Source organism: Mirounga leonina, unplaced genomic scaffold, assembly GCF_011800145.1.
Source record: "Mirounga leonina isolate KUSES-001 unplaced genomic scaffold, KU_Mleo_1.0 Mir_91, whole genome shotgun sequence".
NCBI classification, from domain to species: Eukaryota; Metazoa; Chordata; class Mammalia; order Carnivora; family Phocidae; genus Mirounga; species Mirounga leonina.
The window spans coordinates 48,333,739-48,404,436 of NW_023270839.1; the positions used below are offsets into that span (position 1 = coordinate 48,333,739).

General features: G+C 52.0%; 1 protein-coding gene across 3 annotated transcripts; it reads left to right on the plus strand.

The window, feature by feature from the left end:
* Positions 1–34,429: 34,429 nt before the first annotated feature.
* CUNH15orf39 (chromosome unknown C15orf39 homolog) lies at positions 34,430–45,169 on the plus strand. Of its 3 annotated transcripts, none has more exons than XM_034994024.1 (3): positions 34,430–34,583; positions 37,944–40,670; positions 42,676–45,169. In XM_034994024.1, the coding sequence occupies exons 2-3, from the start codon at positions 37,994–37,996 to the stop codon at positions 42,978–42,980; spliced, it is 2,982 nt and encodes a 993-aa protein (XP_034849915.1). In that variant the 5' UTR covers positions 34,430–34,583; positions 37,944–37,993; the 3' UTR covers positions 42,981–45,169. The 3 variants fall into 3 exon arrangements, with proteins under 3 accessions (XP_034849915.1, XP_034849917.1, XP_034849916.1); XM_034994026.1 differs by having other exon boundaries at positions 37,944–40,722; positions 42,676–42,800; XM_034994025.1 differs by lacking the exon at positions 34,430–34,583 and having other exon boundaries at positions 37,311–40,670.
* The last annotated feature ends 25,529 nt before the right edge of the window (positions 45,170–70,698 follow it).

Here is a 70,698-nt window from a genome sequence, read left to right on the forward strand (position 1 = left end):
TGTGCCGGGTCAAGGGCTCTGCTATTTGCCATCTTGAAATCTGAACAAGGGGCCTTGCGTTTTCATTTTGCCCTGGGCTGTACAAATTATGTAGCGGTCCTGGCTCCAACGACATCTTTCTGATGTCACCTCTCACCCTGAGTCCGGTGCCTCCCCTGGGCTGGCACAGCCCCTGTGCTCACTCCCTCCCTCACAGCCCAATCAACCTACACTGAGAGCCCTTACTCACTTATTTGTCTCCCCACTAGACTTTGAACCCCTGGAGGATGGGGTAGAGTTTACATGTAACCCACACTGTATGTATTTATTGCACAGCAGGTGCTCAGTAAATGCGTGTTGAAATAAACAGTCCAGATGGTTGAAGGCCTGGCCCACTTCCCTATATGATTCTGGCCAGAGCTGGGCTTCAACCCATTTCTCTTGCTTTGGGGCCAAGACAATCCTCCCTGCCCTCTTGCTCTCCTGACCAGTGGCTGAAGGCCAAAACCAACCCAGACCATAGCCAAATATAAATTTGTTTTTCTGACCTAGGACCCAAATTAATGTATTTTGTTTTTCCCAAAGGTACTCTACCATTTTCCAAAGCAGTTAAAGTCAACTAATCCAGAACATCAGAACATCCTCAACTATCCAGGACTGGGTGGGGTGGAGTTGGGGTGAGGACCACCCAAGGAGGACTGGGTGCCCTGCTGGGTCATGAGGGACTCACACTGGGTCCCAGACATGAGGAAATGGTGAGGTCTGGGCAGTCCACACTCTTGAATGTGTGTGGCAGGAGGACTGGCCGGTGCTGAGACTAGATTTTACAGCAGGAGGAAAGGAAGGATATGGCTTATACCAGGTCTGCCAAATTCACCACACAATCCCCTTATAGCCTTTCATCCAACCATCCATCCATCCATCCATCCAACCATCCAGCCAGCCAGCCAGCCAGCCAACCATCCATCCATCTGTCCATCCCTCCACCCATCCTCCCATTTATTTATTCATTCATGCAGTGGATGTGCTAGTGAGAAAGACTGACAGGTTCCAACCCGTTTGATGCTTAGGTTCCAGTCCTCTTTGGAATAAGGCAAAGTCTATAAACAATAGGGGGGAAACAAGCCATTGGTGCCCAACTGGCTACCCGCACTGGATAGAGGCTCCACAGAAGCACCTGCTGGTCTTTTGTTGTCTTTAATAGCAGCCCTCTCCTTGCTTCGGGACCCAGGCCCAAGTCCAGAAGCGAAGTCAGGTTATCTAGGTGTGCAACGGGCAACACTGTGCTGTGCTCTGAATTTCCCCAACTGGGCCCCAGGGTCTCTTCCTCCTCCCTCCACTGTGTTCTCACCCAGCAGGCTCCGGTCCCCAGGTGACCAGTCACTAGTGGAGAGCAGACCCACAGCCACCGGGTGTCCTTTGCCCATCCTGAAGGCTGGGAGGTAAACTGGGCCATGGCCACCAACAAATACTCGAACATCGTCTGGGCGCCCAGCTCTGGGCTCAGTTACCCTGAAAAGGGTATATCCAGCCCCAGAAGGGAAGGGCCTTGGTCTGCCTTCTAGACCTCTGGTCCCCCAGTATCTCAGAGCACCTGAGAAGGAGTTACTGGAGAAACGAATGACCAGGCTGGGCAGACTCTAACTTCTGGATAGTTCGAGCACAGATGATCAGTGCGTGGCTGGTCAGCAGGGAGAAGAGGAGCGTTGGAGGGTGGGGAGGTGGCGGCGAGTGTGGAGGTCAAAATAAAAGGTTTCTATTTTCTAGGGCGCCTGGGTGGCTCAGTTGGTTGGGCGACTGCCTTCAGCTCAGGTCATGATCCTGGAGTCCCTGGATCGAGTCCCGCATCAGGCTCCCTGCTCGGCAGGGAGTCTGCTTCTCCCTCTGACCCTCCCGACCCTCCCCCCTCTCATGCTCTCTCTCTCTCAAATAAATAAATAAAATCTTTAAAAAAAAAAAAAAGGCTTCTATTTTCTAAATTCAAAAAAAGAAAAGACTTCTGGGCCCAAGTCCCAAGCTGTGAACAAATCACTACAGATCCTTTCAAAACCTGACCCAAATCATCGCAGACAGCTTCACTTGAGCACCCTGAGAGCCAGCCAGCCAGGGGCAGCCTCATTCCAGTGTCTCCGCTTCTGAGAGCCAGCCAATGAGCGAGAGCCTTACTCCCCAGCGGTAACGCTTCGGAAAGTCAGCCAATCCCGAAGCTCCAAGGCTGAAAGTCAGCCAATCCCGAAGCTCCAAGGCTGAAAGTCAGCCAATCCCGAAGCTCCAAGGCTGAAAGTCAGCCAATCCCGAAGCTCCAAGGCTGAAAACCAGCCAGTCTGCAAACAGACCAGTTTCTGAAAGTGCGCCGATTGCTGAAGAGCGTACTTTCCCTGCTCTATAGATCAGTTCTTGGGTTGCGGTGAGTCTGTGTTTGCTTGTAAGTAGAGTCTCTGTTTCTGCAAGTGCTGAATTCTACTTCAGTGTTTCAGCTACACGTCCCCAGCGAGGAGGACTTGCACTCAAAACACGTCCCAGCGGCTGCCGAGGGCATCCGTGGTACCGCCCCTCACCGCCACCGCATGCACACCAAGGCTGGGGCAGGCTCCCTGGGCCCCTGGCATCGGTGTCTGACGGGTGGTTTCAGGGCCTCCCGGTCACTTCTCTAAAATCCTGTTCTCTTCTTTTCCCAGCTGTGCCTAGAAGGATGTGCGTGAGGGAGGTATCTCCAGAGGTCTTCTGTGGGTGCCCACAGGCAGGAAGAGGGGCTCAGCCTAAGGGGGATCCACTGACAAGAGACAAAGCTCTGCTCTCCCAGGGCTGGTCTGAGAGGGACAGTGATGGATGGGAGGACATCCATGATATCACGTCTGATTGGTGTGACATGGTCTGATAGAGGAGGCAGGATACCTTAAGAGCACTCAGCAAAACTCTAGAGCTCCCAGGCCACATCCAGTTAGACCCCTCTTCCTTGGATGCACTCAGTGTTGAGGTAAGTCAAGAAGTGCAGGTAAGTCAAGAAAGGCTTCCCATGGGAAGTGAGGCTGAGGGGGATGGAGGGCAGACTCTAGCTGGCACTTTGGGTCAGGGGAAAGAAGAGGATAACAGCTCACCCCTTTCTGTCTTCGCCCATTCCTGTCCCTCCGTATCCTGCAGGCTAAGTCTCTGGTGGGGTGAGCCCAGAGCAGGAGATCCTTGCAGAAGAGAGCTTTTGTGGGCCTCAGGGTAGAGGAGGGAGGAGGGCAGGATGGGGACATTTAGAGTGGCAATAAGCAGAATCAGCCTGCAGTGACGTTTCTTGCCCTGTTTGCCCCTTTCTCCCCCTCCCCACAGAGGCCTATCTCTGCAGCTCCCCTTCGCATCAGAGCCTCAGTCTTCCCTTTGTGCAGTGGGTGCGGCACTCACTCTGTCCCCTTCCTGCGGCACCTGCTCTGTCCCCTTCCTGCAGCCTGGCTACTCGAGCCCTGTCACTTGGCCTCCCAACCCCCACCCCATGCAAACCTCCAAGAGGCTGATTCGCATAACACTTTGCCTCTGTTTGCCTGGTGGCTTCTTCTGGAGCCAGCCAGGAACTCCTAGGTTTTGGCTCCAAGGCGCTCTACTCCGTGTCTATCTGCCTCAGGAGGATGAGGTTCCTCAATCCTTCTTCCTGGAGTCCAGGCTGGGACCAGGGTAAGGCCGGCAAGGTGCCACAGTGGAAAAAAGAATGTAAAGAAGGGGTCACTCTTCGGTGCCAAGCCTGCACTAGCAAGACTCTGAGGGTGAGTGCTTCCTGAAATCTCACACCCTAGATTCCTCGTCTGCCTCCCCTGAGCCCCTGCTGGGAGTGTTCTGGCCTTTGGGGTCTGAAATCAAATTTCATCAAATGTGCCCTAAAAGCTGTTAGTTCGGAGTCTGTCCTTGAGCTGGCCTAGGCAACCCCCTTCCCTGGCCCCTGACCCCTCTTGGAGGGGAAGCTGAAACAGGTAGGAAGAAGGATTGAAGTAGGTAGGACTGTAAGATGAATATGAGGATCAAGGATGGGAGGGGAGCCCCCACCACAGCCCAGAAACTGAGAACCATGTTAAAGGGATCTCGGGGTGACCTGCCTGCGGAAGGAACCAAGCTGGCCAGGCTGTGATTGGGACCAATGCTGATGTGAAACCCAAAACTCTGAGTTGAACTTGACCCCAGAAGGGTCCAAAGGGCTCTGGGAAAGGCCAGGTTTAAATCCCAGGTCTCTGATAGGACTTAACTGTGAAAAAGGGGGGCTATTGTGTGACCCGGAGAGACAAGGCAGTAATGGTCCCTGACTGACTGACTGTGTGGGCCCGGTGAGTGTGTGTGTGTCCCCGAGCTGCACACCTAGGCCTCGGTACCTGGCCAGGCACTGGGGCGACCTTCCCCCTCTCTTGGCCCTGCCCGTTCTTCACTCTGCAGGTAGCTTTATCATTTCTGACCCCTTAGGATATCCCTCCTACTTTCAAAGTGCATCCAGAGCCCAAAACCCACTCTGTGCTTGGGTCACTATTTGTGGTCTCAGAAAGTATCTTCTTGAGTCTAGTTGAAGGAAAGTATGCCCCTGCTCCCTGGCCCCTTCTAGTGATCAGATGGCAGGGGTCTATAGGCCTCTGTGGTTAGAACAGGGGGTGAGTGTCCTTCTCTGTCTGGGGAGGTGCTGAGCCAGAGCTGGGCGCTGTGTGTGTCTGTGTGTCTGTGTGTCTGTGTGTGTGTGTGTGTGTGTGTGTCTCGAGGTGCTCCTGGATTATTCCAGGCAGGGCCTTCTGCATTCTCTGCATGTCTGGGAGGCCTGAGCTCACTAGACAAACAGCACCCTGGCAGCTGGCCTGCAGGGTATTGTTTCCAGGAGGTGCTTCCTCACTTTGTTTGGGAAAAGGTAAAAACAAAGACAACAAGGCTGAGGATTCGGAGCCTCACAACTGGCCAGCCAGAGTGTGAAGTGATCCCAAACTCATTGCCTCCCCTATTTCTCCTCCCAGCTCTCTTGGGGCTGGGAAACTCCCAGGACAATCTGGACCCAAGCAGCCCCCCTGACACTTAGGAGACCTCTGATTGGCGGGCTTGTGCCTCACTTTGGCTTGCATCCCTCCAGCGATGGGGAGCTCACTGTGCCCCAGAGAGTATGAGGGGGTAAAAAAACAGAACAGACTTTGGACATAGGCTGACGTGGTGACCTGGGGAGGCTGGAGGGACATGCCTATAAACCAGAACTGGTGAGGTAGACCCCACAACACTGACCCTGCAGCTTCGACAGTAAAGGGGAACAATATGCCACCTTAGAATGTGCTTCGGTGTGTGGAGTATTTGAAGCTGGACATTTCAGGGCCAGCAGACTCAGGAAGGGCTTTTTACCTCCTCCTTAACTGCCTAAAAGAATTTAATAGGGGGCCTGTACCAAGTAGAGAACTCTAGTTACTAGAGATAACTTTTACATCAGAAAGACTTATCTGCAGGGCATGGCCAACATTTGTTTACCAAACATTTGCTTTTCTCATCTTCCTGTGAATTGTCTTCCTCCCTTTGAAGTCCCAGACCCCTGCCCCCTTCTTAGCTCAGGATAGCATATAAGCCCCCATTACCTGACTGCCATGGGGAGTCTCCTATTTTTATGGGGTTCCTGTATTTATGAAATTTGTTTTTTTCTTGTTAATCTGTCTTATGTCAATTTAATTATTAGACGAGCCAAAGAACCTAGAAAGGAAGAAGGAGTTTTCTGCTCCTACAACAGTGTCTGGGGCCCGCTGGCCAATGAAGTAAGTCCCAGGGAGAAGGGGCCCCACTCAAAAAGAAGAAAGACCTTCTCTCAGCAGAACTGGAGGCCAGTGATCTGGGGGATTAATGAGTTTTCTGTCACTGGAGGAGTACAAGTGGAGAGTAGCTCATAGGCAGGGCTGTGAGGGCTTCCAGAAGGGCCCCTCCTGATGGGACAGGACCCTACTGACAGTGGCAGGCCAGGTCCGAGGACCCAGAGGGGATCCAGTAGGACTGGTGAAGAACGTCCTTGGCTTCACACAGGATAGAAATCAAACACAAGCCAGGAAGGAAGTGAGAGCAGAGTTTATTTTATTTATTTATTTATTTATTTATTTATTTATTTATTTATTTATTTTTAAGATTTTATTTATTTATTTGAGAGAGAGAGAGAGAGTGAGCATGAGAGGGGGGCGTGGGAGAGGGAGAAGCAGACTCCCTGCTGAGCAGGGAGCCCGATGCGGGACTCGATCCCGGGACTCCAGAATCATGACCTGAGCTGAAGGCAGTCGCTCAACCAACTGAGCCACCCAGGTGCCCGAGAGCAGAGTTTACTGAATAGCATTAAGTGATAGAGTACAGCAGATGGAGGTTCTGGGAGCCTCAGAAAAGGAAAAGGGAGTCTCCTCGCTGCTTGGTGTTAGGGGTTTATATTGGAAAGGGGCCAAGGGTACATGTTCCTTCAGGAATCCAGGGTAGGGTCTGATCAAAGGTGAGTGTCAGGTGAACAATAGGTGTTTTTACATAAATCACCGAAGGTAAGGGGGTATTGATGCCAGTGTTGACTGAGGTTTGTTCAAAGCTACTGTCTTGGAACATGTTTGGGATCCAGTTCCTCTTAGATGTTATCAGGTGTTTGGGGGCCTAGGATGAAACTTAGAGAATGGTTAACTTTCTTATCTCCCCTTGGAGTGGGATCATAGCTGCTTTGGTTTATTCAGATGCAAAATATAGAGCATGAGTCAGTGGGACTTAGGAGAGAAATGGCAGCAGGGAAGGCTTTCTAAAACCGAGTCCCATAACCTGGAAGAAATGGATGCATTCCTAGAGATGCATCAACTACCAAAACTGAACCAGGAAGAAATAGAAAACCTGAACAGACCTAAGGAAAGCTAAGGAAATTGAAGCAGTCATCAAAAATCTCCCAACAAACCGAGTCCCTTCAGTTTCTCTATTTTACTACCCTGGGAAGATGGCCAGGAAGGCTATCTCCTCCCCAGATCCCAGCTGACCTGTCTGAGAGAGGGCTGGGGGCTGGAGGGATGGAGCCGGGGAGCCTGGGCATTGCCTCAGTAGCCTGCTCGCAGGACAGGCCTCTCCCCCTGGGCATCAGTAGTTGCCCTTGGCTTCCTCCCCAGGTCTGTTTCTGTGCCAGCTCCTGTCACTCAGCAAATTCTCACAGCCAGGTGAAGGCAGGATTGCAAGGGAAACCCGCACTGCCCAGCATAGAGCAGAGCACCGCAGTGCCCGCAGACTCTTCAGGGCGGGTCCTCACCTCCCTCTAGGACCTCTTGGATCCAGCTGAGTGAGGGGCCTCCCTTCTCAAGGTCCAGACCTGCTGTACCAGTGAAGTGTCTGGGGTCTGATCGACAGATCTTGCCCCTCCCGTGCAGCCAGCCTGGCCTCTCCCAGGAAGAACTCCTCCACAGCCAGGCTCTGGGAGGGCCCGGCTGCCTCACAGATAGGTGCTGACTGATAGGGAATGCACAGGGGAGGTTGTGGGGGCCAGAAGGGATCCTCCTGAGTCCTAGGATCCTATAGGTGGGCCTGCTCTGGGTGTGAGGCAGCAGGGACCCATTCAAATGAGATGCAGATCACCCTAGGGTGCCCCAGCCAGTCCCACTTCCTCTTCCTCCTGTCCCAGGGAAACCACACTGGGTCTGAGCAGCCACCAAGGTGGCTCAGAGCTGGGTCAGGCTCTTCCCCTCAGCCTCGCCCTCAGGAGAGATTCCTTTCCTCCCAAAGTCTCAGTTTCCCCAGGTGAACCCATCTCTAAGAGAGCTTGTCTCAAGTGAACTGAGGGTTTAAGCCAGGCCTTGGGGTGAGGTGGCTTAGAGGGTGGGGAGGTCTTGGAGGCCAGAGAAAGCTGGAAGCAGTCTGGGCCCTAGGGCCTGACATCCCAACAATGTGGCCAGTCAGCCTGTAGCTCAAAGGTGAAAGCCGGTGGGCCTGGGGGTGCGCACGAGGTGGGGACAGCTTATGCTAGTGGTGTATAAAATCAGGATGGTGGGCGCTGTATACCCCAAGTGCAGGCAGTAAGAGGGGGCATCATATGCAGAGAATTTAAAATCAATAATAAAATAAAGTCTGTCTGCCTTTTATTTTCACCCTGTGTTAGCAGTTTTAAACCATGTCAGTGATAAAACAAACACTCCTCTCTGGAAGTCCTTTATTGGTCAGAGTTCTAAACAATTGCTACAGTTACTACTGAATTTTTATAATAAATCAAATAAGCTTCAAATCAGCACCTTTGCTGCTTATTCATGAATATTGTGTTGCACATTAAAGTTCACTCAGAGAATTCCCTGTTACACACGTGCTGCCAGCACACATTTGCAGTTCCTGGAGGTCCCCACTGCCCCTTCTGGGCCGTTCCTGTCTCCGCCCCTGCCGGACAGAGTGCTGTGTGTCAACCGTGGGTTCTACATAAGCAGGGGTAGCCCGGTGATTGCAGACAAAGGAACAGAACTTGAGTGCCTTCAATTCCACCACTCTCGGACTGCTTGGAGGTTTTATTTCTGTTTAAAATTTAAACTAGTTAAATTGTGCAAAGTAAGATGTGTAATAATTTTTTTTTTTTAAGATTTTATTTGAGAGAGAGAGCGCGTGTGCGCTTGCAACTGAACAAGCAGGGGAGAGGGGCCAAGGGAGAAGGGCAGAGGGAGAGGGAGAAGCAGGCTCCCAGCTGAGCAGGGAGCCTGATATAGGGCTCGATCCCAGGACCCTGGGATCATGACCTGAGTGGAAGGCAGACACTTAACTGGCTGAGCCACCCAGATGCCCCAAGAGGTGTAATAATTTTTGTCTGATAAATGCAAAATTTAGTTCATATGAAATATATTCGTTTCATTTCATCATCTTTACAGTACAATCATGTCAAGGAGGGAAGTATTAAAGAATGGTCTACTATGAGAGTCAAATGCACTTGAGACGCCATTGGCTTGAGCAGCCCTGCAGAGGGAGACCTGTCTGCTTCTCCAGGTGGGGGACCCTGACCCCAGGAGGCGGGCAGGGAAGGCGCTCAGCCTCCCCAGACAGAGAAATGGCCTCCACTGCCCTTCCTGGCCCAGCAGAGGCACCAACCCCCCTTCCAGCTTCAGCTGTGGGTGAGATTCCCCAGAGTAGCCTGAAGCCACCCCATTGCACCAGGTCAGAGGGGCAGGGAATGGAATGGCTCCAGCTTAGCCATGAGCAAGCTCTGATAAGGAGCAGAGTCCCCAGTGGCCCAACCTCAGCCAGAGAGGGCAGCCTGGAAGGCGTCTAGAAAACTGAAAGGTGCCCTCCAGCCTTGGCCTGCATCTCCCATCCTACCCCACCTTCTCCTGTGCATGGTTGGAGGGGTATAAAATATGCCACTGTGTCATAAGGATTATTTTGAGCTGAAGATATTTGAGAATCAACACATATAGGAGGGGGCTTTTTTCCTGAACGTCCTCTTATCTGCCTAAAAACAGAGCCTCCGAAAAGAATTCAAGCATCATAAATCCCCTCCCCAGGAGTTTCACAACCACGGAAGATTGACTCCTGTCACCTGAGACCAGGATAAGAAATCACCTAGGCGGACATTATCACAAAAGGACCCTATCTCCCATCTATTCTAGAAGCCCATTTATCTTCCCTAAAAGTCATTTGTTTTCCCACAAGTGTCGTTACTCCCTCCCCCCTCCCCCTATCGAGATGGTATCTAATATCTGACAAGGGACAAGTATCTGAAATACATAAAGAACTCATGAAACTCAATAGCAAAAAAACACAAACAATCCGACTAAAAATGGGCAAAAGACCTAAACAGAGATTTTTCCAGTGAAGACATACAGATGGCCAACAGACCCCACATGAAAAGATGCTCCACATCCACTCGTCATCAGGAAAATGCAAATTGAACCACAATGAGATGTCACCTCACACCTGTCAGAGTGGCTGTCATCAAAAAGACAATGATGAGTGAGAAACCCTCGTGCACTGTTGGTGGGAATGTAAATGGGTGCAGCGACCTTGAGAAACAGTATGGAGGTTCCTCAAGAAATTAAAAATGGAAATACTGGGGTGGCTCAGTTGGTTAAGCATCCAACTGTTGATCTCAGCTCAGGTCTTGATCTCAGGGTCGTGAGTTCAAGCCCCGTGTTGGGCTCCACATTGGGTGTGGAGCCTACTTAAAAAAAAAAACAAAAAACGAACTACCATATGATTCAGCAACCCCACTTCTAGGCATAGATGCAAAGAAAATGAAAACAGGATCTCCAAGAGAAGCATGTACTCCTGTGTTACTGCAGCATAATTCAGAATAGCCAAGACATGGAAACAACCTAAGTGTCCATCGATGGATGAATAGATAAAGATGTGGTACATACACAATGGGATATTATTCAACCACGAGAAAGAAGAAAATCCTGCCATTTGCGACAACATGGATGGATGTTGAGGATATTAAGCTAAGTAAAATGTCAGGCAGAGAAAGACAGATACTGTATGATATCATTTTACCAGGAATCTAAAAAAGTGGAACTCATAGAAACAGAGAATGGGGTGGTGGTTGCCAGGGGCTGGGAGGATGGGGGAAATGGGCAGATGTTGGTCAAAGGGTACAAACTTTGAGTTATAAGATGAATACGTTCTGGGGATCTAATGTACAGCATGGTAATTATAGTTAATAATACTGTATTTTATACTTGGAATTTGCTAAGAGAGTAAATCTTAACTCTTACCACCACAAAAGAGAAATGGTAATTATACGGCGTGATTGGAGGTGTTAACTAACCTGGTCATCATTTTGCAACACATAATTGTATTAAATCAACACATTGTACCACTTAAACAATGTTATATGTCAATTATATCTCAAAAAGCTGGAAAACAAAATAAGGTGATATATGAGCCCCAAATTCTAACTGCTTCTTTGAGCCACATTTTCCATGAGCTCCTTGCACTAGTACATGAATAAACTTTATCTTTTCTCCTGTTAATCTTGTAACCTGTCCGTTTAATCCACAGGTCCTCAAGCACTGAATCTAAGTAGGTAGAAGAAAAGTTTGTCCTCCTGAACAGGATTATAATAAAAATAGTACTAGGTCACATTCGTTGATCATGTACTTTATGCCAGGCCCTGTCCTAAACCTTTGTATGTGTTATCTAATTTAATTCTCCAAATACCCCTTTGTTAGCTCCACTTAATAAAAACAAAAATTAAGACATAAAGAGGTTCACTTGCACAAGGCACCAAGCATAAGCTGTGGAGCTGGGATTTGAACTTAGTCATACCCAGAGCTCAAGGCTACGGAGCTGGGCCTGGGCCACAGGTGCTGGGAGTCCTGCTTCTGACTCTGCTGCCGCTGGCCTATAAACTCCCCTTGAGTGTGATCTGTCTACATGGTTCACAGAGACAGTGTCATACTACAGGAAGAAGCCAGTGGCTGCAGGGGGAGGGACTCTGGGCTGAAGCCCTAAGACTTGGGTGTGCCACCCATCTCTGCCATGGCCCATGGCCTTGCTATGGACTTTTGGACCACTTGCTTGTCCTCTCTGAGTCTCAATGCCTCAATCTCTCATCTATCTGGTCTTCAGTCTTGAAGATCTGAAGAGAGGATGTAAACTATACAGAATATATTCAAAATGTAGTGTATCAGTGCATAAATTATGAGTCCCAGTGATGGTTTGACCACATCTTAGCATCAACATATAATGATTGCCTAATTGGCATATTTATCAGACCTATAGCCAGATTTGAGGGTGTCGTGGAACCTGCATATGTGCCAGTCCTATCAAGAGCAACACCTCAAGTTTAGCTAATTTGCATATTGCCAATCATAGTGAAGAAATGAATGGCAACTCCCTTAGGGGAACTGTGGTAAGATTTTTAAAAATATTATATATGTAATTATATATAATACATTTCTCTGTGATATAATATATGTAATATATATCTACACTATATATATTCCTGGCATAGAGTTCCTAAAACCCTTGGAATTTCCTGATAGGAGTGTATTTTGTTATTCGTAACAAGCTCTTGGGGGGCGCCTGGGTGGCTCTGCCTCTGGCTCAGGTCATGATCCCAGGGTTCTGGGATCAAGCTCCACATCAGCATCGACATCGGGCTCCCTGCTCAGAGGGAAGCCCGCTTCTCCCTCTCCCACTCCCCCTGCTTGTGTTCCCTCTCTCGCTGTCTCTCTCTCTCTGTCAAATAAATAAATAAAATCTCTTAAAAAAACAAAACAAAACAAGCTCTTGGACTATCCCTGAATTTATACTAACGAGGTGACTTAGGGTGGGGGGTCCCCAGATAGTTCAGGATGGGGGCTGATCACCAGGATGGGGGAGGATCACTACCAAATACATGATTAGAGAGTTGGACTTTTCAACCCCACCCCCACCCTGGCCTGGGAGGAGGGGGGTGGTGCTGGCTACTGGATTATAAAAACTCTTTAAAAAAAAAAAAGATTTTATTCTAAAATTCTAAAAGTGGAGAGTGGCCCGGTGCTGGTGGAGAGCCAGACAAGAGGAATAAAGCAGATTGCTGAGTGGGTCGGAGCAAGCACCTGAGGTCTGCACCTGCAGATGCTGTTCTGTTTGGATTCCGAAGTTACTCTGAAGCCAGCAGAACGAGTGCAATGTGTCCACTGCAGGCCGACGCACAGTTTCTCCGTCTGTAAAATGAGGGAGCTGACTGAGGATGACCTTCGTGTCCCCCTAGTCCAATTCTGACCGTTTCTTGGGGAGAAAAGCGATCAGGAGCCCAGCACAGCTCACTCACACCTCCGCCTTCTGCTGCCTATGACCACACCTCCACAAGCCCTCGCCCAGCCCAGCCCCAGCCAAGGCTCAGTAACAGAATTCGCATTCCCCAGTATCGCCTTCTGTACCCCAGGGACCCACAGGTGACTCAGACCCTGTCTCTACTATTTGATTGCTAATAATCATAATAGCCACCCCTATTACCATCTGTTATTGTAGCAACAGCTGTGTGTCTGGCATATAAACGTGAACATACACACATGCATCTTGTTTAATCCTGACCACAACCTTGAAGATAGGCATCACTTCCCCATTTTACAGATGGGGAAACTAAGGCTTGGATAGTGCTCTGGGATTTGCCCAAGATCACCAAGGAGTAAGAGGGGCCTGGGATAGACTCAAAACACTCCATAGTTTGAACTTCTATGGGGAAGCCAATTGAAGAACATGCTAAAGGGGTGCCCATTTTCCCTTAATCAGACAGGTTTTCTCAAGATGCTATAAACTGGTGTGTGGCCAGTGTCCCTGCATACACTTCAGGCTAAAGGTCCTGGGCGGCTTCCTGTCTGGATAGTTGTGTGTGTGTGAGTGCTCAGCTGGAACAGTCAGGCCCTTTTCCCCCTCTTCAATGCAGCACAGCCTGATAGCTAGAGAGCTGAGCTTGGACCTCCATTGTGGGTCATCATCCAGACAGAGCTCAGGGGCACACAGCCCACAGGCTGAACTTGTGTTGTCAGGTTTGCCCACACTGTGGGGCCCTCCTCCCTGGAGAGACGCCCCCTCCAGCAGCTGGCTTGGAGCATCTGGCCACGCCTGAGAAACTGAACTGAAACCACCTTGGTCTGGGGCTGGTGTGGTATGAAGAGTGCCTCTTCCGAATCCTCTCTATCAGGAAGTAGACGCCTGGGACACCGCGGTCATTCCCCTCAAGGGAACAAACGACCATTCTTGATACGTTGAAATACTTTTTAAGCCAAGAAACTGCTGCTCTAAATTTGCTAAAACTGGGTCAATATTTGGCTTCAATCCTCAGGACAAATATCAGTATGGAGAAAAGTTTTATAGTTGTGGATGCTCTATAGACCAATGAATGCAACCAACTACATGTTGTCCAGATGGGCAGTGAATAGGGTGTTTGAAAATGTTATCTCTCATTTGTTTAGAAGCAAAAGGCACATTTTTAGAAAGTATTTTCAAAAAGAGGCAAATGGAACAGATGAGGCCGAGAGTTGGTGACCAACGTTCCATAACAAAACTGTATCTTTGTTTGTTTAACAAGTTCTTGTCCACCTCCAATGCCCTGTGAGTGCTTTCCCAAGTGAGGGAGCTTTCTCGCTGAGGAGGGAGGGTTTGGGAAGCTCTTTGGCCTCTCCTCCCCCCAGGATCTCCCCATGTATCTCCCAATGCACCGAGCATTAAATAACACTGCAGTTCCCTGGGGATCCTGTGGGGGCATCCTTCCCTCGCTTGGCTGACACATACACTCAGCGTCCATGCCGAGGGCCCGTAGTTTAATGCACTGGGGTCCATGGCATTTCAGAATTCTTCACCATTTTATCTTTGAATTTGTGTAAACGAAGTCCAGTGGTGGTGATGGAGCCCGTGCCCGGAGCTTAGAGTCTCCTGCTCACAGCAGGCCCCACCTCCTGCCACCTCCCTGCCTCGCTGGACCGAGTAGTTGGCTGTGGCTCACTCACCCTGGGGTGCACGGGCCCACTGGGGCCCCTGTTCCTTCCCACCCGGCCACCACTGGCCGTCCTTCCACAGATGCAGCAATATGGTGTGTCCGCGTAGCGACATGGACAGGGCGAGCCTCTCTCCCACTCGCATCCGGCTGCCTAAGCATATCCTGTCCTGGAGATTGGGACCTGGGTGGGGACCCCAGGCCTGTGGGAACGGAAGATGCCTGACTTCCTGGGGCATGTGGTGGCTGGCAGGAGGCGCAACCTGGTCGCTGGTGGGCTCCAGGTGAGCGTGCCCTCCTCCACCCCCTACTGGCAGGTCTGCCCTGTGGGTATCCCCGCACTGGAAGGAGTGCACCGGGCAGTAAGTAAAAAGAACATTGTAATAGTTGAGAGAGAAATCGCAGAAAGCAGGAAAAAGCTTTCCTTCTGCTTTTTGAACAAGGGACCCTGTAATTTCGTTTTGTACTTGGCCTGGCAAATTATGGAGCCAATCCTGTATGCAGTGTTGTGCTGGGCCAGCGCTCACTGGCTCCCAACTCCATGATCAGTGACATCATGTTAGAGGCTTGAAAAGAGCCATGGTGATAATATTAACAATACAGAAATCAGGCAAATGCTGCCAAACAGGACTTTTTTTTTTAGAGCTGGTTGTTAAACATTTACTAGCACGCCATTGCACAGAGCATTAAATAACGCTGGAAACTTCTTGTTCTTGTTCTTTTTTCTGACTAAACCTGCAGGCCCAAACTTCTATGGGGACAGTGCAGAGCCATGGAAGGAAGGCTAAGGGAGAAGATGGCTTACTCAGTGCCAGGACTGACCCAAACCACTTCACCACTGCCACAGGGAGGAGGAAACAAGCTCCCAGAGAAGTAATGGGACTCACCCACGACCACACAACAGGATAGCTGCTGAGCTCACGTTTGGACCCAAAGTCCTAGCTGTTGGGAGAGGCTCATTAGAGCCACAGGGCGCCTGTCCCTGCACGGTGTCTAGCACAGGGTTCTGAGTTTCAGGAGTAAACTGGGATGAGGATGCTCAGAAGGAGGGGAGCTGGGGGAAGGACCCAGAAGTCCCAACCCTGCAGTTTTATCCTCTTCCAGGATCTTCACAGCCTGAGGCAAAAGCCTGGACAAATGAGCAGCAGGACAGAATGTTCCAGCAGCCACTGACTACATCAGAGGCACAAATATTTGCTAAGCCCAGGGGCCTCCCAGACATGCTGGCAGGATTGGGGAAAGCAAGTGTATGGAGACTCTCCCTCTGGGGCCAGGGAATCCAGAGAAGGGAGAAGCCCCTTGAAGAGATGTCCCCTGACCCCATTCTTTTTGTCATATTTGTATATGAGTTTCTCACACCCATAAGTATGTAAAGTCCTGTCACAAAGCACCTTCTCAGCCATGAGCAGAACAGAGAGCTGATGCCCATTTTATAGATGAGGAAACTGAGGCCTACAGAGGGAAGAGAATATGCAAAGGGGCTGGGAAATGGGAGAGCCTGAAGTGGAGACAGGACCAGAGAGCTGACACCCAACACCAATAGTCTCCCACTCTGGGCGGGGTCTGCTGCCCCCCTACTCAAGAACTTCCCTTGAGCCTTGTGGGCTTGGACTAATTGCTAGTCACTGACCGACCCCCAGACCATCTTCTCTGGTCAGACCCCCCGGCAATACTTGCTTCTTACAGCTCCCCTGGGCTGCTCCCTCTCCAGAGGATCCTCTCTTCTCTTCTTACCTCCCAGCTCAGGGAGCCCTTCCAGCCCCACACCCTCTCCTAGTCCTGACCTTCCTGCCTTCCCTTGACCTCCAGTCCGGGAAGCTGTCCTGCACTGCTCCTATCACAGGGCTTTTGCCCTCTCACGAGTGGGAGCATGAAGGACTGGGAAGCAAAGGTCTGGATCCTATTTGCAGCTCTGTCACCAACACACCGGGTGACCTGGGGCTACCTTGCTCTCTCTGAGCCTCACTCAGATCGCTCACCTGGACTCAGCTCACCTGCCTCACCAGGGAACTGGGAGTCTGGGTGGGAAAATCCTGGCAGCGGACACAGGCCACAGCCGCTGGGGTTCTTGTTGGCATCCGCATTGTCCCAACTTGGGCTCCATCCAGATCCATTGTCATCCAGCCACACCTTGTTATTGACTTCTGCCTCTTCCCTGGGGGGCAGGGGGAGGGCTGTGTCTGGCCTGAGAACTCAGCTGGGGTGGCCGCCTGCTCTCCTCCACTGGCCCCAGCGAGCCAGACCCGGGCATAGGGCTGGGGGCTGGGGGTTGGGGGTGGGGCGCTGCAGCAAGAGAATTGGGAGGCCACCTTGAGTCCCAGCCCCAAGGGTTCTGCCCTTCAACCCTCCAGGGTGTTAACAACTTTTCCCAGGCAAGAGCAAACTCCTTATCCACGCCAGCAAAATTAGAAAAGGCCCCTGGGAAATGCTGGAGTCTTTTTTCCCCCTAGGCAGACTCTTGGAGGGCCCAAAGAAGCGCTCCCCACAATACCTAGAATCAGAGACTGTCACAGCAATGCGCTGTATTGTACAGGTGGGAAAACTGAGACCTAAAGAGAGAAGAGGACTTGCCACCACCGCAGTGGAGACCCTAGTGTGTTCAGATGGAGGGTCCTTGTCTTGAGGCTGCGTGGGCCTACTAAGTTCCAGTTCTTTAGTTTGAATGTTATTTTGAGTTGCTTTGGGGGCTCAGGCCCTTTCGGAGTCACCGCCGCCACTGCTCTGCGTCTTAGGACGTCTAAGGCGGAAAGAGGACCAATCCCCGCCGGCGCCGAGCGACCTCCTGGAACTGGTTCCGAGGCTCCGGACTTTCGGATGCCCCAGGACTTGGCAGCGCTCCCAGAGTGAGGGGGGCGGGCTCGGGGGCGGGGCTACGGGGCGGGGCCGCCGGCTATGACTCCGCCCCCGGCCAGTCCCCGCCCGGGTAAACAGGCGGCCGCGGCGCCTGGGGGCTTCTCCTGCAAGCCGGGCGCCGAGTTACATCACGGTTCCCGGGAGCTTCCCGCCCCGGCGGCCAGGTCCCCGCGGCCCTCGCCCGCCCGCCCGCCGCCGGTGTCCGAGGAGCAGAGGGTGGCGAGGCGCCCGCCTGCCCGGGACCGCAGGGCAGGGAGGCCTCCGCGCTTTCTCCGGAGGCCCCTGAGACTTCGTGGAAGTCTGGCTCGGCTCGAGGGTGAGGGCTGTCTCTCGGCCGCGCAGAAACTGCGCCTCAGTTTCCCCATCTGAAACCAGGGGCCTGAGTTAGGACAGTGTGTCTCCCAGCTGGGGGGATGCGTCCTGAACCCGGGGCGAGGGGCGGCCCCTGGGATGGGCCGTGACTCTGGGCGCGCTTTCCACTTTAGCCGGGTGGTGGGTGCTCGCAAAATCACGTGGCCCAGAACGCAGTCGCGGCCCCCCGAAGGCCTAAGACACCACTCAGCCACGCAGAGGACGGATGACTTTGTAGTATCCCCCTCCCTCTCCACTTGCTGCGGACACAGACTCTCTGGGTAAAATGAAAAACATAGTTGCAGCAATGCCACCCTCCCAGCGGGCTCGCGCCAGCGCTTTGGAAAAGATACTGGGTTGCACAACCAGGAGGGAGTTTTCCGCGCAACATCAACAGCTTCCCCCTTGAAGCCTGAGAGGAACAGGCTGCCTAAGGAGACAGGGGCACCTCGCGCTTGGGAGACGCTCAAGCAGAAGGTGGGCCAGAGCTGGTCAGGGAGGCAGTAGAAAGGATGCTTGCTGGGATCTCCAGAGGCTGCCCAGTCCTGGGGCTCCACGATTTGGTGGTTCTGCAGCTGCGCTGTCCAGTAAGAAAACCCCTAGCCACAGGTAGCTACTGAGCACTTGAAATATGGGGTGAGGACCCACTCTCAGACCCCCCAGAGCTGGCATGATTATTTTAAGACATTTGAGATTCAACCAGTGCAGAAAAAAAGCTTCCTCAGAGCTTCCCTTATCTGACTAAAAATATCAACTTCTGGGAAGTGAGGCTACATAAATCCCCTCTTCAAGAGAGTTTTGTGGCCTGGAAGATAAGAGACCATTCATACCTGTATAGACAAATATTATCACAGACTTTCTTATCTTTCTTATGTTCTCCTAAAAACTTATTTGTGTTTCCTAAAGAAATCTATTTGTTCTTTAAAAGAAGGGGGGGGGGGGCTGGGTGGCTCAGTCGTTAAGCGTCTGCCTTTGGCTCAGGTCATGATCCCAGGGTCCTGGGGTCCAGCCCTATGTGGAGCCCTGTGTGGGGCTCCCTGCTCTATGAAGCCTGCTTCTCCCTCTCCCACTCCCCCTGCTTGTGTTCCCTCTCTCGCTGTGTCTCTCTCTCTCAAATAAATAAAATAAAAATCTTAAAAAAAAAAAGAAATTTATTTGTTTTTCCCATTGAACTTATTTCTCCCACTCTCTTTTCCCTACTAAGGTATGTAAACCTCTAACTGTAATTGTTCAAGGAGACTGCTGCTTCCTTAGTTGGCTCCTGTATGCAGAGGAAATACCCTTTTTTGTCCAGTTAATTTCCCTTTTGCCAATTTAATCTGTAGGCCCCAGCAGCTGCACCTCTGAGGGTAGAGGAGAAATTTTTTTCCTCCCCTACAGTCCACATTGATAAATGCAAGAAGTGTAAAATACACACAGGATTTCAAAGACAGCATGAAATAAAAGAATGTAAAATATAGGGGTACCCGGCTGCGTCAGTGGGAAGAGGATGGGACTCTTAATCTCAGGGTCATGAGTTCAAGCCCCATGTTGGGTGTAGAGATTATGTAAATAAATAAAACTTTGAAAAAAAAAAGAATATAAAGTATATCATCAATAACTCCATATATTGATTACATGTGAAATCATATTTTGGATAAATTGGGTTCAATAAAATATATTACTAAACTTAGTTTCACCTGTTTCTTTTTACTTTTTTCCTCTCTACTAGAAAAACTTTAAAAGACATATGTGGTTGGTATTATATTTCTATTGGAAAGAACTACTAAATGTCAGGTAACCTTGTGTCTTTGGGTTTACTTTTACCAGGCAACCTCACAAGGCTTTATTAACTGAATGCTCTGTGGCAGGTCCCGAGCTGCTTTGGCAGTGGGGGGTGGAGAAGGATTAGGCACTGTGCCAGCCCTCAGGGAAGCTGCCAAGCCCCTCTTGGCTCTCAGCTCAGCCTGGCTGGGTCCTCCTGCAGTCCTGCCTTCCCTCCTCCACAGGACACTCAGGCCAGCACAAGGCTGGGCAGAGGGTTCGGGCCTGCCAGGGCTCTGGGAACTTAGGGAAGGAGCTTCACGCAGGCCAAGGGTTCAGAAGACAGTGTGGCCAGTGGCCAGGAACCATGGCCGGCCCTCGAGAGCCGTTCCCATGGCCAGGACCACAGACAAGTCGTTCAGCTGCCCAGTCCCAGCCTCACTGCCCAGCAGCTCCTGGCTGTCTCCTCGTGGCAACAGAGCCCACCACCAGCCGTGCCAGCACCACCTGGCTGTGCTGGGAGAGGCTCCTCGGCTCGCTCATTCTCTCTGCCACCTCCTGTTCCCCCCAGGCTCTGCTCAATTCAAAGATGTCTCCGATAATCATTCAGGGGTTTCAGGGGTACAGGCTGCAGTTTGGGGACAAAAGATATCTCAGACTCAAAAAAAAAAAAAAAAAAAAATCCCACCAAAAAAACACCACCACCAAAACTGCAGCTGGTGTTTCTGATTAGCAGCCCACACCTAGCAATTTGGAGGGACGGTCCTGCCTGGTGTGACCCAGGTTTAACCCATGCAGCTGATACGCATGTGACAGCTTTACAGCCCTGTAAAGCTACCCAGACCTGTCCATAATTAAACAACCTTATCTAACTTTCCTGTTTCTTCTCCTATATAAACTTGCTCATAATAATAATAGCGGACACTCGTATCCTGCTTTTCAGGCCCTGTGCTAGTAGCTTACAAAGCTTAATTCACTTAATTCATTAAGTTTAAATTTAACTAATTCAACAACAACCCTGTGAGGGGAGTCCTACTACCCTCCATCGTTCATGGGTGAAGAAACTGAGGCACAGAGAAGTTGAGGCAGGTCACACAGCTAGAAAGGTGCAGAGGTGGGATCGAAACCAGGCAGCCTGGCTTTAGCGTTTGTGCTCCAGACCACTTCGCCACACGGCGTCTCCCAGGCGCTGGAGGACTCCACTGTGTTTTGTTCTCCTCGACTGGTTCCTCTGCTAACCCGTTTATGATAAACCCGCGACCCGTGCTCGTGGTCTAAAAAGCGTCTGAGATTGGCTTCAACAGATGAAAAATGATGAGATGGGAAAGGGATCAGACTCGAGGGGAAAGAAAAGAATCTATCAGTCTTTGTCCGTTTCTCTATATGGGTGGCAAGAGTGCCCTAAGAATGGGCCAAGCTGTGAGAAGGTAAAGCACAATAGAAGGGTGCTGTGGCCAGGGCGGCTAGATGCCCCCAGCTTAGCAAAATGCCTGGCCGGGCTCAGAAGCCTGGGGCCGTATCTGGTTTGCACATACGTGTGGGGGTGGAGGGCTGAACTGCTATGAACGAGGACAGGAGGACAAGCTTTTCAGAAGGGGGGAGGGGGTTCCAAAAAGAAGATGCCAGCAAGCTGTGACCTGAGTGGGGTGTGGCCAGACAGGAAATAGCTGAGGGGTTTGAAAACAAGATGGCCACCGCCTGTCTGCCTTGCTCGTTCCGAGTTGGGATGTTGATCTTCCTCATCCTCCTGACCCTTGGTCAAAGTCTAACACCAACTCTGCTTCGTGCCAGTCAGTGCTGAGGGGCTGAGGGGCTGGAGAGAGGGGTCCAGCTTGGGGAGCTGGAGACCACGGGCACATGGGGAGCTGCTGGGTGGGAAGTCTGCCTGGAGAAATGTAAGCTGCTCTGCTATCCTCAGAGTTATGGGGAGGGGGCTGTCGCCAGGTCCCCGCCACTGGCAGGTTGGGCAATGCACAAGGGTGTCCAGCCGAAATGGCATCTAGCCCCTAAAATCCAGTACATGCTCTGCTCCCAAGTCAAGTGTCCTGGTGCAGGGCTCTGTCTGCCCAGAGTGGTTCCTCTGCCCAGGGCGTGTGGCTGGCAGCGGCCCTGTGGGGAGCCCCCGTTGAAAGCCAAAGAATTAAGGCCCCTCAGGCAGCAGTCTCCTGGGTCCCGCACACAGTGTGGGTCCTGGGCTTCTGCTCTAGACCCTCCAAAGTAGGAGAAAGCCCCAGTGGGACTTTCTGGGCCTTCCTTATCCTGACTCCTGACTTAGCCTCCCACCTTTTCCTGAGGCCTCCCTAGGCAACCTTCTCTGGGCAGCCTGCCTCTGCAAGCGTATCCTGGCCATGGGAACTCAAAGACACAGAGATGGGGCCTATGATGGGAGTCGCTAACAATATGCTATGAGCAACAGAGCATCTGAGTTTGCTAACTAGGGTTTTGGTATTGTTTTAAGAAGTTAGAGCTGACTCAAGAGTTTGTTCATTTATTTATGCATTTGTTCCTATCGTTTATATTAACCCATACACCAGATACGTTGGTTTTCTAATTTAGTGTCGCAACGTATCTCTCTTGTTTTTTACGTAGTAAGTCCACGCCCAGCATAGAGCCCAATGCAGGGCCTGAACTCACAACCCTGAGATCAAGACCTGAGCTGAGATCAAGAGCCAGACACTCAACCAACTGAACCACCCCGGAGCCCCCATATCTTTGGGTATTTTTATTTCCAAATTACCAATGAGGAAATTGAGAGGCAAGGGGTAGCTGATACTCAGCCCCTGTCTGGACTGTACTCCAGCTCAGCAGGGGTGGGGCTGGGGCAGCCTGGGCTTCGACCTTGAACTGAATGAGGGGATGAGGGAAACTGGGTGCTCCTGCGGGCCACAGACCCACAGAAGAGCCACAGTGGGCAAAGAGGGGCTTGTGAAAGAGAAGGCAGCTGGAGCTCACACAAAGATGGGAAATAGGGAGGGAGGGGATGGGGTGCTCTCAGGGCCTCATGGAAGCAGATAGAGGCTAGAGGGATGAGAGGCTGGTGGGTGTCCAGTGGGAACCGCCCTGCAGAGGTCCCCTGGCATAAAGTGATGGGACTACCTTGAGGGTGGGGTGGGTTGCCCATGTCTTCTCCACTGAGCTGAGCAGGAAGGAGGAACTCCAGCTGGGTGAGCTGGGCCTTCCCCCATCCCTAGACACTGTCCAGGTCTGTTGTCTGGACGGGGACCACCTCCGTCCCTGGCAGGTGGGAGTGGATAAGCAAGTGAGTGTCTCGAATGGCGCTTTTCATTCAAGATCTTCTACCTTCCTCCCTTCCACAGTAAGAACATAAAAAGGCATAAACAGGGACACCTGGATGGCTCAGTCTGTTAAGCATCTGCCTTTAGCCCAGGTCATGATCCCAGGGTCCTGGAATCGAGTCCTGCATCACGCTCCTTGCTCAGCGGGGAGCCTGCTTCTCCCTCTGCCTGCCGCTTCCCCTGACTGTGCTCTCTCTCTCTGACAAATAAATAAACAAAATCTTTGAAATAAAAAAAAAAAAAGAAATAGAAAAAAAGGCATAAGCCCCATTTTAGAGACAAGAAAGTGGGCTGACCAGGGCGCCTGGGTGGCTCAGTCAATTAAGCATCTGCCTTCTGCTCAGGTCATGGTCCCGGAGTCCTGGGATCAAGCCCCGCACTGGGCTCCCTGCTCAGCGGGGAGTCTGCTTCTCCCTCTGCCCTTCACCCTGCTCATGCTCTCTCTCCCTCTATCTCTCTCAAATAAATAAATAAAATCTTTAAAAAAAGAAAAAGGAAGTGGGCTGACCATGTCCAGCTATGTGCCTGAGGTCACAGAGTTAGGCCGGGGTACAGCCAGGAGGCAAACTTGCCTTTGCTGGTCTGGTGGAGGAACTTGGTGCAAAGCCCAAGGCAGTGGGTGCCAGGAATGCGGTGGGGGGAGCAAAGCTGGAGAGTGGGGAAGGGGTGATTGAACATCCCCACCCCAATACCCACCCTCCCAGCACCTCCTTATTTTGAGCCAGGGCCTTTTAGGGCCCTCCTGCCTTAGGTGACTAGCGGTCCCTGTGGGCACACCCAGAGGTCACGCACACCTCAGCCTCCCAGTCACCCTGAGAAAGCAGATGAGCGGATGAGGGCAAGAATGCATGACAAGCTGGGTCTGGAGGTCTGTCTGTGCACAGGGGTGCTCCTGCGTGTACCTGACAACCTTGTCCTCGGTCCTCTCAGCTCCTGGGAGTCCCGCCTGGCCAGGAGGCCTCCATTCAGAGGGAGGTGCCAGGAGCCCAGTGTTGGGAGTGAGGAACCCTAGGCTCGCCTGACTCCTGGATCTGCAGCTTCCTGGTGGGGAGACCCTGGGCAAGTCCCTTCACCTCAGCTTCCTCCTCTGCACAGCAGGCCTATGAAGCCGGAGCGCAGGAGAGGGCTGTGCAAGACAGTCCACTCAGCTCCATGAGCTGTAAGTCTCTGCATTGGTATTCTCCTCCTTACAAGAAGAGTCAGCGGCCCTGGACAGAGTCCACAGGCGGGGTCGGGGGAGGACAGGAAATGAGGCAGGTAGAGGAGGGAAGGCTGAGCAAGGGCTGGGGAGCAGTGCACACCCCGGGCAGGCCTGTACTGGAAGGGGTGCTCTCGCTCGTCCCAGGCCAGACAGGCCTCCACAGGCATGAGCGCCACCAGCTGCACAGCCCGGCTTCGGACCCCCGACCCCTTGGGTTCACCTCCTCCAGGAAGCACTGAGCATTACTGTGTCCCAGCTCACGCTGGGGTCCCCATGTTCAAGCCTCACTTAGTCTGCCAGATTGTCCCATGACGTGGGTGACAGTTATCCAAATTTATACCTGTATGAACTGTGCTTCTGGAAGGTGAAGTGACTCGCCTAAGGCAACACAGCCAGGAAGTAGCAGAGGCGGGATCTGAGCCAAGGAAAGGCCCCCATCTTCCTCCACCACTCCAGCACGCAGTGTGGGCCCCCTTCCCTCCAGTCCCCTGGCCCCAGGAGCACATTACTGAGACCTGGGAGGGCCCTCATTCTGCCTGTCTTGACTCGTCATGGGATGGGGAGCCTGGCATCCTGGGGGAAGCGGATCAGGTCACAGTGACAGTCCTGGCTCCCCAGGGCTTGGCTCCTGGGGGGTGGGTGGCACTCTACCCCACTGAACCTGGAGCATGGGGTCAGTCCATCAGGGAGCCCCTCAAAGTCCACAGGGGTGCTGGCCACCTGAGGGGCTGCAGGAGGGGCTGCCGGAAGTGGCCCAGTTCTGGGCAGCTGCTGAGAAGGGCCTTTCTGTGGGAAAAGCTGTGGTGGGGTGCGTACCCAGGGCCGGGCCGGCCTCTCCTGTCCAAGCCCAGACCCATTTCTCGGGTTCACCAGCGTTCCCTCCCACCTCCCACAGTCCCCAAAGCCCAGCAGAGCAGTGGGCACAGTCTCCCCAGTTCCCCCAAATGGCTTTCTGAACCCTTTGCCCTCGAGGGCTTCATGCTGCCACTTCTGGGTACAAACAGGGACCATGGTCACAGGCAGGGCTCAGGCTGACCACAGCCTCCGCTGGGCTGTGGCTCGTGGGCAGGTCAGGTCGCAGGAAGGTGGAAGGAAGCCCCCGTGACTCCTGGACGGGGCCGCTCCAAAGGTGGTTATGGGTAAGGAGGGCCCTGCCTGGCACAGCAGTGCCCCTCCGGCTGCCCCCTAGACACAGACACATGCACGTGCCCCATCTCAAGGCCTTTTATCCCTATTAGGGCTGTCCTGGTGTGTTTACTGGCTGTTGTCTCAGACTTGAGATAGGGATGGGGACAGAGCTGGGACTGGGAACCGAATGGGGGTGAAGATGGGCGGGGTGGGGCTGGGGCACCTGGGGCTGGGAACCAGAGGCTTGAGAGCAGGAGGTTTTATTGGAAGGACTTCCCTGCCCCCTGCCCGCCAGCAGCGAGCCTTTGCAGGGTATCTGCCTCTCCAGCCACCAGGCGAGAGGCTCACGACTGACCACAGCCGGCCAGCGGCCCCAGGTGGCCTCAGCTTGGGGTGGGGCTGACTTACTGCCTGGCGGGTCCCCCGCGCCTTTCGCACTGGTTACTCAGGCCTGACATGCACTCCTTCCCCCAAGCCTGAGCAACAGAATGCCCACTCCCCGGGCCAGGGCTGCTCTGAGTCTGGGGGAGGGAGACGAGATGTGGCTTCCCTTGCCGCTCACCCCCTGCACGGTGGCTTGGGTGCCACTGCCTCCTGGCCCCATAGCGCTATTGCTCACCCCACACCCAGCCTCTTATAATCCTCCCTGGCCCCTGGGGGCTGTTACTCTTATTTTTTTTTTTTAAGATTTTATTTATTTATTCATGAGAGACAGAGAGAGAGAGGCAGAGGGAGAAGCAGGCTCCCAAGGAGCAGGGAGCCCGATGCAGGACTCAATCCCAGGACGCCGGGATCTTGACCTGAGCCGAAGGCAGACGCTCAACCATCTGAGCCACCCAGGCGCCCCGTCTGCTACTCCTATTGTCCCTGGGTCAGAGATGGGGAAACTGAGCTCAATCAGGGCACATCTCCACCTGCGCCTGGCCTGGAGCCACTCTACCGTGCTGTGACCCCACACACTCTGACAGCACCTCAGGACTTACCACCTCCTTTTGTCTCTTGCAGGAGGCCTTCCCTGACCCCACCAGCCACAGGCCACCCCACCCCCCACCCCCCCTCAGCTCCCTGATCGACCCCAATTGGTTTTGCCTCCTTCCCTAGGGGAACTTGGGGACTTGGCTGTCCTCCTACCTTTCCCTGCTGCCGGCCCGTGTCCCTGATTATCTTAGCCAGCCAGGGGTCCCTGCATAAGCCGAGCTGGAGAGGAGGTGGGTGTGAGTGTGGACACATGGCCCCAGGGATTGCTAGGAGAAGCCCTGTCCCACCTGGGGCTCCGCTGCCTCCCAGCCACCCTACTCTAATCCCTGAGGGATTCTTCAGTTGGGTCCACTGCCCTGTGCGGGGGAAACCCATGCCAGTGAGTGCCAGGGGGCATCTGTAGGTGCAGGGAGACCCACAGGGGCCTTGCAGTCTGGCCCCTAAGCCTGCCTGGACTTGCCCTAGTCCTGGGCCCCTGAGGTCACGGAGACCTCCTGAAACCCCTTCCCAGGGGAGCTGTTCAAAGGCAGACGGGCCTGATGAGGTGCTAATTCCCGAGCTAATGGGAGCCCGAGTGAGCTACAGATGGCCTGGCTGACAGGAGGTGGGGCCTGCACGAGGGGAGGGGGCTGCCAGAGAGGGCAAGCAGAGAGGCCCAGGTCCGGAGCAGGCTGTGTTTGCTCAGGAACTGTTGACTTACTGGTGCTGACCAGCTGCTTTGAAATGCAGCCCGGCCCCCTCCATACCTTGGCCCTGGCTTTCCCTCCACAGGACTCGTGTTCTGAGGCCCTATTTGTTCGAAGGGCTCTTCATGGAGCACTTTGCAGGGGCAGAGTGCTCTGCTCTGGGGAGACCTCAAGGAGAAGGGAGGCCCACCACCCCATCCTGGGGCCTCCAGGCCTGTCACGGCCCAGGCAGACACCAGGTTGGGTGCCGTTGGAGGCTGCTTGTGAGAACAGAGGTGACATCACTGGGTCATCCTGGAGGGGTCTGGGTTCTCACCCCATGCTGGCCCTGACTCTTTCTGGACCTTGGCCTGGGCCCTGTCCTGAGAACAGGCCTGTATGGCCTCCTAAGGGGCCAGAGAGCCTGGGGAGATAGACTTGTGCCCGGTGACCACAGAAACCTCACAGATCAGGGATGAGATTGACCCCCCAGAGAGAGGGCAGGGGAGTCAGAAGGCCATTCTGCTGCAACCAGAAAGGCAAACAAGTAGTACCCTCCTCCCTCCCACAGGTTCCCTGCTTCAGGGCCCCCTGCACAGTGCAGTCATTCTCAGCACCCTGAAGCTAGGGTGCACTCTGGTCACTTAGGGCCAGACCCCGGCCTCAGCAGGGCAGCGTGTGGCTGTTACTCACATTGGCCTGTGAGTCTCAGCAGACCCCAACTCTAGCCAGAGCTCCCCATGGCTCCTGACCACCGCATTCTGCATTCTCTCTGGTCTCCATGCCTTTCTTAGGGCTGTTCACCCCACCTAGCATCCCCTCTTTGCTCCTTGCTACCTAGTTAGGTCTCCTCCACTCTGCCGGCTCTGAATCCCTCTGCATCCCAAACTGCTCCATGACCTCCGGCTTGACCCACACTGCCCCCCAGCCCCTGCTCCTCCTGCTCCCCCACACCCCTCACCGGGCCCAGGACCCACACTCACGTAATCAGGAGAGAGAGCTGGGAGGCTAATCCTCCCCAAACTGAGAGAGATGATGGATATGAAAGGTAGTAATACCAGCTTACTAACATGGTAACACTTGCTCCAATTTTATAAGTGCCTATTTCTGGGCCACACATTGTGCCTGGAACTTTCTGTCCCTTCCTTCTTACGGCAACCCTCCAGGAGCTTTTCTTGTCTTCACTTTCCAGTGACGAAACAGAGGCTCAGAGAGGTCACATCATTTATCCGAAGTCACAGAGCAACTAAGTGACAGCCTGGCAACTCCCAAGTCATCCCCCTCACAAAGGGGGGGGGAGTTGTCATTATTTTTTTGCCAACCTGTTTCCTTCTTCCCCCTCCCTCCCTTCCTCCCTGCCTGTTACCCTCTACCTGGTGAGCTTGCATCATTACTAGGGCCCTGCGGATCCAATTAGGGGGCTTTCCCAAGGGAGCTGAGGCAATCCCTGCCCCAAGGGGTCCTCCCTGAGTCAAAGTTTTAATTAGCCATCACTGCTCTTCCTGAAAGTCTGACCTGCTCACAGCTACACCAGCCCAGCCTGGCTTTGCGGCAGGAGGCGGACCTGGCATCCAACCCAGCGGCACAGCGAAGTCACCCCAGGACAGCGAGGGGGCGTGCCCGGGCCCCTGTCCCACCACAGCTCCCCAGGTGGACCTCAGCATCACCTCATTTAATCCATTAAATGGATTAATAAATGGATTAAGTCACTTAATCCATTAAATGGATTAAATAAGTGAAATGCACTAATATTTATAAAGCACTTAGACCAGTGCCTGCTACCTAGCAAAGGGCTATAGGAGTATTAAGTTGAAAACACAAAGAGTGAGGGGCAGGATGGGGCGCGAGGCTCTTCTTGGACGTGAAGATGGCACGTTCCTGGGTCACCTGGCAATACTGGGTGGCCAGCGTGCGGGCCATCAGCATCTGTAATGTTTGCCCCCTTGTAACGTGGGAAGCTTGGGGCTTGGAGGAAGGGAATGAACAGCTATGAAGAGGAGGCTATGTGCCAGGCACTGCTCTGAGCATCTTATATACTGCACGCTGCCTTATGAGACGGGCTAGCATCCCATTCTACAGATGAGGCAACCGAGGCTCAGACAAGCAGTTAATATGCTCAGGGCCACACAACCACTGAGAGGCAGGGCAGGATTTAGACCCAGTGTAGACCCAGGGATTTAGGCCCTGTACCCTGGGAAATCTGACTCCTCACATCCCCCACATCAGGCCACAGGGTGGTGGTCAGTAAGGTCAACAGGCCACACCTCCAGTCCCTAAAGAGGGAAGCGTGCACCTCTCTGCTCCCACTCAGCTTCCCCCAACCTCCCAGAAACCTGAGGGCTCTGAGTATGGGTGTTGGTGTGGAGGGCCGTGGAGGGCCACGGAGGGTGGCCGGAGGCCCCTTTCCTGGGGCTGGGCTGTGAGTCTAAGCTGCGGTAACGACAAGGAGTTCTGAGTTTGCAGAGCTGAGGCGCCATCCCCCAACCCCTCCCGGGAGCATGAGGCCTCCCGACCATGACCCTGGCCTCAGCCGGCCAGGCCGCACGCCTCCCCTTCAGCAGCAGAGAGCCGTGCCAGCCCTCCCGACGCGGTTGCCTGGTAACCGGCCCTAAGTGACAGAAACCCCAGCCGGCCAGTAATGAGGGGGCAGCACCAACCACCTGGCCCAGACCCCACTGCCCCAGCGGCCTTAGGAAGGTTTTGATGGACAGTCCGCCCCGCCTGCCCACGGTAGGAGAGGATGTGCTCTGGCACTGGGGGAGGGGGCCTGGGCAGGGCCAGGAGGAGCTGTGTTGGCGGCCCCCCAAGACCTTTGAACTGGGGAGCTGCAGGGGGGTAACTCCCGATGGAGGCCGAAGATAGGTGGGCACTGGGCAGGAGTCAGGGCTGTGGGTACAGCCCACCTAGGCCCAAACCACCATCCTGGAAACAGCTGTGCTGCTCTGTCCAGGGCACAGAGGTGGGGGGAAGGGATCCCCAGAGAGAGGCCCTGGATGGGGAAAGGAAAGGAGGTGATTAGGGAGGCTGGCAGAGGTCCAGGCTCGGGCTAGGGGGAGCAGTCTGCTGCAGCACCGAGGGGGAAGTGCATCAGCCTCTCCTCTTTTCCCTGAGCTCCCCCTCCTCTTCTCCTCACAGCCCCAAGCCCAGGCTAGAGGCCTCCAAGGAGGGGGCTGCCCGAAGCTGGAAGCTCAGGTGGAGCTCAGCCAGGTGTTTTTCCATCCTGGGTCTGGGGACAGAGAGGGAGAGGGAGAAGCAGAGTCAAAACAAGAAGGCAGCTGGTGTGCAGACTGGACAGGCCTTCGGGAGACATGGGTTCAAGGTTCGCCTGCCCCAGACCCTGGGCACGTAGCTGCCCCTCTCCCGGCCTCAGTGTTTCCATGTTGAAATGGGCGCTGGCAGCAGGCTGCTGCTGGTCCGAGGTTTGGTGTCATGGGTCCTGAGAGGCTCAGAGGGGGGAGTGCAGGGGCTTTAGGGGAGCTTTTGGCAGTAGAGGCTCCCTTCAGACACTCATCTCTGGGCCCAGGCAGCTTTCTGTGCCCTTCTTTCCTCTCAGATGAGCAGAGTCCTCCTTTGCCATTAATCCTTCACTCCCTAACCATGGCCCGACTCCATCCTGCGCTGGGCAGACCCAGGCCCTGCCCTGGAAGAGGTCCGTCCCCAGTCTAGCAGGGGAGCCAGGCTGATAACCTGGCCACGTTAGCACAGGGAGCTGCGGCCAGGCTGACGGGCTAACAGGAAGGGGAGTTTAGAATGCTATGAGGCTCCATAAGAGGTGACCAAATCCAGCCTAGAGCTTTGGAAGGCTTCCTGGAGGAGTGGGTCTAACTTGAAGACAGGTTAGCAAAGAAAGAGCTGGACGAGCAGCAGAGGCCAGGGCTCTCAGCCAAGGAGAGCATACTCCAAAGCACAGAGGTAATGCCCCAGCAAGGACCTCGGGCTGGTGCTGGGGGCTAGAGTGGCAGGCGGTTGGAGAGGGCCAGTCAGGAGGCAGGCAGAAGCCTGACTGGGAAATTGGATCTTGAGGGTACTGGGGAGCCATGGGAGGCTCCCAGCTGGGGAGGGGAGGGATTACAGGGTCAGATGTGGGCATTAGAAAGACCTCTCTGGAGGCAGGAAGGTAATGTTTCCCACTGTTTCCAGCACGGAGCCAGACGGAGCCAGTGGCTGGGCTCTGGCATAGCCAGAATGGGGGACACTACCCTGACTCAAGGCTCAGTACCCTATTCCTCAGGCCTCTCTTGGGCAGCCCATCCCTACACAAGCACACGTCACCCCAAAATGCCATGGTCCGTTCCACATCTGTCTCTTTCACTGCACTGGGAAACAGCACTAGAAGGAAGGATGGGAAGGATGGTTAATCCACTCTGGCTGTTAATTAATCAGAGTGCTCCCCATTCCCCTGCACTACGGTCCCCAAATTATTGTGTGTGGGCTTTTTCTTTTTAGCCAGTAGGCTGGCAGGCACCGTCCTCCAGAGGAGCCCAGTGAAAGCCCATCTCCCTTTCTTGATCTTGAGGATCCCCTTCTGAGAGACTCTGATTTCCTCTGGAGATAGAGCAGGGCTCCTCCAGAGTCTGGGGGCTTCCCACTCCCTGCTCGCCTGGCAGAACAGCAGGTCACTGCTTGCCTGGCCCTCCCCACAGAAGGAAGCTCTGGTTTGCCTGCACATCTTTGGGAGGTGGCAGACTTCACCCTGATGAGATCCCATAGCCCTGCCCCTCATGCCAGGTCCCGTCCAACCCAGGCTCTCTAAGCTACTGTGAGTCCAGGCTGATGGCCCCTGGTTCAGCCCAGCCCTCAGGCTTTGTGTGCTTGAGTGGTAGAGAGTTCCTGACCACCAACTCTACCAGAGCCTTCTCTCCGAATACTTTGGGGTCACACAGTTCTTTGGGGGGAGTCCCAGCTCCTCCATTTCTTGGTTGTGTGGGCGAGCCACTTCTCCCCACCACCCCCTTCCTCTAGAGCTACCACCCGTTAAGGTCTTACTATAAAGCAAGCTGTGAACTCACTGGATCTGCATGAGACCTGTGGTATGTTCTCATTAGGCCCATTTGTCTGATGAGCAAACTCAGAGGTTAAGGGGCTGCGTTAAGGTCAACACAGCTCAGTAAGTCAAACCTCAGTTTGCCTGTTTCTCAAACCCTGGCCTCATATGGTTGTTGTAAGAATTAAGTGAGATGTCTATTAAGTGATTGGCCCAGGGCCATGCTCCAAGTAGGAGCTCCTGGCCTGGCCCCCCCTTCCTCCCCACTGAACTATTCCTCTGCTGAGTGGGAGTAGGGAAGGGAGCAGGGAGCAGACATGGCAGAGTGTTGCGACAGCTGTCAGAGGGCCTCCCTGGAGGATGCAATGTGTATAGCTGGGTCTGGAAGGATGGGAGAGAGCCTTGCTGTGTGTCTCAAGGAAAGGTGCCACGCTTCTCTGGTTCTCTGCCTACACTGTGGCCGCCAGCACCACATCTCCCTCCTCTGGGCTGAGAAGAAACTCCTGGGAGGCAGGAAAGAGATTTGTAAATATCAAGTGTGGCCTCATGAGAGGGAATGACATTATTAATAACTATAGGTCCAGCTGAGGTGGGGGGGGGGGGGGCTGACCTTTTACCTCGCCTTCCCAGAGAGCCAGGGGGGGTAATCAGTGTCTGGGGTAGAGGAGCGCAGGCTCGGTGTGGCAGGGTGGGGAGGGGAGTGTGAAACCTCCCTTCCAGGCTTTTCTATGCTACTTTTCTTCGTTAACCCCACCCAGGAAGCCCACAGAAGGACAGACTGCTCCCTTCTCTGCTTTTGTTAACACTATCCCATCCAGCCATGATACCATTTCTCCTCTCCAAGACCACCTCCTAATAAACCCTCGGGGGCTCCCAAGGCAGTCACCTTGGATCCATCAGCCTCCTTCATCCGACAGACCAGATGCCTCAGAGCCACTTTTCTTCACAGGCTCTGCACATACATGACCCTCAGGGTAGAGAAGAAAAGGACAGAGAAGAAGAAGTCTGGGCCTTCAGGGGCTCACAGCTGACACCCTACAGAGCTTTTTATCATTTACAAGCAATTTCCCACCCGGTTTTGTGCAACACTCACCTCCGTCTGTGAGGCAGCTCTCACCGTTCTCATTCTGCAGAGGAGGAAACTGAAGCTCAGAAAGTTACAAAGTGTATCCCAAGTTCCCCTTTCTTTGGTAGTGCAAGGTACGTGGAAAAGGAATGGGCATGATTAAGGTGGCTGCTATCTTTGTGAAGTGTCCCTGAATTAAGGCAAGACTCAGAGTGGGGCCACAGAATCTTAACTGGCCCCTAGGGTCTCCCCAGGCTCATCCGGGCCTGGGTGGGTCCGACTCAGGCTCAGAGAGATTGGAGAGAACACCAGGTGATCTGAGCACACAACCTGAGAGTCCTAGGCCCTAAGAATTGAGAATACTGCCCTCCTCCCACCACCCCTGCCCCCCAGCAGTGCAAAGGTGGGAGAATGGGTGTTGTGCTAAAGAACGGTGAGGGGGAGGGAGGGCAGAGTGGTGAGGAGCAAGAGTAGGGACGAATAGCCTGTGAACTGAGGCTTGGCCATGACCCCCAGTTGTCACCCACAGGTGTACTTTCCTGATGTGAAGGTGTGGGAGCCAGGAGATCTGAGTTTTTATTCCAGCCTGCTGTGTAACCCTGGGAAAGCCCCAACCCTCTCTGAGTCTCTGCTCCTTAGATCTCTCCAGACTCTCAAGACCCTCCAGCTCTCAACTGATACTCGCTCCCCTCCCCCCAGGTGACCTTCACTTCCTCTTCCTTTTCTTACCTGCAGTGTCCAGCCCCTCCTCAGCTCCAGCTGCTTCCTGACTCGGGAACCTATGGCCTCAGGCCTCCTCTGCCCTCCGACTCAGGCAGCCCTGACCTTTGGGATCTGAGCCAGTGACCTGGGTGGTTTTGCCCCATGAACTTGCTCTGACCTTTGGCATGGCCACCTGCCTCCCCCCTCCTCCACTGCACACACCTGCCCCTAGGCCTTGGGCAGCCCAGGAACTGTGAGGGACCAGGTTTCTTTAGAGAAGATAGCAGCATCGAGGGGCTTCACATCCCAAATTAGATGGCCCAGGGAGTCAGGGCAAATGGAGACAGCCCATCCACCCCTCCAGCCCCTCTCTCTGCAACATACCATTCCTGGCTGGGAACGCTCCATCCCATCCCACCTCCCAAGCTTCACATGTTCAGGCCTGTCTTAGTGAGGGAGGTCTGCCAAAGAGGTTGAGGTACCCACTGAGGCCACTTAGCAACCGCAAGCACCCTCATTCCTGGCCCACTACAGTGATGGAGAAATCACCCCTTCCTCACCTACACGTGGTGCCCTAACAGGGATTGAGATACATTTGTCCGGAATTTGCTGCACTGAGATGCGGGGACAGACTCAGGAGCCCTTCTTCAGCTCCCTAATGCAACTAGTACTGCTCAAGGCAGCCAGAACACCTACTGTGTGCCAGACATCTTAATACAACCTCTTCTAAGCCTTTACACCACCACCACTAGGAGAGAATTCCACTTTTACTAAAATAAGGAAACTGAAGCCCAACAAGGTCAAGAGGCATGCACGAGGCCACGTAGCTAGAAAGTGGCAACGAATGAATGATCTAACGGAGTGACTGAATGAAGGCGTGTGCTGGGCGCGCTGAGCAGAGGCTCGGGGAGTGCGATGGGTACAGACCGTGCACAGCACGCGCGACCGGGTCCTCGTAGAGCAGGCCGCCGCAGGCCCTCCGCAGCCCCGGGCCCAGGGGATCGCGGGCTCCCAGAGGCGCGGCCCGGCTCAGCCTCCACCGCGCGGGCCGCCCCGCCCCCGCTCCGCCCCCAGCCCGCCCCGCCCGGGACCGCAGACGGCGCCCAGCGGCGGCGCGAACGGCCGCGAGGAGGGTGTCTCCGCGCTCGGTGCTCACCGCCACTTCCCGCGCAGGGCCCGGCCGGACAAGGACCCGCGGCCTCCGCGGGGCTGGAGGATGCGGCCGCGGCCCCCGGCAGCAGCAGCGGGAAGCCCGGCGCCTTGCAGGTAGGAGCTCGCCGGCTCGGGCGCGGAAAGTTGGGCCGAGTTTGCGGGCGGCGCGTGGAGAAGGGGCGGGTGGCGCTGCCCCAGGGCGCCCCTACCGGCCGGCCGGGGCATGGAGCGCGCCGGGCCTGGGCCGAGGTGCTGCCGCTCCGGGCTGCGGCGGGCCCCGGGCTGCGTTGGGCCCCGGGCGGGCGGGCTGCGGGGTAGGGGGCGCGCGGCTGCTCCGACTTTCCCCGGACTTCGAGGCCCCCGGGGCCCGGGAGCGCCCCGCAGCGCTGGCGAGGCTCTGGCGCCGGATCCGGCGAGGGGCTGGCGAGGAGGAGCTCCGGCTGAACCCTCGGGCCTCCCAGGGGGCCCCGCTCACGTGGACTGCCGGGGCGGAGATGTGGGGGCGGCGGGGGGCTGGGCCTGGGGTGGAGGGCCGCGGGCGCTAAGGCGCCGCGGGGCCCTGGACGCGCCCTACCGGGACGGTACGGCCCTGCGGTTTCCTCGCTACGGCTTGACTCACCCTCTGGCCGCAGCCCAGGCTGGCGGGATCGCCCCGAGGCGGTGGCTGCCCGGACACTGCGGCCAGGCCGCCCCCAGCTCCTGTCCCCCATCCAGTCTTTGGGTGTCGGCCCTCGGGGCTCGGTGCGCGGGCCTTCCTGTGTGCACACGTGTGCGGGGCCCGAGCGAGGGGAGAACGCAGTTCTGGAGGGGCGTACGCAGTTCTGGAGGGGCGTGTGTGCAGATGTGGGCCATGCACGTCCTTGCAGGCACGGGTTTGCATGCGTGGCTGCGGCCTATGTATCAGCCTGCTGGGGTGCACGTGCGTCCCAGCGCCAACGGACAGAGCATGGGGACACCCGGAAGCCCGCGGGGTCAGGCGCGGCGGCAGCCCCAAAGCCAGGTTGGCGGAGGGCCCGAGGCACCACGGTTATGGGCGGGGCAGGTAGAGGAAAAAGGTGGCGGAGGCGGATCCTGCGACCCTTCCCCCTCCAGCGGAGCCTAGGCTGCGCCAGGTTCTGTAGGGCCCAGAGCCTCAGCTGGGGGAGGTGTGAGGACGCCGGAGGGGTCCTGATTCAGCCCTCTAGGGGAGGCCAGATGCCAGGCCCCAGCCCGGCAGGATCGCTCTCTTCTTCCTGGTCTTTCCCAATTCCCAACGTCCCTGGCCTTCCGGAGAGCAGCTAAGAGATGGAAGAGCTGTTTGTTTCCCCTGATGCTTAGGGCAGGGATGGCACAGTGGCGGTGGGCTCTTTTTCTGGACCCTGCCCTGGGCCCTGGCCGAGGTTGGTCCTCCCAGTCCAGCTCCACCCTCAGCCAGCAAACGGCTTGGTGGCCCAAAGGGTGATGTGACCTGGCTCCCTGGGGTCCCGTCCTTCTCCAAGCAGTTGATTGTCTCCTCCGTGTGTGTGTGTGTGTGTGTGTGTGTGTGTGTGTGTGTGAAGGAGGCACCTACATTTTGGCTACTGGCTTGAGTGGGGAGGGGCCTCCCTCGAGGGAGTGTACACTGGGTTCTTTCTACTGGCTGGAGGTAAGGGCAGCCCCATACCTTTCATAGTCCTGTGCTGACTCCCTAGAGCCCCATCTCTCCCTCAAGGACCCCTGAGGGTCCCGGGTGGCTTCACTTCTGTTGGCTGGGTCCCAGGGTGGAGGGGGAGGCTGTCTCAGGAAGTCTCCAGGGCAAAGGGTTCGCAATGGGCAGAGCCCAGGAGAGAAAGACTCCTGGGGCTGGGGTGGGTGTGGAGCAGGCTCCAAGGGGCATGTGGGGGAGGTGAGACCAGAGCCAGCACTTAATTAAACCAGAGCTCCCCGTGGTGGTGTGAGGGGGGAGGCTTAGCACCCCCAAAACCGTACAACTCCTTGCAAGGTTGCTGTGCCACAGGATGGGGCTTTCGGTCTGGGATGCAGATCTCTGTCATAGAGCATTGCTATCAATACTGTTACCCTGATGCCCATTCTGGTCTTCTAGGGGACATTCCCTTCTCTAGGCTGTCCTGAGGTGTTGGATTCTGGCCAGGAGATGAGCCAACTTTTTCAGAGTGCCGCCTGGCTTCCGTGGTGCAGTTAGGCTGGGATGGGAGTGGGCATTGGCCCTCATACTACCCTTGGCTTTTCTTGTCCCCAAGATGTGATGGTCTCCTTCTGAGCCTGTGGTTGTCACTGGCCACCAGCCAGAAGGGAGGAGAGGGCTGGGAGAGGGGGCTTGGTCATAGCTTGCACCTGATCCGTGGCCTAATCATAGCAAGAGGGAGCTGATTCATCCTTTCTAAGCCACCTGAGGGTTTCGGGCAACAGGGTGCTAGGGGAGGTGGAGGAAGGGTGATGTGGCTCAAGAAGACTGGCCTCAGATGACCCTTAATGGGTCATTGGGTACCTGCTGCCTTGAGGAAACCCATGCTTGACTTCTCTGGGCCTGGGTCCCAATCCTTGCTTTCCCTTGCTTCAGGACCTTAGTCTTGCTGTAGCATTCAGTGTTTCTGTCAGTGCAGTGGGGGTAGAAGCCAGCTAGCAATCTGTGGCCCCTGGGGACTCCCTCCCTGGACATTCACATCCTCCCATCTCCCCACCTGCTTGTCCCTGGGGCCGTGCTGCCCTCGTATGCCTTGGAATAGCCAACTGCAGCTGAGGGCCTGGGATGCACACAGGCTCTCCTCCGGGACACTTGGGGACCTTCCTGCTGGTGCCACAGCGCCATCTACTGGACAACCTCGGTTCTCCTGCTGAGGGCCGGGCCCCTGCGGAGCTATGCTGCCCACCACTTCTCCTGGGGGAACAGCCCTACCCTACGGAACCAAGCCCAGTACCTGTGTTGCTCTGGGCCTAGGGACCTGGGTTCCAGGCTTGGCTTTGCCATTTTTGATGAGATTGGCCAGTCAGAGAGTGCGCCCTAAAGAGTGTCTCAGGAAATCTGAATTCATAGACAATGTCCAATTCCACATCTTGGCTGCAGCGGTCATCTTGAGATCCCTATGGCATCTGGAATAAGAGCTGTAGTGGGAGGTAGGAAGCCTGTCTCTTGTTCCATCTTTATCAGGGACTTTGGGATGAATGGGTCTCCTCATCTGTATATGGCCAACGGGGGTAGCCAAGCGAATGGATCTGCAGACTGTGCCCTGCAAAGTCTGAAACCCCAGGAAAGGGGTCTTGGGACTCATGTGGAGAGAAGCTGAACAGAAGGGGCTCCTGGAAGGGGGGTCGGGGGTATACGTTGGCAGCCTCTGTGTTGTGTGACTCATGCATTCAGTCATTCATGGTCTTTATCAAGCATCTGCTAGGTGCCAAGTTCTTCGGTGTGGCGGTGAGCCAGTGAGAAGAGCAGCCCTCAACTGCTTGCCTGTAGCCTGTTCTGACAGCCCCTACCTTTTTCCCTCTCTCTCCCAGGTCAGCAGTTGAGTAGCTGGGGCCCCTGAGGGCTTGAAGCCTTCACAGTGATGGCGGAGAAGCGGCCACTGGGGACCCTGGGGCCTGTGATGTATGGCAAGCTGCCCCGCCTGGAGGCAGACTCCGGGCCCGGGCACAGCCTGCCCCCCTCTGCTGGTAACCAGGACCCCTGCAGCTACAAGGGTGCCTACTTCTCCTGCCCTATGGGGAGTGCTCCCAAGGCAGGGTCTGAGAGGCTGGCATCTTGGACCCCATATCCACCCTTGTACCCTACCAGCGTGGCAGGACCTCCTCTTCGGACGGACAGCCTGTTGACCAGCTGCCTGCTCTACCGCCCACCAGCAGAAAGCTCTGAGAAGGTGCAGGACCCTGGTCCTGTTGAGCTCCTGCCCTTCGGTCCCCAGTCTCATTCCTACCCAGGCCCACCGTTGGCGGCACCCAAACCTGTCTACCGGAACCCTCTGTGTTACGGGCTCTCCACTTGCCTGGGGGATGGAGCAGCGAAGAGGCCACTGGACGTTGATTGGACGATGGTGACTGGACCCCTCTTACCTCCGGCTGACCCATCTTGTTCTCTGACCCCAACTCCTGGCAAGGGCCCGTCCCTAGATGGCACCTTCTTGCGTGGGGTGCCAGCTGGCAAAAACTCAGTAAGCTTCTCCCCGTGCCAGGCATTTCTGGAGAAGTATCGGACCATCCACAGCACAGGCTTCCTGGCCTCCAAGTATGCAGGTCCTTACTCTGGGGACCCCAAGCAGGCATTGTCCGACGGACCCCCCAGTCCTTGGACCCAGCTGGCCCAACCCCTGGGGCCAGCCTGCCAGGATCCAGGGCCTACCCACTACCCGCTCCCTCACCCTCCACAGGCCCTGCCTTGCCCAGCAGCCTGTCGCCACCCAGAGAAGCAGGGCAGCTATAGCTCAGTGCTCCCACTACAGCCTCTGGGAGCCCACAAGGGGGCTGGGTACCCAGCTGGTGGGCTGAGCAGCCCCTACCTGAGGCAGCAGGCCACCCAGGCACCCTATATGCCCACAGTGGGCCTGGACACTTTCTCCTACCCCTCTGCCCCACTTCCAGCACCCTCACCAGGCCTCAAGCTGGAGCCACCTCTTGCTCCCCGGTGCCCGCTGGACTTTGCTGCCCCCCAGACACTGGGCTTTCCTTACACCCGGGATGACCTCGCTCTCTGTGGAGCATCCCCGGGGCTTGGAGGGACGCCACCTTCCCAAAACAATGTACAGGCTGTGCCGCAGCCCAGTGCCTTCCAGCGAGCGTGCCAGCCCCTACCCGCCAGCCAGCCCTGCCCAGAGCCCGGGAGGCCTGCAGAGAAGCCAGTCCAGGAAGCAGAGAAGATGTGGCTGCCCAGCTGCAGGAAAGAGCAGCTCCAGCCCCAGCTCGGTGAGCATCCCGGAGCACCCATTGTCATTGGAGATAGCCCGGGTCCGCGCACCCCTCCGGCGCTCCCGCCCTGCGCCCGGGAGCGCCAGTCTCTGGCGCCGAACGAGGGCATGCTGCCGCCCAGCTCTCCACCCATGCCGATTATCGACAATGTCTTCAGCCTGGCCCCCTACCGTGACTATCTGGACGTGCCGGCACCCGAGGACACAGCTGGGCCTGAGCCAGCCCCAGCCCCCAGTGAGAGCCCTGCCAAAGACTGGGGGGGGGCCCTGCCTGCCCGGGACGCCCCTTCAAAGGCTCACTGCTCACTTAGAGAAGAGGTAGCCCTGGACTTAAGTGTGAAGAAGCCTGTGGCAGAGGCTCCCGTCGGGGTTCCTAGTCCCGCGGTGCGTGCCGAGCCCACGGCAGCCCTGGATGCGCCAGCTGTGGGGAACACAGTCTCGGATCTGCCAGACCTGGAAAAGGTAGTCTCGGAGGCACCGGGGCTGCCCGGGGTGCCGGCGACCACCGAGGCCGCCCCGCGGACCAACTTCCACAGCTCCGTAGCCTTCATGTTCCGAAAATTCAAGATCCTCCGGCCAGCACCCTTGGCTGCAGCCGCAGCCCCATCGGCGCCCACCCCTGCCCCTGCGTCTGCCCAGCCTGTACCCACCCCCACATCCGTGCCCCTTGGTCTCCAGATTCTCACACAGCCCTTGCCCGTGGCCTGCTTCAACCTGGCGCTGCCCAGTCCTCCAGCCGTAGCCATGGCCTCCCCCACTCCGGCCCCGGCCCCATCACCTGCCCCGGCCCAGGCTCCGGCTCCGGCTCCGGCTTCTACCCCTGCGGCGGCGGACTCTCCAGAGCAACACTTCACAGGACTGCATGCGTCCCTGTGCGATGCCATCTCGGGCTCAGTGGCGCACTCCCCGCCCGAGAAGCTGCGCGAGTGGCTCGAGACGGCGGGGCCTTGGGGCCGGGCGGCGTGGCAGGACTGCCAGGCTGTGCAGGGGCTGCTGGGCAAGCTGCTGTCGCAGCTGCAGAGCTTCGTGTGCACACAGCAGTGCCCCTTCCCCCACGTGGTGCGGGCCGGGGCCATCTTCGTGCCCATCCACCTGGTGAAGGAGCGGCTCTTCCCACGGCTGCCTCCCGCCTCCGTGGACCACGTGCTGCAGGAGCACCGCGTGGAGCTGCGGCCCACCACGCTGTCCGAGGAGCGGGCGCTGCGCGAGCGGGCCCTGCACGGCTGCACATCGCGCATGCTCAAGCTGCTGGCGCTGCGCCAGCTGCCCGACATCTACCCCGACCTGCTGGGCCTGCAGTGGCGTGACTGCGTCCGCCGCCAGCTGGGTGAGCATGGGGCAGCCCCAGTGGCCACCGGAGCCGTGTGAACGAGTGACAGGTGTGTGGGCTGTGTGAGTGGTCGCAGCCAGGGCTGACGGACGCCTGGGCCTCGGAAAGCGCGGGGAGGCCCAAGAACTCGTGCTGGGGAGGGCGCTGGCCATCCCGGGGAGGCCCTGTGGACCCCCCCGCATTCCTCCTCACCCCGGCACCGCTGGGGGCCTTCACAGCGTCTGCTGCAAGCATCTGAGCGGGCCCGCTGCTCTGTCCCTCTGGAAACTTTTCGTGACCTTCCCCGATGCCGCCTCTTGCCGGCCTCCCTCCTCCGCTGTGCCTTCTCCGGCCACGGTGCAGACTTCTCTGGATTCTGGGGCTCTGACGAGGCCCTGTTCTCTATCTGAGGTCTCTTCCCCCTGGGTCCCACCCAGCGTCCCTTCTTCTGAGCTTGAGCCCCAAATTACTGAATGCATGCTGGCCTTTTGCACCTGGTATCTCTCCGACCCTTAACTCCTCCCAGACCCACACTCCTGAGCTTTCCCCTGAGCCCTCTGCCCTCCCCCAACAGCCTTCTCCACCTCAGTCAATGGCACCTGATTCCCAAAAGCGGGCAGGGATCCCCTTCTCCCCCCAAACACGGTTGCCTTTTGAATGTGCAGTGTTTCAGTCCTCCCAGTATTTATATTCACGGAAGTGCACCCATAAGTCGGAGCGATGTTTTGTGGTTTGCTTTTCCCCTACTAAATGATGTCTCGTGCATATTGTTTTCCAGCTTGCTCTTTTTATGTCCTGGAGCATCATGTGCATTGGTTCAGGTCACTTGGCCCTGCTCTGGGCAGCTGTTGCGGGGTCACATGCTGTGTGTACTCATTTCTTCAGCCGGGACTTTGGTGATGGTGCCAGGTGGTGCCCATCGTGGCCTCTCCTGCATCAGGACACCTGGCACATTGAGGCCTGTGACCCGCTCTGTAGTCTTCCCTTGCTGCTCTGCCATCCTGCCACCAGGCTTCTGTCTGGGCTGTGTCTCCACAGGAACGGTTTCTCGTCATCCTGGCGGCCTTGCCGTGGGCTCTTACCTCGTCCTGGCTCCATGTCAGGGTGGGGACGGCGCCCGAGGCAGTGAGGCACAGATGTGGAGCTTGGGGTCTGGGTGATAAGCAGTGCTGACCCCCGAGCACTTAAGAGGTTGGAGCGTTTGCCCTAATGGGTGCAAAGAAAACACAGTGGGAGTGTTGTTGAGCGGGGGTGGGGGGGTGTATCGTGCGTGGCTCAGAGGCTCCAGCCCCGTCTTCTCCCTGGACAGTTGGGCACTTGGGCCCAGAGAGGACAGGGCCGTATTTCCCAGGCTGCCGGCTGGGCGCTGGGGCCCGGGCGCTCCACAGTCCCCTCCTGCCCTGACTGAGCCTGCAAGAGTCTGGGGCCTAGTGAAGAACTGATTGGGACCCAGCTTCTTCCTGCTGCTGGCTGGATTTGGCACCCCAGTCCCCACTCCCTGAGCTGTGAGTCCTCCCCAGACCCGGGGAGGGGGGTCCACCCTTCCATGGGTGTCCGTGTTCTCCCTGACAGTCTCCCTTGCCAGTAGGCGTGCTCTTGGTCAGAAGCCCCCTCCTGCCCCCTCTGTTGCTTCCTCCACTCCTGGGCTCTGGGGGTGGTCTGGTAGAAGGATGCTACACTTATGTGTAGCAGGGCTCTCTCTCCCCATGCCTCAGTTTCCCTGCCTGTACAGCCAGTGGTTCCTGGCCTGTTGGCCCCTTTCCTTTTGTGCTTGCACGAGACACTTCGCCTGAGCGGTACCGTCATCTAATAGGGCTCTGGCGTCAGCTGGGGAGAGGCATACTCTTCGGCTTGATGGTCTGGCCTCCAGCACACATGGGGAAAGGTCATAATGGCCGTGACCCTGCCGGGGCCTTCCAGTCCTGAGGCAGAGTGGAACCACTGGTCTAGGTGGCTTTGGAGGCCAGGAGATGGGGCCTGAGGGTGCTGGGGTCTGCGGCCTGACTGTGTGTTCATTTTCCAGGTGACTTTGACACTGAGGCTGGATCTGTGCCCTCCTCAGAACCCACCATGGCCAGAGATGAGCCGGAGAGCCTAGCCCTGGCTTGGAAGTCACCTGTCCCCAAGGCCAGGAAGCCAGGGAGGAAGCCACCAACCCCTGGCCCGGAGAAAGAGGCAGCCGCTGGGGAAGGGTCCCACGGTACCTCCCCTGCCCCTGCCGCCAGCACCAGCCCCCCTGGCCCCACGCTCAGGGCCCGCTTCCGCAACCTGCTGGAAACTGCCTGGCTCAATGGCCTGGCACTGCCTACTTGGGGCCACAAGGCCTGAGGGCCGGAGCGGCCTGTGCCTCACCCACAGGTGCTGGGTGGCCAGAGCCATCGCTGTAGCACTGGTGGCTGTTGGGGGGTCACTGTCTGAACCCTTACCTTTTGTAAGGCCAGCTGCCCAGGGCCAGGAGTGGACATGCCCTTGGAGCTTCTGCTCTTGCGGCCCCCCCCCCCCCCCCCCCCCCCCCCCCCCGCCGGGCTGAGAGCCTCCGAACTTTTAACTTGCGGACCTTTATTATTAGAGGGGACTACTTCCTGTTTCTTCCTTAGAGAAAACGTGTGGGCTTTGGAGCTCAACAGACTTGGGCTTGAATTCTAGCTCCTGTGTTCTTGCTGTGTAACCAGGCAAGTCACTTCCTCCCTTGCGCCCTCAGTTCCCTGTTTGTAAGATAGGACAACACAGCCTACCTCACAGGGTTGTTGGGGGGGTGATGCCTGATGCACACCCAGTAAGGTTTGCTGTCTGCTTCCTCCCCAGGACAGGGGCCTAGATCCCAGCCAGAGCCTGGAATAGGAGGCTAAGGCAAGCAGAACCTTCTAGAAAGTCTTCGTGTGTCATAGGATTTGGTTATTTTAGGGTGGTACGGTGTACAGTGTGTATGAGTTACACTTTTCTAGAGTCATTTCCCAGGAAAGCCTCCCTGACCCCCAGCCTGGAGCTCCCTGGGGGAGCCTGCCCCTTCCCTTCTTCACTACGGGGGTTGCCTGGATACAGCCTGGGGCTGGCATCCTTGTTCTGGGCCTGCTGCTCTCACCTCTGGGAGGCCCCAGGCCTGTCCTGAATTGACACCAGTGACTTCCCTGAGCTGCCGCCTGCACCCGGTGTATCTTCCCGAGAAAGTTGTATGTTTGCTAGAAGCCGAGCAGCTGCAGGGACTCAGGGACTAGACAAGACAGGCTGAATGACAGCTCATTCCTGGGAGGTCTCTGAAGATGTGGACTAGGGACCCTGGCACTCCCTACGCCAGAGCCCCCGTCAGTCAGGCCTGCTATGAGTTACCTCCTTGCAGAGTGCTAAACTGAGCCAGAGGCTGGTGAGCTGGGCCCTTGACCTAGCTAAGGTTTGTAAGAAGGCTGTGGGCCCTGGAGGCAGGCCATTAAACATTAAAGCATTTGGGTTGTTTTTGGACTTGAAGCCTGGCTGTGTTTGGGGGGGGGGGGCGCCACAGGTTTAATAGGCCATCACGTAGTCCTTAGCAGTTCTCCCTGCTCCTAGCCCAGAAGGTGCCGAGGCTCTCTGGCACCATTATGCTAGCTAGCTCTGGCCACGTGGGTCCTGGTCACCCATCCACTGGGCAGCCACTGCCCTGCTCAAGGAAAGTCCTTTCCCTCCTGAGACCTTTGTGGGTCCTGGTGGTGGTTGGGTCTGTAGTGCACTGCCCCAGTGAGAAATGCTGGTCACCAGCCCTAGCACATGCCCGTCTCCCAGCACCAAGGACATGCCCACCAACGTGTACCTGGAACAGTGCTGTCACCCTGTTCCCATGCTAGTGACTCCGTCCCACGGAGGGACAGCTCCTCACCCCTAAGCTGGTATGGGGAGACACAGCACACCCTCCAGAGACCCTGCCTCTGCTGGGCTCTTCCTGCAAGAGGTTTGTTCTCAGGGCTGCTGAGGTGGCTTCCTGGTTTCCCACTCCCATCCAGACAGAGGGTCAGTCCACTAGGACTGGTCAGACCTGCCGGGTGTCAACCCTAGTCTTCATGAGCCTTCCCTGAGTCCAGCTACAGTATCTCTCCTGGGCCTGCCAACAGCTGGAGCCTGGCTTTGCACTAGGCCAGATGTGGAACGGCAGCCGCCATTGCTCCTGCTGCTGCCTGTCCAGGCCTGAGGAGTTCCCCGGCAACTCCGACATGTGGTCACCACAGTGACAGAACCTGGGGAAGCGTGCTTTGGAAGCTTGGAAGGGGCCAGTCCTAGCTTGGGGACAAGGAGGCGTCCTTGGATCCCAGAAGAGATGCTGCCGGAAGTGGCCCTTGGAGGCAGGGAGGAAGAAGGTAAAGGCAAGGGTGAAGTGCAGTCCGGTGAACAGCGTGTGAGGAGGCCAAGAGGAATAGCTGGAGAAGGGAAACCGGTGTGGCTGGAGTGCCGGGAAACGGGTGGGAGTGCAGCAAGCTTCTAGCCCACCAGCCTGGAGGATAGGGGCTGTGGTGCACGTGTTTTTTGTTTTTTTTTAAAGATTTTATTTATTTATTTATTTGAGACAGAGAGAATGAGAGAGACAGAGAGCATGAGAGGGAGGAGGGTCAGAGGGAGAAGCAGACTCCCTGCTGAGCAGGGAGCCCGATGCGGGACTCGATCCTGGGACTCCAGGATCATGACCTGAGCCGAAGGCAGTCGCTTAACCAACTGAGCCACCCAGGCGCCCGGTGCACGTTTCCCAGAGAGCTGAAGCGCGGCCAGTCTGCTTCACTTGAGGCTAACTCCTGAGTGGGGGGCAACATGGGTGGAGTCGCCGAACCCTCAGGCCCTCTGCCACCCCGTCGACTTCATCCACCTCACTGCCAGAACCTTCGGGATTTGGCTCTGTTTCTTCTTTTTTTCTCTTCCTTTCCTTCTATCCTCCCTGCCATCTTCCTACACTTCATTGCCACTTCTCACCAGAAGTCCCGGGTGGGCTCCGAGGCCTCGGCATAGGCAGAGCTGCCCAGCACCCAGGGGCATCTGTCTGTCCGCTGTGGCCCTAGAGGGCCTCCATGGTGCAGAGGCTGGGTTTCACTGGCCTGGACCTGGATCTTGCTGGGGGAGGTGGCTGCGCCCAGGGGACAACTCTGGCCTGGGAGCCCTCGTCGGGTGGGGCGGGGATGGAACTGCCCAGGACTCCCGTCTGAGGGAGGCTGTTCTATTGCCCCTCACAGGGGTTTTCACAAGGCCTGTTCCGTGCTTCAGTCAGGGTGTTGAGAGCTGAGGGTGTCGGCAGCCCCCGCCTCTCAGGGAAGCCAGAGCAGGCGCACTCTGCCTTGGCTGAATGTGGCTCTTCGGGCCCCACAGTCCCCTGTAACTGTCCAAGGCTTCTGGGCTGGGCTGAGCTCAGGTGACTTCTCACACAGAATCATCTGGAAAATGTTTGCCCAGGCCCCACCAAGAATGGCCCTTGGCGGAGCCCAGAAAGCTGGGTTTGAATCCAGCTCCCACGGTGATTCTGGGTCCGGTGTTCAGGGATCCTCTTGAGTAACACAGACAACTCCCTTCCGGTTACAGATAAGGAAATGGGTTCCGGCACTTGCTGCCGGTTACATCAAGTTAGGGGCTGTGTCAAGACGCGGATCCAGTCCTGGGGGTTGTGGGCCAGCCAGGAGGCCAGGAACCTTCTGTACCTGCCTCTGCTTACCACAACGGCTGAGACCAGACCTGCTTGCCAGGCTTCTCTCCGCCTCAGATGGCCTCACTAGGCGACATGAGAGTCTCTGGCCTAAGTTGATAAAAGGAGGATGGCACTCAGGTGAGCCCGTGGCCCGAATGAGGCCCTGCTCCCCGGCTGCCCTGCTTGGCTCTCTGACCCAGTAGCTTTGCCCCCAGGAGTTAAGCCTCAGGCCTGCAAGGTAAGTGACGGGGCAGCTTTGTCCCTTGAGCCTGTGTAACGGGGAGGAAGAGCACAGGGCTCTGCCTGATGAGGGGATTATGAAGACCCCCTTGGTAACCTCCAGGTGCTTCCTGCCCTGCCTAGTTCTCACTAAGGGGGTTGGGGTGAATGGGCTGGGTCTCCCGAAACCCCCCAGAGGAAATGGAGCAGGGCCCAACCCACCTGCCTGAACGTGCCTCTTCGGACCCCACGGTCCTCCTGCTAGAGGTGGGGGTAGTGTCTCCAGCCCCTGAGCCACCCCCCAGCCCAGCCTGCTGCTCCTTCCGCCCCAGCCCCAGCTGAGAAAGGCCACAGGGACACCCCAGTCGGGGGGCACGGAGCCCTGCTGCTGGCTCTTGCCCTGTGTGCTCTCCAGACCCCTTTGCTGGTACCTCTCCCAGCCCAGCCTAGGGCAGCCCCTGCAAGCTGCAGGGCAGGGGTAGGTGTTGCAGACCCCCTCCTGTCCCGCCTCTAGCTGGACAGAAGCCTCTGGACTGGACTGAGGCTGGCAGGCAGGTGGATTCTAGATACATTGTTGCTTCTGTGGGGCTCCTGAGCCTGGGTGTCCTAGCGGCTCCCTCCTCAGAGGCTGCTACATCAGTAGAGCTACCCACCCCATCCAGCGCTCCCACCCCACCCCCAGCCTCCAGCACCTCTGCCCCGGTCTTGGAGCGGCCCAACTCCCGGGCCTCTGTGTCTTCTTGGGGCCGTGAGAGCCTGGGCTCCTAGGAAGAGGGTGCAGAGCCCCTGAGTCCCTTGAAAGAACCTCAAGAGGCCCCTACTACGATTACTAGCCCTCGCAGGGGGTCCCTTGCTTCTTTCTCCGCTAGCCGCCAGATAAAATCATCTACAGACCACTTCTCAGATGGTGGTGATGGGGACAGCAGGCTCCTCTCCTACATACAGTTCAGAGCCTGGGACTCCAAGCTGGGCGGCTGCTTCTCAAACCCTATAAACCTCTCAGACCCGAGCACCCTGTCAGCAGAATGGGAGCCCTGGCCTGGGGCCCCTGGGCACAGACGCTAGGGGCTTCTGTCAGCCTCCGCCCTTCCTCCCAAAGCGTCCTTATGCCTGGGCTCCCGTACGGCGTGAGTGGGCAAGAGATCTCTGGAGAAAGCCCCTACTCAAAGAGGCCTGGGTACCCCCAACAGACCTGGGCCCTGCCTGCCTTTCTGTGAGGCTTAACACCTCGCTGGTGTGGGAGAGCCAGCGTCGCCCTGTCCAGCCTTCACTGCCACCCCTTAGCTTGCCACCTGCTGGCGCTGAGGACACACCAGCTCTCCCCAGCGCTGTCCGCTACCACCCTGGCGTCACCACGTCAACAACGGCAAGGGTCCCCAGCCACTAGAGGGCTGGTCCTCACCACATCTGCCTGGTGCCTCCCTAACTCTGCCTTGCAGCCCAGCGGGTGTCCCAGGCCCCCGGCTTCTTGTAGCCCAGTCCTTTCCAGTTGCCAGCTTGGAGCTGCCTTCTGGACCCGTGAGTGCTGTTCCATCTGGAGTTAGCTTAGACCCTTCTGGTCTCGTTGGCGCCTCTGATCCCAAGCGCCTGGTCTTCCAGGACTGGTGAGGAGGCCTCGCCCAGCTCAGCCGATGCCATGCCCCATACACCAGGCAGCAGGTAGTCCCATTCCCTTGGGGTGCCCAGACCCCTGCCGTGTGGGCCCTAAACCTGCAGCTGGGCCCACCCCTGCAGAGGAGGTGCTGAGGCTTCTGCAACACTTCCTCTCATGCTGGGCTCCCCGCCACAGACCCCTCTAGAGCCCGGTGCCATGGACCTGACAAAGCCCAGGCCGCCTTCCTCCTCACCCATCAGGGGCTCTGTGTCCATCAGGGCCCCTGACTGCTGAGGGACCGACACGAAGGCTTCAGACCAGCCCAGACGCACAGCCCCCTTTCTGACTGCTGGTCCTTCCACAGCCTGGACATTTGAGCCTCTGAGCAGAGGTTTAATGACTCCCGGGACGTTCCTGTCAAGCAGAAAAGCTACTTGGCACCAGGCCCTGGCTCTCTGGGCTGAGCTGGGCAGTGGGAGCGTCTCCGAGGCCACCTGGTCAGAGGGGCTCAGCCCTGAGCAACCAGTACTCACAATTCCTGCCATGTTCCTATCCCACCTCAGATATCCCACCTCAGGGACCCAGCTCTCTTACCTTGGCTGCTGGGTCCCCATCCCAACTCACCCAGGGGTCATGGAGAGACCACCCCAGGGAGCCACAGCCAACTGGGAGGAGTGCCCAGTGTTTGCACCCCCTTTTTATGGTGCCCACTGGGCAGAAGGGGCTTTGGGTTCTGTGGGGAGACTATAGGTCCTTCTTTGCCAACCTGTGGGTGGGTGGGCTCCCAGCTCAGAAGGCTGCCCCAGAGGACGGGACTGTCTGCCGCCCCTAGAGGCAGATCCGAGTCATCCAGGCCCAGCCCTCCCCTCAAGCAGAGCCCTTCTGTTTGTTTTTCCAGCTGGTCAGCAGACCCAAAGTCCCAGTGATGTCTGGGCGGCCTGTGTCCCCTCCCACTGTGTCCCTTGCCCCTGAGAGGGGTCTGGCTCCAGTTGTGGCCTAGAATTTGGATACCTTTGAGTTGGAGGCCGCATCTGGCAGGTCCCAGGACAGACTGCCGTGGCCAGGTAGTTACCACGCGCAGGCCCGGGCTTGTCCACGTCATGCACGTCACCTGTGCACCACTCCTGATGAAGCCAGACTCCGCCGGCATCCGCCAGCTCAGCTGGAAGTCACACTGACGGTAGGAGGATAGTACCATCTGAGCTGTTGGTCAGGAAGGGAGAAGCCTGGTTTGGGGGTGAGGGGAAGAGGACCTGAAGCAGAATGTCTGGGAGCGCCTCTCTGCTAACCTTCCTTTCTCCTTGGGCCTCAAGGCAGTTTTCTCCATGTCCCCTAGCACACACAACACTGCCCCCGGTCTTTTCCCTCCCTAGAACGTATCATCCACTTCCCTGTGGGACTGACAGCTTTGTTTTGCCCTGGGGTCCGTGTGAAATGTGGTTATCCCTGCTTTCCTCATCAAAGAGGGTCAGCTGAGGTGGAGAGGTGGAATGGCTCCCCCATGGAACCAGGCCTTCTCTGGGTGGTCATGTCTAGTGGGTGCCAAGCTTAGGGGCCTCCCTCTTAGCCTTCTCCTCAGGCATGTGCTGTCCTCACGCCAGCTTCCTAAAAGCCAGAGTCTGTTTCTAGTAAGTCTTCTTGGCTCCATGGGGTGGCTGGGGCTCCAGGCTCTAGGCCCTGCCCTGTCTGCCTCTCAAGCCCCTTTCAGACTAGGGGGAGACCTGATGCCACTGATGCCCACCAGCTGCCTCCTCTCCAACCAGCTCCCTGAAGCCAGAGCTCGCGCTAGGTGCAGAGCTGGGTGGGGGTCTAGGGGCAGAGTCTGCCCACCAGCTCCCGGACCTGGCCCCGCTCAGCCCCAGTGGTGAGTCAGATGCTATCTGCTAGAACATGCCCACCACACTTTATACCTCCTGGATTCCCTGGTAGACCTGTTACCTACCCCTCTGCCTGCCCTGAGGCCCAGCTCAAACCTTTCCTGCCCACAAGAACCTTTTCCCGAAGAGTTATCCCCCATCCGTACACCCCCTCACTTCAGGGCTTTTGGTGGGGGTTCTTGTTAGGGTTGGACATAGGGGATGGCCTATAAGGGTCCAGAGGAGGGCGCAGATAGCTGCAATTCCTCCTCTGCTTGGACAGCCCAGTGCCCTGCTTCCTTTGGTCTCGGGCCTGCTGGGAGCTATGGTTGTCCTTGCTTGATTTGGCTTCCAAGGCAATACTGACATCACTGTGGGACAGAAGGGAAGACTGGCCTAGCTGGGGTTGTCCCAAGTCACCACAGGGTCCTGACCAGGTCAGGGTCACCACAGCAGGGCCTGGGTCTTGGCACAAGGTGGCCGGGGGTCTCTGTTCAAGGGCCTAATGCCCTTCTAGTTTTGTGCCCTGCAGTGTCTATCTGGAGCACCTGGAGCCAGAGAAGCTGCCCATCACCTTGGTGATCCTGGGATCCACGCCCAGCTCATGAGGAAGGCTGAACCTGCTGAGCCCTGAAAGCAGGTGCAGCCCCTCCACCTTCCACAGCCTTTGAGTTGAGAGGATGTTCCTAGAGGCATAGGGGATGGGAGCAGATAGGGAGGCCAGGGCATCTCAACACCAAGCCTCCATAGGCTGTCCTCCCCAGGGGAAGCTCTGGGCTCCAGGGGCGGGACCTCGGAACCTGGCCCTTCCCCTGTGAGTCTCCTGGCTCCAAAAAAAAAGAGTGCTTGTCCAAGGTCACCCTGGAGGGAGGGGCAGAGTGGGACACTGGCTCTTCTTCACCCAGATACAGCTTTCTGTCCCCTCCCTCACCAGGTAGCAATAACCTGGGCAGCCTGTCCACTAAGATTTCACCTTCATTTACATCTGGAAGGGGTGGGAAGGAATAGGGGGCTGGGGGTTCCCAGCCCTGCCTTCCCTGCCACCTCTTCTCCCACTGGGGACAGATGTCATCTGGGCTGTAGCATGAGTGGCTTAGACTACAAAAGGCATCCCCCAGGCTCATCACTGGGCCTTGGGTAGAGTGCTCCCAGGTGCTTCTTTTTTGTCTTTTAAGATTTTATTTATTTGACAGATACAGTGAGAGACGGAACACAAGCAGGGGGATAGTGGGAGAGGGAGAAGCAGGCTTCCCGCTGAGAAGGGAGGCCAATGCGGGGCTCGATCCCAGGACCTGGGATCATGACCCGAGCTGAAGGCAGACGCTTAATGACTGAGCCACCCAGGTGCCCCACTCCCAGGTGCTTCTTGATCCAGGTGTCCAGGACCTTGAGTCTGTCTCACTAGAGGTCCTCAGGCCCCCAGCCCCGGGGCATTCTCCACTCTCAGCCCTGGAGGATCCCAGGGCATAGCCATCCCCCTGGCTGCCACACCAAGACAGGTTTTGGTCATTGCAGTTTCCCCCTGGAGCCTCAGGCCATTGCCCTGCCACCTTCCAGCCCCTGGAGGGACACTCAGCCTGTAGCTCCTGGCCCCTGGGCCAGACCTGTGGGTCCTTCTGTCCCAAATGAATCATCTTGGCATATTGGACACAGCTTTGCTGGATGTCCTAGGCTGAGCTAGGCCCCTCCCCACAGCAGCGGATCTATTCATTGAGGCTCCAGCAGGCTCTGAGCTGAGGGGGGGTGGGGGGGGATCTGACGTAAGTGACAAGATGTCCCAGGACATCTGCTTAAGTTCTTGGCCCCTGTGGTCTCTTTGGGGCATGATACCTTATCACATGTAGGTTCCTGCCAATGGGCCACAAGAGCTTCTCCTACCGCCCTCCCTACCTCAGGCCAGTGTCAGTGCACCTGCGGTTCCAGGCAGAAACCCAAGGGCAGAGCCAGGCCTGGTGAATGGTCCCCAGGTGCTGACGGCCCTGGCCAACCAGCCATGGGCCCAAGCTCCCTTGCTGTGGCTGGTGAGTGACACCCACTGCCCTTCCGCAGCCTGCTGTCCCTCTGGGGGACCAGGCGTGGCCCCACCTGACCTTTGTCTGCTTCTAGCCTCTCCTCTGCCTGCCAGGCTCTCAGCTGAATGCAACTGTCCTGCCTATTTCCTTGACTATCCTCAACAGGAAATTTATAGAGCCACTCAGACATCATGTCCTTTGTCTACCAGGCCCTTGCCAGAGACATGACCACCTCAGTAGGCCTGGGGCCAGGCTTGAGGTACCCAGAGGTCATGTTCTCCTTCTGGGACCTAGTCCCAGTGGCTCCCATAGACCTTTCTCCATCTGAGCAATGGCTTGATGGGCAGCTGCCCCTTCTCCAGTGCAGGGCACCTTACAGGGGCAGGACAGTGAGGAGGAAGGTCAAGCAAGAGCTCTGTTCCTGCCTCCCCCATTTAAGGTTCATTGGAGGTGAGGTGTCCATCCCTGCCTGCCTCTCCCTCCCTGACCTCTTGGAGGTTCCCAGTGAGTGTCAGAAGTGGGGGGAGGGTGGTGCTGGGCCTCAGCATTCCCTGTGACCTTCTGGGCCTGGGCAACCACTGGTCCAAGAGAGCCTTGGCCAGCTTGTTTCCCACACTTCCAACTCCCAGTACCTGGCCTGCATGCTTCGTCCTCTGGGTGGGCAGAAGGAAGAGGCAGAGTTCCTACCTTCCAGGTTCAGATCCTAGTAAAGTCCCTGCCATGGGGACGTGGTGGTTAAGAATGCAGGCTCTGGAGGCATTCAGACAGTTGGGGTTTGAGCCCACCCCTGTCACTTTGTGACCTTGGGCAGGTCACTTACCTCTAATGCCTCCCGTCCTTCAGCCATTCTGTGGGGACACTAGCACCTGTTTCACAGGTACTTGATGAACATTAGGTTGTTGGCAGGAACAGAGTTCTGAGGAGGTGGCAGGCGGAGTGACTGAACCTCTTACCCATCTGCAGAATGGGGTTACACGGTGCCAGGGTTGCTGCGAGAATGGTCTGCATGCTTCTGGCGGTGGGCCATGGTAAGTGAGCCTGCAGCCCCATCCTGCCCACAGGGAAGACCCACTTAGGAAAGACTCCTTGTCTGTGTGGGGGAGCTGGTATTCCCAGCCCCAGGCCAGACCCCTCCACCATCCTGCTGACCCTGTGGTGGCCGTCCTGCCTGATGGCCATCTGGCTGACTCACCTCTCCAGGTGGGCCCTTCCTCCTTACGTGTTGCAGGTACTATCATGTCACCTCCCGAGAGGCCAGGCCAGGTGCATGGGTTCTCTTCCCTTTGCCCCCCTCCTGGGGTGTGTGCCACCCCCCCCCCCAAACCTATAGTGTTCATGGGATGCATCTGAATGATATCTTCATGCAAGGCCTCACATGAGACTTGACACAGCCTGGTCTGTGGAGGGCTAGGAAACCAAAGCCCAAAGAGGGGAGGGGTCAGCTCCCACTCAGGCTCTGTCCCTCTCTATCCCACTCGTTTGCTCCCAGGTCACCTATGAGGACTCCCATGGTAATGGAGGTGGCTCAAGAGAACAAGGCTGGCATAATCTTCCCTCCCTAAGACAATCTCTAATGGGGATGTTTTAGACATCCTAATAGTTGGGGGAGCATCCTCCAGGGGCCCCTCTGACACCCTGGCCTGTCCTGGCCCTTTAGTCAGAAGTTGTGGGTACATGGAAAGTGAGGGCTGACCCAGGGTATATGCATATATCAGGCTGGTCTTTGAGGTGCTGGGGTGGAACCTTGGGGGCAGGGGCCCCTCAGAGGTATGAATGAATGCCATCTTTGGCTGGGCCCTGGGGCACCTCATGGGGCCTGTTGGCTCTTCTGTTGGTGGAGGAGCCTAAAGTAGGACTACATTTGAGTCTCCATTTCCTTCCATGTCATGAGTTCAAAGACCATCTTCTCTGTGCTACAAAATCTCTCTCATGCCCCAACAGGGCCCAGGAGCTGTTGGACTTTTGTGAATCAAGGCCTTTTGCCACGTGGGTGTCACCCAGAGATCACTAAACCTGCCTGCAGATGACATAATGCTATACACAGGAAACCATAAAGACACCACCAAAAAACTATTAGAATAAAGGAATTCCGTAAAGTTGCAGGATACAAAATTAATATACAGACATCTGTGCATTTCTATACACTAATAATGAAGTAGCAGAAAGAGAAATTAAGAAAATAATTCCATTTATGATTGCACCAAAAAGAATAAAATACCTGGGAATAAACTTAACCAAGGAGGTGAAAGACCTGTATCTGAAAACCATAAGACACTGATGAAAGAAATTGAAGATGACACAAATAGGAAGATACACCATGCTCCTGATTGGAATAATATCATTAAAATGTCCTTACTACCCAAAGCAATCTATAGATTCAATGCAATCCCTATCAAAATACCAATAGCATTTTCCACAGACCTAGAACAAGTAATACTAACAAAATTTGTATGGAACCACAAAAGACCCTGAATAGCCAAAGCAATCTTGAGAAAGAACAAAGTGGGAAGTATCACAATTCCACATTGTAAGATATACTACAAAGCTATAATAATCAAAACAGCATGATACTGGCACAAGAATAGACATACAGATCAATGGAACAGGATGGAGAGCCCAGAAATAAACCCACAATTATATGGTCAATTAATCTATGACAAAGAAGGCAAGAATATACAATGGAGAAAAGACAATAAGAGGTGCTGGGAAAACTGGACAGCTATATGCAAAAGAGTGAAGCTGGACCACTTTCTTGCACCCCACAAAAAAAATAAAATAAATACCTAAATGTGAGACCTAAAACAATAAAACTCTTAGAAAAAAACATTAGCAGTAATCTATTTGACATTGGTCTTAGCAACATTTTTCTAGATATGTTTCCCCAGGCAAGGGAAACAAAAGCAAAAATTATTGGGACTAAAACCAAAAGCTTGCACAGTGAAAAAAATCATTAACAAAATGAAAAAGGCAACCTACTGAATGGGAAAATATATTTGTAAATGATGTATCTAAAATATATAAAGAACTTCTACAAATCAAAACAAAGCAAACAAACAAAAAACAGTTCAATTTAAAAAACAGGCAGAGGATCTGAATAGACATTTTTCCAAAGAAGACATACAGATAGCAACAGGCACATGAGATGTCACTTCACACCAGTTAGAATGGCTAGTACCAAAAAAACCCCCAGAAATAACAAGTGTTGGTGAGGATGTGGAGAAAAAGGAACCGTCATGCACTGTTGGTGGGAATGCAGTTACTGTGGAAAACAGTATGGAGGTTCCTCAAAAATTTAAAAATAGAAATATTATATGATCCCATAATTCCACTACTGGGTATTTACCCAAAGAAAATGAAAACATGGGCACCTGGGTGGCTCAGTCGATTAAGCGTCTGCCTTCAGCTCAGGTCATGATCCCAGGGTTCTGGGATCAAGCCCTGCATGGGGCTCCCTGCTCAGCAGGGGATTTGCTTCTTCCTCTCCCTCTACCCCTCCCTCCTGCTTGTGTGCTCTCTCTTTCACTCTCAAATAAATAAATCTTTAAAAAAAGAAAATGAAAACACTAATTTGAGAAGATATATGCACCCCTATGTTTATTGCAGCACTAATTACAATAGCCAAGATATGGAAGCAACCTAAGTGTCCATTGATAAGTGAATGGATAAAGATGTGGTGTATATATACAATGGAATATTACTCAGCCATGAAAAGAATGAGATCATGCCATTTGTGACAACATTGATGAACCTAGAGGGCATTATACTAAGCAAAAAAAGTCAGATAAAGACAAAACCAGACCCTATGACTTCACTTATGTGTGAAATCTAAAAAACAAACAAAGAAAGCAGGAAACACGTCATCTAAAACTAATGATGTAATGTATGGGGATTAACATAAGAATAAAAAAAAATGACAGTGACACCATTTAGCTGGATAATAACTAAAACTGGACAAATAAGATATTTTCTCTCATTTGGAAAAAATAAAATAAAATAAAATAAAATAAAAAACAAACAAAGAAAGCAGGAACAGACCCATAAATACAGAGAACAAACTGGTAGTTGCCAGATGGGTTGGGGGGGATGGGCAAAATGGGTGCAGGAGAGTGGGAGATACAGGCTTCCAGTGGTGGAATATATAAGTCATGGGGATGAAAGGTACAGCATAACGAATATAGTCAGGGATACTATGAGGGATAGTGTATGGTGACAGATGGTAGCTAAATTTGCCGTGGGCATAGCATAACATATGGTTGTGAATCACTATGTCATACACCTGAATCTAATGTAACATTGTATGTCGACTGTAATTTTTTTAAAAAGATTTTATTTATTTATTTGACAGAGAGAGACACAGCGAGAGAGGGAACACAAGCAGGGGGAGTGGGAGAGGGAGAAGCAGGCTTCCCGCGGAGCAGGGAGCCCGATGCGGGCCTCGATCCCAGGACCCTGGGATCATGACCTGAGCCGAAGGCAGATGCTTAACCGACTGAGACACCCAGGTGCCCCAATAATGATTCTTCTTAAACAAAAGCATATGACTATTAGACTTAAAAGGTAATATTAACAATTCCTTAAAATTATCAAATGTCCAGTAAGTCCATCATTCAAAGTTCCTAATTTTTGTCTCTTTTTTCCCCAGATGAAAATGCAAATCAAGATTCTTAAAATATCCTTTTATTGTATAAATATATATAATGATATATATATTTATATGACCTATGACCTAATGGCAGATCATCAAAAACTGACAGAACTGAAGAGAAAAATAGTTCTACAATAACAATTGGAAGCTTCAATACTGCACTAACAATAACGGATAGAACAACTACATAAGTTAGGCAATAGAGGACTTAATATAATATACTGAATATTACTCAGTCTCAATATAATATACTGAATATTACTCAGTCTACCCTTTTATTGTATAAAAGGATATTTTAAGAGTCTTGATTTGCAACTGTACTTTTTGCTTTCTACCCACTTTAAGAGACCATTACATTTATGAAAAAACACAATTATTAGTGTAAGAGCTAGTATACTATAACTTTGGTGGGTAATTCCAAGTCTTTTTTCTACATAATTTATGAGACTAATGCATTTAAAAGAATTATTAATTTATATTTTTGGACACATAATGTATAAAGATGTAATTTTGTGGCATCAACAACCAAAAAGGGTGAGGATGAGGCTGTAAAGGAACAGAGGTTTTTTGTTTGCTTGTTTGTTTGTAAGTAGGCTCCATGTCCAACATGGGCTTGAACTCATGACCTCATGACTGAGAGTTGCATGCTTTACCAACTGAGCTAACCAGACACCCAAACAGTTTTTGTGTGTTATTAAAGTTAGGCTGGTATAAATTCAAATTAGAGACTCCTGACTTTAAGATGTCAAATATAATTCCCACAGTAACCACAAAGAAAATAGCTATACAATATACACAAAAGGAAATGAGAAAGGAATTTAAACATTTCACTATAAAAAGAAAATCAACTTAATACAAAAGAAGACGTGAATGCAGGAAATGGGGGACAAAAAAGCTATAAAACATACAGAAAACAAATAGCACAATGACAGACGTAAGTCCTTACTTATCAGTAATTACTTCAGATGTAAACGGATTAGATTCTTCAATTAAAAGACAGATATTGTCAGAATGGATAAAAACACATGATCTAACTATATGCTGTCTACAAGAGACTCCCTTGAAACCGAAAGACACAAACAAGTTGAAAGTAAAGGGATAGGAAAAGATATTCCAAGCAAATAGTAACCAAAAGAGAAAAGGGGTAGCTATACTAATATCAGACAAATAGATTTTATATTTAAAAAATTTACAAGAAACAAAGAAGGACATTATGTATTAATAAAGGTTTCAATACTGGGGCGCCTGGGTGGCTCAGTTGGTTAAGCGTCTGCCTTTGGCTCAGGTCATGATCTCAGGGTCTTGGGATCTAGCCCTGTGTCAGACTCCCTGCTCAGCGGGGGAGTCTGCTTCTCCTTCTGCCTCTTCCCCTCCCCCTGCTTGTGCTCTCTCTCCCTCTCTCTCTCTCAAATAAATACATAAAGTCTTTATTTAAAAAAAGGTTCAATACAGCAAGAAGATAGAACAATTATAAACATTTATGCACCTAATGGCAGATCATCAAAAACTGACAGAATTGAAGAGAAAAATAGTTCTACAATAACAATTGGAAGCTTCAGTACTACACTAACAATAATGGATAGAACAACTACATAAGTTAGGAAATAGAGGACTTAAACAACATAATATACTAACTAGACCTAACTGAGATACAGAACACTCTATCCAACAACAGAATACACATTCTTCTCAAATGCACATGGCACATTTTCCGGGATAGATCATATGTTAGGCTACAGACTAAGTCTTAATAGATTTTGAAAGGTAGGTATCAAATGAAGTATCTTCTCTGACCTGAAGTATCTTCTCTAACTTCTCAACGGGATGAAGTTAGAAATCAATAACAAAAGGAAAACTGGAAAATTCATAAAATTGCAGAAATTAAACAAAACACTTATTTTTTATTTTTATTATTTTTTAAAGATTTTATTTATTTATTTATAGGACAGAGAGAGACACAGCGAGAGAGGGGACACAAGCAGGGGAAGTGGGAGAGGGAGAAGCAGGCTTCCCACCGAGCAGGGAGCCCGATATGGGGCTCGATCCCAGGACCCTGGGATCATGACCTGAGCCGAAGGCAGATGCTTAATGACTGAGCCACCCAGGCGCCCCCTTATTTTTATTTTTAAAAAAGATTTTATCCATTTATTTGACAGAGAAAGAGAGAGCACAAGAGCAAGGGGAGCAGGAGTGGGAGAAGCAGGCTCCCCACTGAGCAGGGAGCCCAATGCGAGGCTCGATCCCAGGACCCTAGGATCATGACCTGAGCCAAAGGCAGATGTCCAACTGACTGAGCCACGCAGGCGCCACTAAACAAGACACTTTTTTAAAAAAAGATTTTATTTATTTATTTGACAGAGAGAGACACAGTGAGAGAGGGAACACAAGCAGGGGGAGTGGGAGAGGGAAGAGCAGGCTTCCCATGGAGTGGGGAGCCCGATGCGGGGCTGGATCCCAGGACCCCGGGACCATGACCTGAGGTGAAGACAGACGCTTAACGACTAAGCCACCCAGCTGCCCCAACAAGACACTTTTAAACAACCAATAGATCAAAGAAGAAATCATAATGGAAATTAGAAGATAATTAGAAGTGAATGAAACTGAATACCCAAACTTATCAGATGAAGCAAAAGTGGAGCTAAGGGGGAATCTGTAGCTATAAATACTTACATTAAACAACAAGAAAGATCTCAAATCAACAACCTAATAACAAACAAATGAACTAAGCCCAAAACTAGTACAAGGGAGAAAGAATAAAGATTAGAGCTAAGAAAAATGAAGTGGACAATAGAAAACAAAAAAATTAATGAAACCAAAAGGTGGTTCTTCATAAAAATCAAGAAAGTTGAGGGACGCTGGGTTGCACAGTCGGTTAAGTGTTCAACTCTTGATTTTGGTTCAGGTTGTGATTTCAGGGTTGTGAGATAGAGCCCTGCATTGGGCTCCATGCTCAACAGGGAGTCTGCTTCTCTCCTTCTCCCTCTGATCCTCCCCCCACTCACATGCATGGGCATGTGCTCTCTCTCTCTCTCTCAAATAAATAAATAGATCTTTTTAAAAAAGTTGACAAACTTTAACTAGATGGACTAAGAAAAAAAGAAATAAGACTCAAATTACTAGAATCAGAAATGTAAATGGCGGGGATGCCTGGGCATCTCAGTCGGTTAAGCATCTGCCTTTGGCTCAGGTCATGATCTCAGGGTCCTGGGATCCAGCCCCTTGTTGGGCTCCCCGCTCAGGGGGAGCCTGCTTCTCCCTCTCCCCTTGTTCCTCCCCCACTTGTGCTCTCTCTCTCTCTCTCAAATAAATAAATAAAAATCTTTAAAAAAAAAGAAATGTAAACGGGGACATTACTACTGATTCTACAGAAATAAAGAGGTTTGTAAGAGTATGGTGAACAATTGTATGCTAACAAATTGGATAAACCTTGATGAAATGGAAGAATTCCTAGAAACACAAAACCTACCAAAACTAATTAATGAAGAAACAGAAAATCTGAATAGACCTATAAATAGTAAGGATATTGAATCAGGAGTCAAAAATCTCCCATCAAAGAAAAGTCCCAGACCTGATGGCTTCACTGGTGAATTCAACCTAAACCTTAAATAAGAACTAATATCAATCCTTCTCAAACACTTCCCAAAAATTTGAAAAGGAGAGACACTTCCTAACTCGTTCTATGAGGCCAGCATAACCCTGACACTAAAGCCAGACAAAGACACTGCAAGAAAACTACAGACCAACATCCCTTACAAACGCTGATGCAAAAATACTCAGCAAAATACTAACAAGCAGAATTCAGAAGCATATTAAAAGGATATACCCCCAAGACCAAGTGGGATTTATTCCTGGAATGCAAGGATGGTTAAATACATGAAAATTGATCAACAGGCCACATCAACAAAATGAAAGGGGGAAAAACACATGATTATTTCAATTGATGCAGAAAAAGCATTTGAGAAAATTCAACACCTTTTCATTATAAAAAACACTCAACAAAACAGGAATTAAAGGAAATTCCCTCTACATAATAAAAGCCATATATTAAAAACCCACAGCAAACATAATACTCAATGGTGAGAGACTAACAGCTTTTCCTCTAAGATCAGGAACAAGACAAGTATTCCCTCTTTCACTTGTATTCAACATAATACTGGAAAGTCCTAGCCACAGCAATCAGACAAGAAAAAGAAATAAAAGACATCCAAACTGGAAAGGAAGATTGAAAAACCCTGAAGATTCCACATACAAAAAGACCTGTTAGAATAAATGTATTTAGCAAAATAGCAAGACACAAAATCAGCACAAAAAAGTCAGCTATATGTCTATACACAATGAACAATCTAAAAATGAATTTGCAAAAGTAATTTCATTTAAAATAGCACCAAAAAGAATAAAATAATTAGGAATTGATTTAACAAAGGAGGTGAAAGACTTGTACAATGAAAACTACAAAACATTGCGGAAAGAACAAAGAAGACATGGATAAATGACAACACATCTCATGATCATGGGTTAGAGGACTTAATACTGTTAAAATGTCAATACCACCCAAAACAATCTACAGATTCAATGCAATCCCTATCAAAATACCATTGATATTTTTTGCAGAAATAGAAAAACTCTTGACACCAAAAGCAAAGGCAACAAAGCAAAAATAAACAAGTGTGACTATATCTAAAAAGCACCTGCATGGCAAAGGAAACCATCAGCAAAATGAAAAAGCAACCTACTAAATGGGAGAATATTTGCAAATCATATATGTGACAAAGAGTTAATATCCAAAATATATAAAATATATAAAATTCATCTGGAATCTCAAGGAAGTGAGATTGGTAGCCAAAACAATTTTCAAAAAGAACAACAACATTAAAGAACTCATACTTCTTGATTTCAAAACCTACTATAAAGCTATAATAATCAAAACACTGTGGTACTGGCATAAAGACAGACATATAAACCAATGGAATAGAATAGAGATCCCAGAAATACACCCTCACATATATGGTCAAATGATTTTTGACAAGGGTGCCAGGACCATTCAATGGGGAAAGGATAGTTTTTTCCACAAATGGTGTTGGGAAAATTGGGTATCCACATACCAAAGAATGAAGTTGAATAAGATCTAACACATCTACAAAAATTACCTCAAAATGGATCAAGAACCTAAATGTAGGACCTAAGATAATAAAACTTTCAGAAGAGGGGCGCCTGGGTGGCTCAGATGGTTAAGCATCTGCCTTCGGCTCAGGTCATGATCCCGGGGTCCTGGGATCGAGCCCCACATCAGGCTCCTGGCTCAGTCGGGAGTCTGCTTCTCCCTCTCCCTCTGCCTCTCCCACTGCTCATGCTCTCTCTCTCTCTCTGTATCTCTGTGTCTCAAATGAATAAATAAAATCTTTAAAAAATAAAATAAAACTTTCAGAAGAAAACACAGGACAAAAGTTTCATGACATTAGATTTTTTAAAAATTTCTGGGCTATGACACTAAAGTACAAGTAACCAAAAGAAAAAAAAATAGACAAATTGGATTCATGAAAATTAAGAGATTTTATGCTTCAAAAGACACTATCCACAGAGTAAAAATTCAACCCACAGAACGAGAGAAAAGATTTGCAATCATACATCTGACAAGGGATTAATATCTAGAACAGGGAACTCCTAAAACTCAACAACAAAACAACCTGATTCAGAAGTGGGCAAAGGACTTGAATAGACATTTCTCCAAAGAACATATAAAATGGCCAATAAACACATGAAAAGACGCTCAACATCACTAACCATTAGGGAAAATGCAAATCTAAACTACAATGAGGTATATAAGGTATACTTATTAGGATGGCTACTATAGAAAAACAAACAAACAGAAAACAAGTGTTGGCAAAGATGTGAAGGAATTGGAGCCATTGTGAACTGTTGGTGGGAATGTAAAGTGGTACCACTGGTGTGGAAAACAGTATGAGGAGTCTCAAAAAATTAAAAATAGAATTATCATATGATCCAGCAATTCCACTTCAAGGTATATATTCAAAAGAATTCAAAGCAGGATCTTGAATAGACAGTTGTACTCCATGTTTGTAGCAGCATTATTCCCAGTAGCTAAAATGTGGAAGTAATTCAAGTGTCCATGGACAGATGAATGGATAAGAAAATGTAGCATATACATACAATGGAATATTACACAGCCTTAAAAAGGAATGGAATTCCACAATATGCTATAACACGTGTGAACCTTAAGGGCATGAGGCTAAGTAACATTAAGCCAGTCACAAAAGATAAACACTGTATGATTCCACTCATATGATGGACTGAATGTCGTCAAAATTATAAAGATGGAAAGCAGAACGGGGACTGCCAAGGGCTGGGGAGAGGGGAGAACAGGGAGTTATTGTTTACTGGATACAGACTTTCAGTATTACAAGACGGAAAGTTGTGGAGACGGTGGTGATGGCTGAACAACGGTGTGAATGTATTAATACCATACACATAAAAATGGTTAAGATGGTAAATCATATGTGTATTTCATCACAATAAAAAAGAAAGAATTTTCCCTCTTCAGTTCTCATATTTGGTAAGCCTAAAGTATAATTTATATAAGAGAAGCAGAAAAAAAAAAACTTGATTCTTTCCATTTTACTTACCAGTTTTTACAATAAAAGTTGGTTCACTAGAATACTCCAAAGTCAACCAACTTATTTTTTTCTAAATAAATAGAATGGCAGACTTGACTTAGTCAGCTATCAACTTAGAGCAGTCATAGATTCTTGATGTATTTTATGTGTTTCAATTCATTGCAGTTCTTTTTGATGCTTGAAATATTCTCTCTTTTGCTAGTGAGAGGCTATTCAAAGCCAAAGACAGGATTTAAAGAAACTCTCTTCTCCTGCCCCTGGAGAGTAGAATGGGCAGGAAATTAGACATGGAAATGAATTATAAGTATGGCAGAACTGCAACAGAAACTAAATTCAGGCCCCCGATAGAAAAGTTATAGGTATGGGGAGATTTGAGTGGGTACACCTGAGAATCTTGAACTTCCAGTTTACTCTGAATGCTCTGGACTAGAAGCTGCCTTGCTTCTTGCTAGAAGAGAGCAGCCTCCCTCTGCCTGGAGACCAGGCAAAAACCTTCCCTGAGTTGAATGCCTTACAGAATGATGAAGTGTGTCCTCCTCATTGCCTCCCCATATTGCTACCAGACCAATACCTAGGGTCAGTCCTCATCATGACTCAAGATCACAAGTGAAGTCCTGCTCTGGGTGAAACAACTTACTTACCAAAAGAGTTGCATGAGCTGTCTAATATGTACTGGAAGAATATGAGGGGGGCGGGTGTAAGAGAAGATGAGGGTGCTGGATCAAGGGTAGAATAACAGGTATATACATGAGAATTTATTGACCTGGGAGCATTCTCCTGTGTCTAAGGATTTAATGTCCTGGCTGGGACACCTGGAGCTCTAATACACTGCTGGAATGATTCCTTGAAGCATAGACATGATGGCTACTGCAGTAAATTAGGTGGAGACTTTATAACAGCTTTCCCAAAGTATCCCAAAGGAAGGAGACAGAAGGTTCAGGGAGGTAGGAATGTTAGAATGGTTTTAATATATGCAAGCAGACAATCCACCATTTGACTATGTTCCTTTAGAAGGCTCAAAGGAATACGCTTCTCTAATTAATAAGGAGGGCACCAGTGAGGGGGGTACCTAAGTCTTTGAGACTCAATAAATCGGAGTCTTTGTAGGTCAGGCTTGACAGTAGAAGATGCTGCCATGAAATCAGTCTTTTTAAGTGTCATTGGGATTGGTGGGATGCCAGAACAGCAGAGGCCAGGTAATGGGACTTAACCATTAACAAAAAGGTGGATGTAATTAACTTGATTGACAGCAAGGCTGGTGTGAGAACCACAGTGCCCTTGATCTTCAGGAATCTGTGGTGGTGTTACTGATGATATTCCTGAGTCAGGTTATATGGGCAGTTGGCTAGAATATTGCTTGACTTGATAAACCAAACCAAACCAAGAGCTGGCAAGCAGAAGGCAACAACAAAAAACTGCAATCCCTTGCCCAGTTTCCAGACTGGGACAATTGAGGCCAATAGCCCACTGAACATAGGGGAGGCTGGGTATTCTTGAGAAAAGATCCTGCAAATTACCACATGTATATTCACTAAATATTACTTCAATCCTTTCCCAATGGGATCCATGGTCATTTACCAAAGTAACTATATCTGGTGAAAAGGGAGTACCTAGATCTTTTGAGGGTTGTTAATACAAGACTGAAGTTGGCACTAGCACCATGAGACTCACAATGCCATCCATTAAGAGTGGACTTGTGGAGGGCTGGTAATGAATGGAGCCCTGGATGAGGTCAATCTCATGGTGAATCCAATGAGACCATAGCCCCACCTTATTGTCACTTCTCTTCTTTCTAAACAATTGAGATAAGTATGGGTAGAACTAACAGAGTGCTCACATTTATTCTCTGACCTGTGTATAGGAATCATTATAGTAGGAAGGGTCAAGTTGAAATCTGGGAACTTGCCCCCTCCCCACTGCCAGGAGCAATACAATATTCCAGGTGGGACCACCCTCAGCAGGGTTCACCACCTTACAGCATTATACTTCCATTCCCCAACCCCCCCATCCTGTCCTTCATGCTATCCTTGTAATTGTTTTACTTCTACATTTGTTATGTAAATGTAAAACCCATAACATATTGTTGTAACTTTTGCTCTAAACTGTCAATGTTTTTTTAGAGACCAAAAATGAGAAAATATCATCTTTTATATTCTTCCACATATTTATAATTTCAATGTTCTTCATTCCATTTCCATCTGGTATCATTTTTCTTCTGACAATGATTTTCTTTTAACATTTTTTGTATGCAGGTCTGTTGGTGATTATCTCCACTTTTGTTTGTGTGAAACTCTTTATTTTGCCTTCATTTTTATTTTTATGTTCTATGATACTTCTATTACTACATTGTTGTATTGAGATATAACAGAATTTTTAAAAAAGATTGCTTGTTTTATATAATGCCAGTCCATTTTTCTCTTAATTCTTTTGGGTGCTGAGAATTTAACAAATTTTGCCTTCATTTTTAAAAGTTTTTTTTTTTCTGGGGCGCCTGGATGGCTCAGTCGTTAAGCATCTGCCTTCGGCTCAGGTCATGATCCCAGGGTCCTGGGATCAAGCCCACATCAGGCTCCTTGCTCCGTGGGAAGCCTGCTTCTCCCCCTTCCACTCCCCTTGCTTGTGTTCCCTCTCTCGCTGTCTCTCTCTGTCAAAAAATAAATAAAATCTTTAAAAAAAAGATAAATAAATAAAAGTGTTTTTTTTCTGAATATAGAATTCTAGGGGGATGGCTTTTTTTTTTTCTTGCAGCATATTAAAGATAGCATTCAACTATCTTTTTTTAAAGGATTTTATTTATTTATTTGAGAGAGAGAGAGAGCAAGCACGAGTGGGGGGAGGGACATAGGGAGAGGGACAGACAAGCAGACTCTCTACTGAGCGCCAAGCCTGATTTGGGGCTCAATCCCAGGACTCTGAGCAGAAGTCAGATGCTTAACAACTGAGCTACCTAGGCATCCCTCAATTATCTTTTAATTTACGTAATTTCTGACAGGAAGTTTGATGTCATTTTCATTCCTCTCTGCATAATAAGCCTTTACTCTCTACCTTCTTTAAAGAGATTTATCACTCTTTTCTAAGCAATTTTACTATGATATGCCTTGGTGTGGTTTCCTTCTCCTTGGGGTTTACTGAGGATCTTGGATCTGTGGGATTACAGTTTTCATCAACTTCAGAAAATTTTGGCCATTTCTTCAAATATTCTTCTGTCTGCTTCCTCTTTCTTTCTTGGATTCCAATTACATGTATGTTAGACCTCTTGATATTGTCTCCCAAACCACTGATGTTCTCTTTATCATTTTCAGTCTCTTTTTCTAGCTTTCATTTTGGATAGCTTCTATTTAAGTTCACTGCCTTCAGGTTCACTGATCTTTTTTCTGCAATGACTAATCTGTTAATCCCGTGCATTTGTTAACCTTTTTTGTCTCTAGAAATTCCTTTTTTAATATCTTTCATTTATCTCTTCTCATCATGTTCAGATTTTTCTCTACCTTCTTGAACACATGGAACATATTTATAACCACTGTTTTTAAATGTCTCTGTCTGCTAATTACATAATCTCTATCATTTCAGGGTCTATTTCCATGGATTGATTTTTCCCCTTGTTATAGCTCCTATTTTCTTCCTTCTTTGCATTCCTGGTAATTTTTAACTAGGTGATAGATGCTGTGATTTTGATGTAGATGCTGAATTGAGTCATTTTCTTTCAAATAGTTTTGGACTTTCTTCCCACATCATTTAAGTTACTTAAAAAAAAATTAGATCTATTCAAGGCTTGCTTTCAAGCTTTGTTAGGACAATCTCAGAGCAGCCTTTATCCCAGTGCTATTTGAGCACCCCTGTTAAGACAAAACTTTTTTAAGGATTCTGTTCAATGTCCAGTGTATTAGGAGGTGTTCCTATTCTGGCTAGTGAAAATAGGAATTATTTCTAGTCTCTTATAAGCTCTGGGAATTGTTTGGTCTTCCACTTTCCAGTTTTCACCCCCCACACTTGTTTTCTCTCACGTGTGTATATGTCAGTACCGAGCCAAATACTTCAGACATCTTCTGTATTTCTCCAGAATGTGCTCACTCATGCTCTCTCTCTGAAGCACCCTCCTCTCTGGTATTCTGCTCATAGACTCTATCTGCCTTGATCTTCCTAAACTCCAGTCTCCCATCTCAACTTAGCAAGAGAGCTGGGCTTTATGTGGATTCCCCCTCCCTGGGTTGCAGGCTGTTATTTGCTTCCAGCAGTAAAATGAGGAAGATGTAAGGTTCACCTTCTTTTAGAAATCATAATTCTGCTCTACCTATTGTCTAATGTCTGAGGGCTGTTGTATTTTGTCCAGTTTTTCTAGTTGTTCAAATGGGGAGGTAAATCTACTCATTATTACACCATAATGGCCATAAGTAGAAGTTTCTACATTTAGTCTTTTTAAAAAAAAAAAAGATTTTATTTATTTATTTGAGAGAGAGAGAATGGGAAAGAGCACATGAGAGGCGGGAGGGTCAGAGGGAGAAGCAGACTCCCCACCGAGCAGGGAGCCCGATGCGGGACCCGATCCAGGGACTCCAGGATCATGACCTGAGCCGAAGGCAGTCGCTTAACCAACTGAGCCACCCAGGCGCCCCTCTACATTTAGTCTTAATCTGTATCTTTCTTATCAGTGAGATTGAGCATCTTTTTGCATGTGTCAGGAGAATCTGCATTTTTTTCCTTTGAACTTTTATATGTCTTTCCCATTTTTCTTAGAATTGTTGGTCAACAATTTTTAGAACGGAATGAATAATAGCACTTCTCGGGATTGTGACCATGATGGAGTATTGATTATAGCCTCCCATCATAAGACTAAAAAGCTAAAGAAAATGTATAAAGAAATTTTCTTCAGGCATTGGGCAATAGACAGTGCAAGGTTACAATCTCTGAGAGAAGGTAATAATGTGAAGTGGGGGTTCCACATCTTTCTGCCTGGAAGACGTTTCCAAGCCCTAAATGATGGCACAAGGAAGTGGAGTTCAATAGACAGCATTAGTCCTGCTTGGTAGAAGAAATACAGATTGGAGTTCAGGGCTGCTAAAATGTGTATGGTAGAGTACCAGAAAGGAGTTACAAAGAAGGAGCCCCAGAAATCTTACAGAGATTCTCCTCAGCCCCTTGGTCAAATTCTAAACTGTGAATATGTGAACTGAGACTCTGCAAAGCCTAGCAGAAAACAGCTCCCAGGGAGCTGAGAGTGAAACAGATATTTCAGGGGTCACAGGATACTTGAGAGACATTGGAATTCTGACCCAGCCAGAGTGGAGAGATCTTGGTGAACATCGCAGACATTCACATGAGGGTCTAGAAGGCTATGCTTTTGGAGTAAGGAAGATTCCCTAGGAATAAGGGCAAAATGGAAAAAGACACACCCTAACAAAACCTAAACCAAGCCTTGATATACATGATCAAGTTAATCCATCAGTAATTTAATTGCCTTCTGGAACAAAATTCAACACTATTTAGAGTAAGATAACATAATCCAAATTTCTACAATGTATATTTACAATGTTCAACATATCAAAAAATATTTACTAGACATGTGATGAAGAAAGTATATCCAAAAATTAAGATAAAAACTAGTCAACACAAGCAGACCCATAAAAATCTGAGTGTCCTATAATTCAATTAAATTCTGACACTGTCTACTCAGAGTTAGCATCAGAACCCATAGGTTAAGGGTTCTTAACACTTAGTCCCAGTCAGTCCCACAAGACTGCCCCCACTTCAGACAGCAATTGAAGTAGGGGGTTCCCCAGTTACCTGCACTCCTGTCTGGTTAGCTACAAATCAAGGTTTTCACAACCCCTTCAAGTTAATTTGCTACAACAGATGACAGGAATTAGGGGAAACATAGTCACTGGTTTACTATATTATAAAGGGTATAAATGAACAGCCCAATGAAGAGATACATAGGACGAGATGCGGAAGGGTCCTGAGAGGAGGAGCTTCTGTCTCCACTGAGTTGAGATATGCTAGCCCCCAGCATCTGGAAGCCCTCTGTGGCTCAGAGATTTTTATGGAAGCTTCGTCATGAAAGCATGATCAATCATTAACTCAATCTCTAGCCCCTCTCCAAGCTTCTAGTCATGGCTTGGTATTCCTGGCGACCAGCCCCCATCGCAAAACTATCCAGGAACCCACCAAGAGCCACCTCATTAAAACAAAAGAGGCTCCTATTACCTAGGAAACTCCAAGGGATTTAGTTGCTCTCTGTCAGGAACTGAGAGCAGAGACCAAATATATATTTGTTATTATGTCACATTTGCATATGCATGGAAAAAAAATCAGAAAGGGCTGTTAGAGCAGTTATTTTTTTTTTTTAAGATTTTATTTATTTATTTGAGAGAGAGAATGAGAGACAGAGAGCATGAGAGGGAGGAGGGTCAGAGGGAGAAGCAGACTCCCTGCCGAGCAGGGAGCCCGATGCGGGACTCGATCCCAGGACTCCAGGATCATGACCTGAGCCGAAGGCAGTCGCTTAACCAACTGAGCCACCCAGGCGCCCTAGAGCAGTTATTTAGGGAGAGATGGAGTTTACTAATTTTTTGTTTGTTTCTTTAACTTTTCTATATTTTGTGATTTTTTTCATGCCTTTTTGTTTATTTCAAAATGAAAATTTTTTAGGTTTTTATTTTAATTACCCACTGCTCATCACAACAAGTGCACTCCTTAATCCCCATTACCTTTTTTACCACCACCCCCCCAACTTCCCCTCTGGTAACCATCAGCTTGTTCTCTATAGTTAAGAGTCTGTTTCTTGGTTTGTCTCTTTTTTTCCCTTTGCTCACTTGTTTTATTTCTTAAATTCCACATATGAGTGAAATCATATGGTATTTGTCTTCCTCTGACTGACTTATTTCACTTAGCATTATACTCTCTAGCTCTATCCATGTCATGGCAAATGGCAAGATTCGTTCTTTTTTATGGCTAAGTAATATTCCATTGTATGTGTATGTGTGTATATATATCACATCTTTTTTTCCCCCAATATTTTATTTTTAAGTAATCTCTACATCCAAAGTGAGTCTTGAACTCACAACCCAAGATCAAGAGTCACATGCTTCACTGACTGAACCAGCCAGGCACCCCTCCTCATCTCCCCCCCTTTTTAAAAATTTTTTTATTAATATATAATGTATTATTTGTCTCAGGGGTACAGGTCTGTGATTCATCAGTCTTACACAATTCACAGTGCTCACATAGTACATACTCTCCCCAACGTCCATCACCCAGCCCCCTCATCCCTCCCACCCCCTCCATTCCAGCAACTCTCAGTTTGTTTCCTGAGATTAAGAGTCTCTTATGGTTTGTCTCCCTCTCTGGTTTCGTCTTGTTTCATTTTTCCCTCCCTTTCCCTATGATCCTCTATCTTGTTTCTCAAATTCCTCATATCAGTGAGATCATGCGATACTTGTCTTTCTCTGATTGACTTATT

Excerpts from the sequence above, each read along its gene's own strand:
- CUNH15orf39 (XM_034994024.1), top strand. The coding sequence starts at position 37,994 with ATGGCGGAGAAGCGGCCACTGGGGACCCTGGGGCCTGTGATGTATGGC. Across the intron at positions 40,671-42,675 it reads CTGCGTCCGCCGCCAGCTGG|GTGACTTTGACACTGAGGCT; the intron begins GTGAGCATGGGG and ends TTCATTTTCCAG.